Source organism: Achroia grisella, unplaced genomic scaffold (assembly GCF_030625045.1).
Source record: "Achroia grisella isolate CSIRO2021 unplaced genomic scaffold, CSIRO_AGI_Agris_v1 utg702, whole genome shotgun sequence".
In the NCBI taxonomy this organism is placed as follows: Eukaryota; Metazoa; Arthropoda; class Insecta; order Lepidoptera; family Pyralidae; genus Achroia; species Achroia grisella.
This window is the reverse complement of record NW_026712999.1, coordinates 3,692,983-3,765,071: the sequence shown is the minus strand read 5'-3', so window position 1 is coordinate 3,765,071 and position 72,089 is coordinate 3,692,983. Positions and strand designations below refer to the sequence as shown.

The window sequence follows — 72,089 nt, the reverse complement described above, 5'->3', positions numbered from 1 at the left end:
AAATACAAATATACTCGTATCTGAAGTTAAATATTAAGTTGCAAACTTGAGTTATTTATAGGTTATTTTTCTATCAAAATTATTATATCTGATTCCTATAATTTTTGAAAGTATACTAAAGTTATTTAAGTTTCTGCGCATTTCCAAAACCGTTTATTATATTTTATGGTTTTCACACATAATGAAAAATACATTTATCTGCACCATATTTACCTATTAACATCATATTTGTCAATCAGATTCCCACTAGGAATAAATTTGGGCCACTAAAGGGTGGGTCAAATCTAATCGTTTAGTGATGACTGTTTATATTGGTCTGGGTCTTTTCTATGTATATGATACTAGCTACTCGCCCCGGCTTCGCATGGGTGTACATGTATTATATATATAAACCATTCTCTTGAATCACTTTATCTATTAAATAAAACCGCTTCAAAATCCGTTGCACAATTTTAAAGATTTAAGCATACATAGGGACGGACAGACGGCGATATATACTATGTAATGATAATGATATATTTATAAAAAAAAATATTTACGACTGTTGTCTAGTATCCCCAACATAAGATCGGGTTAGGTTTATTAGCTTGGGATTAGACGATGCTCTGTGAATTCTCTTAGGTTATTATTAATTTTCCAACGAATTAAAAAATATTTTTTTTTGTTATTGAAATTGCAATCAAGACCTCTCATATGGTAAACAGTAGTTATTATATAACTCCCGTGTCATTTTCCCTTGCCCTCCAAATCCTAACAGTTTACAAAGGTTGTTTTTTGGTGGTGGAAATAATTATTTATTAATCTGCCAATTCAGCTTTTTGGTAAACATGTAAAACTATTATTAAAGTATAGAGCTTTTAATTAAAGTACCTACTTTATATATAATGACCGGAATTGAATCCCTATCCTACTTCAGAAGTCAGTGGGTAAAATAAACCGCCCCGTCGCGTCGCGTCGCTCGGTTCGATGAAGAGTAAACTCGCTTAGTTGGATTTTGGTTGGATGCTGACAGGATTAGTTATGAGAATGTAATGAAATTTCCCTAAAACATTTCGTTTTTTATGAGAATTCCAAATCGAAAGCAAATAAAGTGGGTCGAATGGATTAAAATGAAGTTTGATTATTTAATTGAATTAATCACTCATCAGTCTATTTTTTCTTTTTTAACCTGTGAAATATTTTACGTATTTTTTTAAGGATTTTGATACTATCTTTTACATATGACTTCTTTCCTCCTATTCCTTTCCTCTTATTAATTGTTTAACCAGTTGGTTATATATTCAATATTTTTTCTATTTGAGTATTTAATTGAATTAGTGCTAATTGGTGGTTTATATTAACACACTTAAACTTAAAAATGTAAAGTAATAATAAAATTATTTAAAAGAGCAAGACGCAAGTTTCTTTACTTTTCCGAATGAGCAGTAGATTAAAAAAATGTAATGACTATTCAAAAGTGCTTCAATGTAAGTTTATTTGAATAAATGATTTCTATTCTATTCTTTCACATATTTATATTTCCCATCTCTTCCTGCTCAAGGTTATTCTTTTTAGTGAAAGATAGCATAAGCTATCTCGTAGTGGTATCTTCCTGTACAATTTTGTTGAAATTAATTTAGCCGTTTATTCGAGAAAAGGTAATTAAGAAGTATATTTAATATTACTATGGATTTAATATTACTGTCATCATATTAAAAGCTTATGCATTACATAATTTTAATAGTCAGTATACTATATTATTAGGTCGTAATAAGGAATAAATAGATAGACAGACAGATATTCGCTTATATATAATATGCAAATGTCAGCAAAATATTTTTTTTTTCTTATTTATTATTTCATTTCCCCAGACAGCGGGCTGTTAATTTCTTTTGTTTGTGTTAATTTAAACACAAATATTTTTAACATTCTATAGCATTCCACACTATATATTTCAATTATTACACACTACACATTACAATTAAAGTCATACATTACATTAGAATTTATGTGGTAGAATAACCAAATTAAATGTTTATGCATTACTTAATGTTGTCATTTGATTGTCGTCAATAAATGGTGACTTATAATGCATACGTACGTAGCCGTAGGCATCACTAGTATTGGAATACTTCAAACAAAAACGTCTCCTTTCGTTACGTAACACAGAATTTTTCTAGAAATAAATTTCTCAAAGCAAAAACTTACGCAATTTAAATGGGTCAACGAAAATTGAATTTTTTAAACGGCAAACTTTAAGGGAATTGATAGACGAAACCAAAATCCAGTTAGACTACAATTACCGAGGCAATTTTCTTCCAAATTTTCGGCGGTTGGTCGCCTTGATTAATGGAAGCGAGCTCATTACCCCACGAAATGAGATTTAATTGAAAAACATAAACCACAGAATAAATAATGAAGTCAGTAGTACCAGTTCATACATTGTTAGTATGACGACCTCGGTGGTCTAGCGATTTAGCACACCGCCTTACATTCGATGGTCGCGGGTTCGATTTTTCGAACGGCACAAACATGTGTATTTATGAGTATGATTGTTTGTATCAATCTGGGTGTTTTCTATGTAGAATATGCATGTGTTATTATCTATCAGTTTCTAGTACCCATAACACAAGCTTTAGATAGCTTAACTTGAGTCTAAATATCGCTGTGTGAATTGTGTGAATTGTTAACATTGTAGAGAATTGTTTTATAGTAGTTACTGTAACGACCAGAGGGTGGGGGATTGTTAGTAATGTGGACTCATAACCCTATTGCTAATCAGTGTTTGTAACTCGAAATAACATTCAAGCACAGTCAAGCAGCCATCGGATCGGATGAGCCAGCCATCATTGCACTCAACAATATTAGAGGGAGCACAATGACCCGGCCTATCACGATAATACAAATTTGAACCTTATAGTAAGCAAGTTACCTCTACATCATTTTATAGTATTTAGAGGATAGGCTGCAACAATCACAGTTTTCAGCCATTAAATATTGGATATGATCAATTTCTAGCAATGTGTACTTCCCTAGTCCGCATTACTAACGATCCCCTTCTCCCATCCAATTATAGTTATAAATAATCCCAATTATTAATAAATAATGGCAGAAAATATATTTTTTCTATTCATGCCGAATAAGCATTTATCAACTTAGGTTAACAAAACTACAAATATAATGAGACACTATTTCTTTTATTGAATTTTCTTGTAAAGGTCAGAATGCTCTTAAGAGACTACAAATCAACTTCAGTACTCTATTCTAAATGAGAATCAATTGACGTTCGATATATGTCTAGTGCTTAATAAAATATATTTCTGTAACATTGAGCCGTTTGGGTTTGAAGCGTTCGATTCAATGTGAAAGGTAACTAACCTTTGTAGGAGTGTGTGAAAAAAAATACCCAATTAATTTCACGTTGAGTGGAGAGAATCAGGTCGACACAATTAAAGCTTTTTATGTTATATTATTAACTTGCCGATGATGAAAATACCTACAAAACTGCTTTGTATTATGGAAAGGAAAGTCAGGAGGCATGTAAGGAGATGCGTTCACCATAATGTCAACATTTGACAATATGCTTCTGACTATCCCATCCGACATAACAGTCGTAAACTTATATATAGAATTATTTTTATTTAATTCAGGCTTAATGGTCCATTTTATAAACCTTACCTTATAGACTAACATACACAAGAAATAACAATAAAATATAAATTCAAATTCGTCTCTATGGTCACGGCACTGACGACGCCAATCTGCCTTGGTAGCGCCGATACATCACCCCCTTCACATCTCGACGCATACAAATTTGTTTCAATATATATTTTTTTATATAACTATAATCAAAAACTATTCTAATATATTGTACCTAATAACTATATCCTTAATACCATCTCTAAAATAAAAAAACTTATCATAATTGATTCATCTCTTTAGGAGGTACAACAGCACAAACGAGCCAAATAGCCTGTTTATACGTCGTGGTTTAAAAAAAAATATTTGTCTAACCACAATACTACTTACTCATCGTGATATATACAATAGTAATATAAATAAATATAAAGTATAACCTTTTGATCAACAAAAGAGATCATCTGGAACCATTATGAAAATTAATTATATTAATTAAAAGAGATTGAATAGAAATATATTTATATTTCGTCTATTAAAATAAATTTAAGATAAGCACTGTTGAATAGTCATATAATTATATTTTTTTATTCTACTACTCATTCGTAAAATCATTACAAGAAGAACGATCAAGAAATTTGCGTCTTGCTCTTTTAAATGAATAATGTAATCGGAGTTCTACAACTGCCTACATCTTAATCTAAAGAAACTTGTACATAACTAACAATATTCATTAATTAACTCCTCAAGTTACAAACTTAAGTAATTAAGTTTAAAATAACAACTTTAACGCAATTAGAGGGAGTGAAAGTTAAAATTTCCAAGATAAATATTGGTACCGCTTCCTATATGTCATACTCTAAAAATAAACTAACATTTCTATATTATAACTAGCTATCCACTCGCGGCTTCGCCCGCGTGGACATAGAATATGTAGGTTACCGCTCGTTTAAAGATCTGTGTTCAGTAGTGAGCCGTTATATATACTAACCTTCCTCTTGAGTCACTCTATCTATTCTATCTTTTAAATAACAACGGATCAAAATCCGCGTAGTTTTTTAAGATCAAAACATACATAGTTATATTACATAGAAGATATTTTAACCGGAAATTAAAGCCGTTTAAATGGTATTGGCAGATCAGTTGGGATCATCGGCATTCTTAGTATATGAGCTAATTGCCCGGCTGCCGTGGCCCGTGCCGGTGGAATGGTCACTACAATTAAATTGTCCTTCAATTCCTTAGTAAGCAGCCTCTGATGGGTTTACAGTACTCAAAATCATGTTTGGATCATGCTTTTGAGAAATTCCAATTTTTGACGTCAAATCGTATGGTACCAGTCCCGAAGGGTTTAGTAAAAAATCCTGTCGATAATGAACTGCGTTTTCGATATTAGTCACGCTGTCGATTGATTTGTAATTTTTTATTTGTACGGGAACTTTTTGTATAATCAGATTATTTCGTTGACAGTATCATTATTAGGCATCACTATTGCCCTAGATTACCACCAATGAAAGCCTTTTTCGTGCAAATTCTCGATGTCAGTGTATGCAGCATCTTTTAAAATTTCTAAATTATGAATGTTTTGACCTAGGGACTCATCCAGAAAAATTTCACAATTTCTGTTTAAATTTGGAATGGGAAAAATTCCATCCCCAAGTTTGAGCAGTTGTTGTGGAAAATCACTATGATTCTATGAAGAAGAGCTCTCATATGCGTCCGTAATTTTAAACTTTCAATTAAAGTTCATAAGAGAGACGATGTTAATTGTTATTTACTCTCTATTACAGACTCTTCCTGTTGGGAGAGTCTGTCAGAAATCTCCAGCAAATTCAAAAGTAATCCCGCCCATGAGAGCAGAGGTGTTTCTAAGATCTTTTAAGGTTCTATCCAAAGCCTCTATGGCTCATGGCGCATTTATCCCACATAATCAATGAGACAACTTGTTATAATTTATCAAAGGCCCTATTTTCTGGATATAACATGTAGATTGTTACTGAAGAATTACGGATAGCGGAAATTTAAAAGTAGAATGAGCAGTTTTTCCATCTTTTAAGAGAGTTGCAGCAATCGTTGTGACGTAACTGTAATAGATAGACACATGCCGTCGTGCCACTTTTTATAGATAATGATGTGCTCTGCAAAGTACATAATTTTGTTCTATCATCAATAGTTTTCGCAGCGCATGCGGTGTTAGGTATTTTTTTGTGTAATTTTTTACGCCATGGGTTACATTATTGGAGATTTCGTAAGGATCCCTAATTTTTTTGGAAATATAATATAGCCCACACTCACGGATAGTGTAGTATCCTAATGGTGAAAGAATTTTTCAAATCGGTCCAGTAGTTTCGGAGCCTATTCAATACAAACAAACAAACTTTTCCTCTTTATAATATTAGTATGATAAACAAACATTATTTCTCTATAAAAATAGATAGAAATAATGTTTGTTCAAATAAACTTAATATAAGCACTTTTGAATATTCACCTTTTTTTTCTATTCTCCCACTCATTCGGTATGCAAACTTGGTGAATCATCATAAGAAGAATGAGAATAAGAAACGACTATAACAAACAAAATGAATCAGAGATAGTCCTCCCCTTACTACCTCGAATCCAAATATTCTCACGGCAATTGTATTCACCACAACATAGACTTTATTATGTTTCTGTCTACCCTATCTAAAATCACAGTCATTGTCGGGTACAAGCAGCAACAAAACGCAACATAAAAGGAGCGTTCCGATTAGAGCGCACACCCACCAATTTCAATCGAGGCAACGTACTTTTCTAGTTCACTCACACTAATTTGTAATTAATAGTATATTTAACAATAAATTTAAGAATATAAGCAAAATCTATAATTTCTACAACCCGTAATCTACTGAAACCATCATCAAGGTCCATCTGATCATCCGAGCCGCATTATCAGGTACCAGTCGTGATATATTTATTATTTAGAAAACACATTGACAAAAAAATTACAGTTTTAAAAAAATTATGATAATTGTAAACATAAATATTATAATAAGCGACTATTTATACTTATATACAATCTGTAGATATGTACTTACAAAGTCGACTCTACCTTGAATGTATTATATTATCATTTCATTTACTTTCGATATGTCCAGACTATTGTATGGCTTTCCTCATTTTCTTCATACAAAAACACGAATAAAGCATTATTAATATACGAAACCATATTTATGTACTAGTAAGGCATGGCGTAATATTAAATGCCCTCCAAAAACACACTGAAGATCCAATCTTGTACAATGGGAATAAAGCACATTATGATTATCGAACGAACTCCGAAGAATGTCTTCATTCATCTGATAATAAGATTATGTTGTTCTCAAAGTCGTGACAAAGATTCAAAGTTTCTAGTGTAATGTTTTATAGAAGCATATGTTTTGGTGGACTCGAATGACGCCGCAGTAAATTGAGCATTAACTTTGTTTTAGGTTCGAAAGACGAAGAATTTAAGATGGCGCCTGATAGACATAGTATATTCGGTACTATATATTCGGTCAGGATTACACTGGTATGTGACATTTTTTATAATCCAATAGAAATATAAACCAAACGGAAGTTGTGTCTGAGGACTACCCTCAGTGAAACAGAGGAGAAAACTTTATCAGTGAATACATAATTTCAGAATAGTTTTTAAACCGAAAAGCAAAACTACAAGATTTTGATTCTAATAACACGTAGCAGCTAAATTTAATTATTTATTCAGAGTTATTAGTTTCAATATAGAGAAATTATTTAGATTATTCTTTTATTCAACTAGAATGGTAAACAATAAACACGACGCATCTGAATATAATTCCGTTCTATCTATTATAAATAAATAACCCTGGACAATTAACACAGCGCCATCTAGTCCCATTGTAAGCAGAGCTTTTGTTATGAGTACTAGACAACTGATATAAATATTTTTTTTATAATAGATACATATAATGGAAAATACCCAGACCGATACAAACAGTAGGTACTCATGAATACAAATGTTTTCGCTGTGAGGAATCGAACCCACGACCATCGAAAGTAAAGCAGTGTAATAAACCGCTAGACCACCGATGCCGTCAATACTATGTGTTTCTGTTTGATATATTAGGTTAATACATACCAATATAGTTTGCTCATTAAATATATGTTCATGATAGATCATTTATGGATGAATAATAATAGGTAGATCTAGTATTATTACTGGTCAGTCCGCAAAGCAGTCCTGACAAAGAAGCCACAACTGCAGTGAAGAAAGAACTTATTAATTAATTTATAAAAATAACGCCCGAATAAATCAAAACAATAAAATTGTTCGTGGTATGAAACCGAGGAAAAGAAATATAAAAAGGGGTAGTAAAAGTTATAGTTCCCACAAAATGGCTTCGAATAATAATTTTCGTCTCATATCATCCTTGTAGTATTGAGTTTATAGCGGGAAAACCTTTTTTTCAATATTCCGACTGTAACAAAATTAAATATAAGCAATAACAGTAAAAAAGAATGTCGTTATATATTGTTTCCATAAGGTCGTGAGTTCGATTTCATAGAATAAAATCTATTTGGTGACACCATTTTTTTTAACGTGTGCAAAAATCTATTCTAAGACGATCTACCCCCAAGGGAGTGGGGAGTGTGGAATACTTACTTGATCATTGTCTGAGTCGTGTCGTCACGTTAGCGTTTTAACACGATTTGGAGACACCTAATATACTTAGGGGATCGAAATGACGGTTTCGAACCCTAGTGGTCAAACTAAAGTCTTATCCGTCAGGCAGAACTCAGCCTTCCATCGCTCCATAAGTTTTTGTGGAATACGTGCAATTGAAATGCCCTCTGCCACTCGTAGACATAAATATATTTTATCTGGTAAAACAGTAAAGAATAGTTTTTTTTTTTTTAATTAATCTAATAGTTTGTTGATTGATCACTCAATCTACTTTTTTGCAATATTCCACTTTATGTGGGATCGGCTCTCCTAATTTTGTGGTGCCAGAACACACTGTCCTAGGTTGTTTCTAGGCTTTTTTCCGTCGGTATAAAATTTCTTATTTTGATCTACCAGATAGCAAGAGGATGTCCTCTTATATTTGGGCCGTTGTAAAGCATTTTTGACCACATATTCCTCATCACTTCGCAATACATGTCCATACCGTGAAAGAGAAAAACATATTACGCCGACCCCAAATAAATTGGATGAGAAAGAAGCTGGTGATGATGATGACCGTCCGTGCCTTTCAGTAAGTTTGTCTGTTATTCTAATAATATAAAGGTTGAAAACTGTGTATTAGAATTAATCACGTTTAACAAAAGGAATAAATACCATTTCAACTGTTTCAGTACTGATAATTGAATATGAAAGTACTTAGTAAATAATTAGTTTAAAAGTTATTGAAATGAATTCCCAACATGTTATTACGTTACGTTGTTGATATATTGTTATCTTATCTATCATTTTGTAGAACAATTTATTTTGTTAAATACAATTCTTATATGAATCGAGATTTATCTGTTTGGTCACATTACGTTTACGTTTCTTATTCATTATATAAACATAGGCTTCAGAATTATGATACTTTATGAAATCTTTTAGAAATATACATTGGATTGACATTGTACTCGTGATAAGATTAAGATTGAGTTTGAATCCCAAAGTTAATAAAACAAACTTTATCTGCTGTTGAGTTTACGAGCTCTAAAACCGTTGGTATACCCAATGACTTTGAATTCTTGTAAAAAATGGATAAAGGATTTATATATCTATCTATGTTTATATATCTAGACTTGACGGCCTCGATGGTCTAGCGGTTTAGTAAACCGCTTTACTTCCGATGATCCTGGGTTCGATTCCTCACATTTCCATTAGATTTGTTAGATTCGTTCGATTGCACACATTTGTATTTTTGAGTATAATTATTTGTATCCTTCTGGGTGTATTCTATGTATATAATGTATGTATTTACAACAACAAAAAATGTGTAAGTATTTATATCAGTTCTCTAGTACACATAACACAAGTTCTGCTTAGCTTAACTAGATAGCACTGTGTAAAATGTGTATTTTTTAGGTATATACTTAACTATGTATATTATATACTTAGAGAAAATAAAGAATATTATTACGAAGACCCATATATTATGCCCTATATTGAGTCAAAATGGGTCTTTTGTAATAACAATAACAATATCATGAGCAATATGCTACACCATATAAGGGCAGGGCTCAGGTGTAATATTCTTGTGTACAGCCATTTCATGCTCTTTAGCCACAAGACGATATTGCTGAGCAATATCACATTTTTTTTAAATTAATTTTTATTTTACGAAATTATTCTGGTATATAACTGGATGTGTACCTGATGGATATAAGCAGTACCTAATGAAGTATGCACCTAAAGAACTTAATGGTTAACAGCTAATTTCCAATAACGGAAAGTATAAAATAAAAAAAAAATATTAGCAATGGTATTTCCGATCCAACACGATAATGAAACATTTAAGGAAATAACTTATTTTTTCTAAGAAGAACGAGAATAAATTTGTAATTCCCCTGGTGTTGCAGGTGCTTCTGGGTGGCGGTAGTCCCTTACAATCAGGTGAGCCCCAAGCACGTTTGTCCCCTATGCTATAAAAATAAAAATAGAAAACATCGACTGTGTTACATTTTCCGAAACGACACAAAATTGAGACCTTCAATAAATGAACGTATTTCTTCTTTAAAAGCCGACAAGGCACTTGCAATTCCCCTGGTGTTGCGGCTGCTCATGGGCGGCGGTAGTCACTTACCATCAGGTGAGCCGCTCGTTTGTATACTGTGAAAACAAATATTGTAAGCATCTGTGTTACAGTAGCTTGCTTTGTGAGGTGTCTTTTAATTAAAGAGTATGATAAAGCAGTGAAATGTAATGATGAAAAGCATGACATCTTAGTTCTCCGGAATGGCAACGCCAGTGGTATTATACTAATGGCTCATATTATAAATATCCTATAGACTAACATACATATGTAATAATAATATAATTATAAATCGTCTCATGACTCTCAATCGTCAGTCATGACACTGACGACAATATTCTGCCCCGATAGTGCCGATACATCACCCCCATCGGCCATTATAATTATGTAATTATGTATATTATAGCCCTGTTTATCTCGATTGAGAATATTTATCTTAATTAAACATGATTATTATTGACCCGATTAAAATTACATAACAGCTTAATGAGGTTATATGTACACGAGTTAGTGCAATTAATAATTAATTAATATCATGTATGTAATTAAAATATATGAAAAGAAAATACCGGAAAGACTACAACAACTTTTTTTTACACTGCTGAGTATAAAGTTGTGATGTCATATTACACATATAGATATACACTAGTTAACTCTGCAACTGTTATTTTACCATATAAATTATTTCTAGATACACAAGTCTACGACCTATTCTCAGACCTACAAAATATACGCTAAAAAATTCATAGAAATCAGTAAAGCCATTTTGGATAGATAACAAATACAATGATAATAGATACAATGATAAATATTTGGAAAAACGGATTTAAGAAATGTATCTTTAAAGTCGATGATCCAAAATATGTAACGTTTGTGAAGCAATAACTTAGAACCTCTTAGAGGAGAATGAAATTTCGCACAATTATATTTTGTATTGATAAGAAGAGAAGGGAGAACATTAATGTTTTTTAAATCATTAAATATACTGTCATGCATTTGACACGCACATGCATATGTACTCTTTTGTTTATTGTTAAACGCAGTGGTTAAAAAAAAAACTGAGATCAAATTGTTACTAAATGTTTATTTAATCATGTTCGAATTTCAACCACTAAATGTTCTTACAAATCCATTTAATATATTATATAGCCATTTATCATATTCTTTGTTATTAGTCTTTCAGTCTTTCAGTAATATAAGTGTAATGAAAGGAACAAAACAGTTGATCAACTAAAAGGGAATTTATAGAGTTTACTGGATGTTTGACGTTTTTATAACTAAAGGAGTAATTTATCTTATGGCCTGTCTATACCAACAAAGTAATCTCCAGTTACAGCATTAGTCACAATTACTAGACTGCTGAAACTTGTATACGTAATGTAAACAACTATTTTTGTTGCTTTTCTTTGCAAATAATAATAATAAAATAAACTTGGAAAATTAACACAGCGCCATCTAGTACCACGGTAACCAGAGCTTGTATTACTGGTCTAATACCCGGTAACTGCTATAAATACTTTGATATTTTTTTGTAAATACATACATAATATATATAGAAAACACCCGAACAGATATAAAAAATCATACTCATGAACATGAATATTTACACAATGCGAGGAATCGAACTCGCGACCATCGGAAGTAAAGCAGTGTGCTAAACCGCTAGACAACCGAGATATATTATTAAAATAAATAGATTATACATTTCCGTTAACTTGCAAGTTAGAAAGTAGTTGCTATCTAGTGATTTTATTAAAGAGATAGAAAAAAGGGTGAAATTACGGAGAAGGAGAGACTCAGGATTGGCAACTTATGAGTAATATCACGGCCGTCATTTGCAAACGTAATACGGTAATTATTTACCATCAGATGGGCCGTATGGTTATTTGCCATCGTAGTATATAAAAAAACGTGATGTTCTTAGAATTCTTACTATCAGGTAGTTAATTACATATTGTTTTCATTTTCTAATTACATAATAGAAGTTTTATTAAAAAATAAAATCCTAAAACACCCAAAGTCATATACCCAATATGATATGAAATTATACCAAAGAAGAAATGAAATGAATTAATTCTAACAATTATTGTAGATTATCAATCTAATTAGTAATAATTTAATTTGATCATGAAATTCATAAATGTTTAGAAATATTCAATTACTTTAATTAGTCGTATTATTCTTTATAATCCATCTGAATTTAGTAATTAGTGGAGTTAGAGAATTCGACTCAACAAAGAAAGTTTTCGCAAAAAAAACATCATATCTATATATATTTATATTAATCTATTGAAATATATTTATCCAATTTTCTGTATTTAAGAAATTATCGCAAGGTGATCTTTTACAAAAGCTCCATCTGTCCATCAAATACTAATGAACTACGGACTAGAGATAACACTATGTTATTATGCACCATCGACAAAGAAGATAAAAATAATTCTTGAACAAACTAGCATGATATAGTTCAACTCCCTAAATTATATTTTGTATACGATATATAAACTCAGAATAAAAGTTTCTCAAATATATGTATAATTATTTCTGCATACAGTGGTACTTTTGTTAGAATGTGTATTCATCATTTATTTGATTGTAAACAGTAATAAATATTTTTTTTTTTATAAGTCACGACTATTGTAATATATAGAAGCATTTCTATTTAGACATTTTTGTACCAAAAACTCTAGCTAGAGTCTCAGTGGGACGTCAGTACGACAAAGACATCAAGTGACACGTGTCTTCTAATAGATTGGCACGTAATGCCTCAAAGGTATACATTTATACAAATGTAATATTTAATTATTTATATAATGGTGGTAAAATAAGTTTTACAGTATATTTTATTATGTATATAGTTAAAATTATGAATGCCATTATGAATGAAAGTATATATGCAACGAGTTCTAGTTCCAAATATTCTGTCCAGGACATGTTTGCGGCGGGCGAGCGCAGGTGTCGCGCGCCGCCGTGACGTAGGACGTGTTCGGTCCACCAGACGGCGCGCTCCAGCGAACTCTCCGGTCGGTCGGACATTAGAGACCGAAGCTTGGCTATGTTGTGGCGATAACTAAAAAAATATTAATTAATTATTTAAAAAAATGCATTGGTTGTTTGATATAAACTGCTTTTGGTTATATAATGAATGAATGAAACTCTTTATAGATCCTATCACAGAAAACACAGTTACATACACAATTATATGTGCAATTTAATGTACAAAAATATAATAATAAATAAGAAAAAGTGGTAACAACGGGCGGTCTTATCGCTAAAAAGCGACCTCTTTCAGGTAACCTTAGGATGAAGTTAAATACAAATATGTACGTTAACAAACACACAATACAAATTAAGGAACCTACCAATACTAAAAAATCTTATATTGCTATTAGCTTTTGCTCGCGGCTTCGCCCGCGTTAATTTATCTCCTTAGGGGTGGAATTTATCAAAATTCTTTCTATGGGGATGCCTACGTCATAGTAGCTTTATGCATGCAAAGTCTCAGCCCGATCGGTTTAAAATTGACAAAGTTTCATACAAATTTTCATCCCTTATTTTATTCCCTTGGGGGTAGAAGTAATCAAAATTCTTTCTTAGCGGATGCCTACGTCATAACATCTACCTGCATGCCAAATTTCAGCCCGATCCGTCCAGTGGTTTAGGCTGTGCGTTGATAGATCACTGTCAGTCACCTTTGAGTTATATATATTTAGATTATTGTGGTAATGGAAATACCTTTTATCATTTATAAGAGTAATGATAGCGTTTTTGAATTTTTCTTCTGATAGTTCTTCCATTTGCAGCCCTAATCCTATTTTTAGTCGCTCATACTGTTCCACATTGTACCACTGATCACCAAGCATCGGAAGACCAAGCAAAGGTACACCAGCAGTTATAGACTCATCTGTTGACTGCAACCCACCTTGTGTTACAAACAATAGTACCTTTGGATGCCCTATAAAAATAATATATCGTAACATAATCAGATGGAATATTATGGTTATATATATGATTTAATTGAGTGTAAAATATTTTGATGTGTTGGATTAAATTCAACTTATAAAATATTTGATATTTTATGATAGACAGAAGATTGAAATTGATATCATATTAATTAGCTGAGTCAATGATTGTTGACTCAAAGGCCATACTCGTGAATGGGCACTGTTTGGGGACTGGTCTGTTCGGTCTACGGCCGCTGATTATTTTGATTTGACAAAAATGCAATAGCAGACAGTGGTAACTAAATTCTCCCTAATTTAAAAAACAATCTGTATTTGTACAATACAATTCTTGTACAAGCTCATTTGAAACGAACAACAGCTAAGTTTATTGTCAGTTCTTCTTAGCTCGAATGTGACTGTAACTGTAACTGAGGGTAAAGTTGTTATAAAATAAGTGTTTGTGATAGACTTACATAAATAAATATATGAGATATTTATTTAATTGATTGATTGATGAATTGATTTGAAAATACTTTCATATCATTTATCTTACAAAACAATTTCTGCACTGTTATTATGTACACCTACCTAAACAATAGAGAAAATATTAAGAATTCATTCGTATACTTACTAAGAAGATCGGATTGTGGGAGCCATTTGAAAGTTTTAATATTTTTTGGTCGATTAGGCAATTCATCTGTATCCCATTTCCACAATACATCATAAGGCATATTAGATAACACATTTATTAGCATTTGCATTTTTTCTGGTGGCAACATTGAGGGGTTTATATTAGTACCAAAACTAATGTAGATGACACCATGTTTTGAGGCATCTAAGTAGAACTGCAGATCCTGTAAGTGTATTAACATTTTATCACCAAGTTGACCCGTGAAACTCTGTCTGAATCACATTGTTATTCACTTTTGCAACATTTTCCATTAAGTCTCTGCTTATATTGGCCTTAATGAGATGTTATACTTATAGATTCAAGCTTCCGTAATTAACTGGAAATCATTGTGATAAATTCCTGGTGAGTTTCTCGCAATGAGCTAACTGACCTGACTTAATGCTAATCTCTTATCATCCTCCACTCCGTGGTGCCCCGCAAGTGTAACCGTTAGCTGCGCGAATACACCATACCATAATCATTAATTAAATAAAAAATATTGGTATACATATTGTAGGTAGCTTATTCAGAAAATTTATGCAAGTTAGATCTCAATAGAATTTAATTATTCAAGCTAAATTAAATTGGTTAGTAATTGTTGTAAAGCTCAATTACGTAAACAGTTTGTAATAATATTCAACTAAATTTATTACGAAAAGTAAATGAAAATTATTATAATTCTTGGCTTGAATTTTGTTATGTAAGTTATTTGAGTAAAATATGAATGGCTAAATGAAATGGGTTTTGAATTTAAACATGTCCTATCATGATTTCATTTATAGATTAATGAGCCTTCAATGCAATAAACTCACCTTTGGTAATTCTTTCACAGGATTGCGGTGTAATCCTCCCAAATATATAGTGCTGGGTGGGACAGGCCGATTCATATCCCAAATCGGATGTACATTTATAAACAACATATCAACATTATTTTCCAATTCATCAAGACTCGGAACATGTGACCCAAAATTTTTTCTCACCAATTTATTAACGGTTTCTCTACCAAAATAAATTGTTGACACTATACCGTAATACATGTACAATTCGGATATCTTCTCCCATATTGTAAGATTGTTGATTTTTTGACGACAAAACCCCATCGGATATAGCATCGGATGGACCGGGCTTCCAATAACTCCCATGTTATTGTATATTGGCAACATTGAACTAATAAGAATGAGAGGCGCTTTGTAATAATGCGAAAGTACCAATCCAGGTGAGAAATACGATTCTAGGAATATCAAGTCAAATTTTAATGTTTTATCATTTAAAACATTCTGCACAGCAGCCGCATTAATTTGTTCATCAAACAAACCCAAGCATATACGGTACATAGTTATTATTTGTTGTGATACGTCATCCTTTTTTCCGGTTGTAACATCTGCACTTAGAATTGCATCCGTCCATTTCGTATATGATATATCTTGAACATCTATTTCTGTTAGATTTCCAAGAGATTGCTCTTTGGTAAAAGCTGGATTGGTTGTAATAACATACACTTCATGTCCACGCTTGGCTAGTTCATGCATCAATGGCCGAAACACTATCTGATGACTTATAGACGGAGTCGGGAAATATCCTAGTATCTTGGCAGCTTCTGTATAATTAATTGTATATATTAAAGATAACACTATTAATATATTCATTTTGAAATACGTCTGCACACGGCTTCAATTATCTTATAACTAACTGTTAGCCATGTTCTAGCTTATCTGTAATCATCATATGTATAAGATTTACTATTAATTGTATTTACTTCCCTGTTATATCACGTACTCGTATATTTATATAAGAACAATGAGTATAAATAATCTTCAATAGTTAATAATAATAGTAATAATTTATTTATTTGCTTGCTACATGGTAGTTTCGGATCTTATTAACTAATATAAGTACATGACATGCAACACCCCTTATAGGTATGCAAATATTCAAATTAAATCATATTCAATTTAATATAAAAATTATGTCATTACATTACGAATACCCACAAATCATTTAAATATCTATATTAATTATATAATGTTAATATTTTTAGTTATTAAAAAAATTATATAATTTTTTTAATAACTGTCATCTATTTTGTATATAAAATAATCTTCCACTGAGTAAAAACACTTATATAATACAGCATTAAAGCAAATAAATACTATATCTAGAATAAATAAATAAAATTTACACAGGTATCTAATAGTAATTTATTGGGTTAATTTGTATAAGCCACTTACTATGATTAAATGACAACAATAAACAAAATATTTGAACAGTGCCATCTATTGAGATACTAAGTATTGAAGTAACTGTCATGTAAAAAATACTATTAAAAACATATTCTGTAAAAAAATAATTCTTAACATACAATTTAAATGCACTTTGAATTTCTTCATAGTATTTGTTTTGAGTATATATATGGAGGAATTATTACTCTTAGGTAAGAAGTAAAGCTGTAACACATAAACAGACAATAATATATTATATTAAGATCTACCTGATAATATTATTCATAATCTATACATATAAATAAAATTGGAGTGTCTGTTTGTATGACTGTATATTGAAATAACCGTTTTTTACTATATGCATATGAATATTAATACGGTACATATACCAAAATAACATATTTTACAATTTTTATCTGTCTGTCTGTTTGTTCCGGCTAATCTCTGAAATGGTTGGACTTTTGACGGGACCTTTATTGGCAGGTAGCTGATGTAATAAGGAGTAATTAAGGCTACTCTTATTTTAGAAAAATAAAAGAAATGTTGCAAAATTCCACGGGAACGAAGTCGCGTCGCGTACAGCTAGTAGTATATAAAAATAAAGCCAAGTACTAACGTACTATTTCAATGCCATTCACGTATAATGACGTGGATGACATTGCAATATCTAATTATACTGTCACCTAGATTCTGTTTATAAATAGAATCGTCCGCAATGTTTATTTTCTTCGATGTGTCTGTACCTATCGGATATTATACGCGTTATCTATCAGTTCTTAGTAAGTTTAAGCGAAAACCTCTTAACGTATTGTACTTTTAATTCATAATATACATGTCTTTTACATTGCATTTAAACGGTTGTTGTTTTTATTGATATTATTCTCGCCGGCCTCGGTGGTCTCGGCGGTTTATCAAACTCCTTAATTCCGATGGTCGTGGTTTCGATTCCTCGCACGATATTAACATTTATATTCATGAGTATGAATATTTGTATCGGTCTGGGTGTTTTCTATGTATATTGTGTATGTATTTATAAAACTGTATCTATGTATTTATAGCAAATGACTAATACCCATAATACAAGTTCTGTTTAACTTGTAACTAGATGGCGCTGTGTGAATTGTCCTGAATATTATATCATTAGTATTGTTAGTTCATAATTATGATACAAAAATTAGAGTCAATATCGATACAGGGTTGGTTGAGGTAAATTCGAACTGGTTAAAATAAGAAATCGGCCCTGAAGTGACTTAAAAAGTGACTACACATAAAGTGATTTAAAAAGTTATCTTAGACACCTACTACCATGCTGCATTATATACATGTGTATATTGAAACATTCAATTAAATACTAATGTTCAGCTATTCATAATTTTCTCCCACTGTGAGTCTCCCACTCCATGTCTGGTTGACCTGCACGCGGTTCCTCGTGGCAACCATCATGATAAATTCCTGTCTCATTTGTCACGATGAGCTAACTGACCTGACCACCACCTCATCCTATCGTCATCCACTGGCGTCCCGCCTGCGATAACGGTTTACGCTATGGTGCTCCATTCCATTATCATCCATAAAAAAATCCAATATTTGTTATTTTAATATAAAGAAAGAGTCCAGAAATGTAGATTACGTGAATTTTAATATGATGCTCATTTATTACTAAATGGCAGAGTCGAAACAAATGAATGCGTTTTACGCATGAAAGAGGGTTTTACGCATCAAATTGGCAATTCCTTTGTAAAATGACAACATGTGAAATGTTCTACAGATATTTCATATATTCTGTGTTGTATTGTATTATTTGCATTGTTCACACATTTGGGAACTAGACTCAGTTTCTCTTTGCAGTTACATAAAAAATACATAAGTAAAAATACGTCAAAGTATTCACAAGTGTTATCTGTTATCACGTGCGAAAATCAACATTATACTGTTATCATTGTAAATAAATAGGTTTTACAAAGACTAGTGCACCAGTCATTTTAAAGTTAAGTTCATTGGTATTTAAAATGTGTTTTTCGATCTCGATTGTGCAAAGGGCTAATTATATCTATTGATCTATGTGTTTTTCTATATAAAAGAAAATGTACGAAAATTAAATAAATTTAATATGTTTTGTATGTGAGGCGAGACGCTGTAACGGACTCGTGTACTGATGACTATTTTTGGATGAAGTCGAAATAAATGTTCCAAATACAAATCATAATAAGTTTTCAGATTTTTTTACTTTAAATGATTAATAATTCATAGATTGATATTAATCATAATATTGAACTTGTGATATGCAATTTCATTACTCATGCAGATACGGGAAGATTAAAAAAAATTAAATGTAAAATCAACAAAATCAATGTATTATTTGATGTAATCATTAATTTACATTTGTTATTAATAATGATAGACATGTCTGTAATCGAATACATATTTACACATATCAATAAATTATAGATTTCATTATTAACAAATTTAATATATGTGATACAGAAAATAATAAAAACTACGACGAAAAATTTAATTTGAAATCCATTTCATAGTTATATATGCAGATTTAGCTAATATGCACAAGATTTACTTTTGAATATATTATTGTTGATTATTGTTATACAAATAATGTATTCATTGTATTCGTTATCAGTCTAGGAAAATAAACTTAATAATTCATATCTATGTCTAACTGTCATTTTATTTACTACTGACTAAAAATATTGTTTACCTACATTAGTTATATCTAATTATTTTTCTTTGCAGTATCCTTCGAAAAGCTACCTTTAATAAATTTAATTAAAAACATTATATATACTACAGATACAATTATGATAGTTAATATAAATAAAAGTACATATACAATTAGTTCTAGTTCCAGATATTCTGTCCAGGACATGTTGGCTGCGGGCGAGCGCAGGTGTCGCGCGCCGCCGTGACGTAGGACGTGTTCGGTCCACCACACGGCGCGCTCCAGTGGTGTTTGGGGCTGGTCCGCCATCAAGGTACGAAGTTTGATAATGTTATTGCGGTAGCTAAAACAAAACAATGTTGTTTTAATACTATATTATGATCAAAGATTTCTATTTATTTCATTTTGTGTTTTATATTTATAAAATATTTGTACACTACGCACATGCACAGAAGAGTCATACTCTAAAAATTAGTAGATCACTTTTTTCCACTAAATTGCACTCACGAGTTTGCTTCTGAGCTACTAAAAAGTTATTTACGAATGGATATTTATAGAAATGGTCACCCGCCTGCTCTAACTATATACGCTGGTAAGACACCAGTGATAGAAGATGGCAAGAATGAAGTCACTTTGGTCATCATATCGTTGACTTCACCACTAAATATATTTTGTAATAGGAATCTTTAAGGCCTCCATTCGCCTTTTCTAACAATCCTCGCAATAATACATTTTATTATTCATTATTGATGGGCTTTGTAGTCTAGTAGTAGTAGACATCGCTTATTTCTGATTATCATGATGTTTGTTCAATATGTGTATTTTCTATGTAAATTATGTATGTATTTACAAAAAATATATTTAAGTATTTCTATCAGTTATCTAGAACACATAGTACAATCTCTGCTAAGCTTAGAACTAGATGGCGCTGTGTGAATTTTCCTGAGATATTATCATATTATTGTCATTATATATAATTATCAGGTGTTTAAATAACATTGCTATGAGTAAATATTTCCAATTATATAACTTAACACGAAGCAATAGCAATTATAGTAATTACTTGATTTATCCATTGTATATCATTATAATAAATTATATGCTTTATTTATCGTAATAGTTATGTATATGCTAGGGAATTATGAAACGAAGAAGTAATAATAAGTTGTAACACTTTACAATGCAATTAAATGTATATAGTTATATTTACAGTACGTGTAATATATAGAATGACATAATTATAATAACTAGTGGTAGACCAGTGGTCATAACATACATTGTCAAAGACTATAAACAAATAATATTAAAGACAAACAAAATTTATCTATTCTCAATTCGACTTTCGAATGTACTCTTATATATATGAATATGAGTGTCAAATACAAGGTAGTATGTAAAATATTTCCTTTTTGATTTAATGTACTCTGTATGAAAAAATAAATAATACAGAATGCTAATATTTGCATTCTGTACTTGTTTTCTATATTTCATCATTATTACATAGTATAAAACAAAGTCGCTGTCGCTGTCTGTCCGTCCCTATGTATGCTTAAATCTTAAAAACTACGCAACGGATTTTGAAGCGGAATTTTTTTTTAATAAATATAGAGTGATTCAAGATGAAGGTATATATTTATAAAACATGTATACCTGTGCGAAGGTAGTAGTAGGTAAACAGGGTGGGTAGCTAGTAATCCATAAGTATGCGACACTTTATACTACTTTGTCTGTGCAATTTTCGTTAAAAGGGGTACAAAGATTTTCCTCTCTTATTAATATATATAGAGATATTAATATTTATAAATAGGTATGTAACTAGACAGATTTAGGTGACTGAACTTGTGACTTAGTTTGCGTGTTCCTAGAAGTTTCCGTTGATTTAGTTTTCCCTTTAAATGGTTCAGATTAAAGTAATAACTTATAGGGTTATTACACTTATTACTAAAGATCATAAATAGTATGGTTTCTTAATAATAGTGTCATATAAATTGTACCAAATATTAGTCTCATATATACTAACAATGGCGGAACTAAACTAATCAAATTAGTAATTATTAAATTAAGAGACTGGTCATTTATAATATCTGCGAGTCACTTCTGATGGTCACCTATTATTATCTACACCAATTTTTTTTATGTAATTTAGCAAACAAGCTGACGGCCCACCTGATGGTAAGTGGGTATGTACAATTCCGTGACCAGGACTAAAACATAACGTTATCATTTAACTCTGGTGATACCATGCATTGCTATTCGGGAGGACTAATATATTATGTCTTCTCTACCTTATCCTATAATTTTACTGCCTTATCTATCACTTTATCATAGAAGTACCCGGCTTTTGCATACTAAATACTGATTTGATTAAATAATTGTAAAACAGTAGCGACTGCTTTACGAGAAGCGAATAGTTTCGGAAATTGATCACTGATAACTAATATCACGAAGTCTTTATAGATATTATATGTACTAAATTCTAGTCACAATATGACAATTATGGGACAATTAAACATAATAGCTAATGAATTTAAATAATGGAATGACATTTAATCCAATAGAAGATTGTTAGTAATTTGACTAATGAACCCATTAGCAATGTGCCATGTCAGATCCTCCTCGCGGTTTCCCCTAATAACTTTCTGGTGAATTTGTGACGAAGTGTTAGCTTCATTCTCTACTGATGCCCCGTCATCGTAAACCACACAGGCTGGTACACACCATTACATTATCACCAATTAAAAAAAACAATTAATAAATACTAATATTACCTTTTATCGTTTAAAACTGTGTCGAGAGCAGTTTTGAATTTATTTTCTGTAAGTTCTTCCATATGCAGTCCCAATCCTATTTTAAGTCGGACGTACTGTTCTACATTGTACCACTGATCGACCAGCATTGGCAGACCGATCAAAGGTACTCCAGCTGCTATAGCCTCATCAGTAGACTGCAGACCTCCTTGTGTGATGAACAATAATACTTTTGGATGCCCTATAAACATATTATTATTATTATTAATAACGTCATACACTTAATAAATCAATTTCATCTTTTAAATTGTTTTGTCAGTTTTTTTGAGCTAGAAAATAACTCGACATATCGATTTTGATTGTAGGGTACAATATTAAACAGTCTAATATATATCATTGTAGCATCTTTACATATATAAAATAAAATCGATTTCTATATCTGTTCGTTTAGATCTTTTAAACTACGCAATGGATTTCAATGCAGTTTTCACCAATAGATAGAGTAATTCAAGAGGAAGGTTTATATGTATAATACGTGCGTATTATAGTATAGAACAAGCCGAGAAATTTTGATTTGTAATGCATTCGTTCGTAGCCAGGACGGGTCGCTCATGTTAAAGACATAAATAGAAAATTACCATTTATTATCAGGTTGATCATCAGCCTGTTCAGCCATACGACTTACTGAATAAAATTAAGGACTATTATATTAATATAAACATATTAATTTCAATACATACTAAGTAAATCAGATTGCGGCAACCACTTATGTATTTTAATGTTTTCAGGCCGGTTAGGAAAGTTGTCATTATCCCATTTCCAGATTACATCGTAAGGTGTATGAGAAAGAACGTTTGCTAGCATATTTATTTTCTCCGGTGGCAACAGCGCAGGATCTATGTTTGTACCGAAACTGACGTATATAACGCCGTGCTTGGATGAATCTAAATAAGTCTTCAGATCCTGAAAGTAGTCAATTTTCATGTATCAAATATTTTCATACATACTACCGTAACTAAGACACGGCGTTCAGTAGTATTTAATAGTTAATTTTTCATAGCAACGTGTTACTATGTCAATATATTCTATACTAGTAACCCGCTCTGATTGCACCCGGGTATTCCAAATATTGTATCGAGTTTTGTATCTTTAACTAATTATCTAGGATAGCAGTCGTGAAAGCAAACTATTGTTATTATAATATTACAGAACCTTACAATTAGACTTATAACTTAAAAGATTGACTCATATGTAAGTTGATACCTATAAAATCGTATGAAATTGTTTCATATTTAAAAAATTTACTGAAATTAAGAATTGGTAAAATTTTGCCATTACAAATTTTAAAACATATGCCAAAATCATTACATGCTCGATCATGTAATGATAATGATATGAATGATATGAATAAAACTATTATGAGATGGAAATCCTCTATTTTAATTGGTAGTACAATAATAAGATTTTGTCATTTTTACTATAATCTGCTTAATACTATAATGCAAATAACATTATATTATTTACTATACACAAATTGTTGTAAGCTAAAATGTAACAAAGCATCTTCACTTTGTTTAAATTATTAGTTTCAAATAATTAACGTATTTTTTTTCATTAAAGCAGGACTATTTATATTAAAAAAAAATATAAAGCTAGCCATCGATTTTGTTACTGATATGATATTATTTTCTTTCAACAATCTTTTGGGACTTGATCAAATATATAAATAGTAATTCTTGTCACTGAATAAACATATTAAATAACTACCAAAGTCACATCAACTAAATTTAATAGTGATAAGAGGTTTAAGCCCGGGTTTTATTTCAAATCAAAAGTTTCACAATTGCACATTAAAATATATAGATCAATTTCATCATGTAAATATTAATTAGAATCAATTTTTATTAATTAATTAATATTTACATGAAATTCGTAACTCACCTTGGGTAAGTCCTTTTCTGGATTACGGTGCAACCCACCCAAATAGATCACACTGGGTGGAGCTGGGCGATTCATATCCCAAATCGGGTGTACATTTACAAACAACATGTCAACATTATTTTGTAATTCATTAAGAGAAGGAGCATCCGCTCCGAAATTTTTCTTAATCAATTCATTTATTTTACCATCATACGCATCTACTGATTGTAAAACATTGTAATACTTATATAATTCCGTTATTTTTTCCCAGATTGTTAGATTGTTGACTTTTTGGCGGCAAAATCCCATTGGGTACAGTATTGGGTGGACTGGACTTCCAAGAACTTCCATGTTATTATAAATTGGCAATAGAGAGGTCATAAGAATAATGGGAGCATTATAGAAATGCGATAGCACAAGGCCTGGTCTAACAAACGATTCTAGAAATATCAAGTCAAACTTTAATGTTTTATCTTTCAAAATATTTTGTACTTCTTTTGTATTTATCTGTTCATCGAATAGATTTATTATTATTCCATACATAACTGATATTTGTTGCGATATGTCGTCTTTTTTCCCCGTCGTCAGTTCTGGGTTCAAGACTGCTTCTCTCCATTTTGAGTAAGATATATCGTGTACATCTATTTCTGTTAAATTTTTTGGTGCTTTATCTTTCGGAAAAGCTGGGTCTGTTGTAATAACAAATACTTCATGTCCACGTTTGGCGAGTTCATGCATCAACACACGATACACAACTTGGTGACTTATAGACGGAGTTGGGAAATATCCTAATATCTTGGCAGCTTCCGTATTCACTAATAGTATACTTGATACTATAGAAATGAATATTACTTTATTCATTGTAGTGAACGTCTGTCCACGACTTCTATTAACTACTGACTGGTTAATGTCTTAAAGTTGATTATCTATCCTTACAAACAATCATCAATGCACCTCATTAAAGTTATTACAGCTTCCTTATGTGTAAATATGATGAAATGATAATGCGTATTGTTATTGATAGTAAATAAATTGAAATGAATTCTTTGTCTATTGCATTCATGACAATCCATAATATTAGAATACGCTGAACTCTTTCTATGGTAAATGACTGACAGCTATCACCATTCTTTTTCAATTCAAGGACTAACCTAATATTAGCACCCTAGTTAAGAGGCTAAGTATATAATTTTATCTCGTTATTTTAATGAAATAGTCTTACTAATACTGATGACAGATGTGTATTGTTAGCAATTGAAAACCATGATGGAAAATCTAGCTGCTAAATAACCGAGGCCGGTCAATCGCCGTAGGCCACTGCTGCTTCAGAACAACGCGTGTGTGGTCTAACACACGGCACAACAGACAGTTACCAAATTAGAAGAGCTTAATTTGGAATGTCTAAGACATCTACCGTACACCCCGGACCTTGCTCCAACAGATTACCATTATTTTTCGAAATTTGGCTAGGGCACCAATATACACATGTATATAGGTGACGATTGCTATCAGGTGGCAAGTCATTTTGGTTACTATTCCAATTAAATAAAGTAATATTTTGTACGTATCTTCTAATTCCTTTTCTGTTATCCTTACTTATATATAGACAATATAAATACTGTTCTAATATAATTGCAATCAATCTATTAAACACCGTTTATTTATAGAATACTTGACGCTCTTGTATGCAAATACGACATTCAATATGCACTTAGTTATACCGTAATACAAAGCATATGCGAATATTAAAAGTGTCATGTCTAGCAGTGTTTATATTAACAATCATTATAATAAGTATAATCAAGGTCCGTCAGCTTGTCTAATATCGCAATTACATAAAAAAAAAAAATGAATACAAAATAGTTCGAAAAAAAAACGATATAAATGATCCTTTATTTTCGAACAACTCTAATGCTGTTGGATGCAGCTGGCCTAAAGGCCAGACGATAGGGGGTGAGTGCTGATAGCGTTCTAAACTCGTGGAAGGACTTATGGAGCGTTCGAAGGCCAACTCCCGCCTGACAGATATGAGTTGTATCCTGCAAGGAATCAAACCCACGACCAATATTTTTTTTGATCTTATTTGGTGTTGTCAACCACTAGATGATGCTCTCACATTAATTTAGATTCGTTCTTATCTAATTACTCTTATCTGTAATGTTATTATCATTGGTTATGTACATATATTTAATAAACATTACTGTAATTAATGTTAGTGTATCTATGAGTTTATTACGAACTAATAAATAATTAATAAGGAAGATTGCTATAATGCGCGTCTACTAATATTTACAACATGTATTATCTTGCATACATCTAAATTAGACATAAAATAGATGGCAAATGGTCGTGAGTTCATATCTGGCCTACACAAAAAAATGTGCTAGTGGTGATGGCAACACCGATAACAAACCAAACAAATCCGAGAGATGACATGATGGCCCTCTGTCTAGTTAATCCAATTATACCTAGAGACATTTGGGTAAGTCAAACGATGTATAATCTTCGAAGTTGAAAGTTAACACTAACTCTGACTATCTTATAATTAAACATAGGATAGTCAGAGTTAGTGTCAACTTACTTAACAACTCATCTCTCGGATTTGTTTGATTTGTTATTGGTGTTGCCATCACCACTAGCACATTTTTTTGTGGAACTACATGGAAAGAGATTGTTAGAATGTGGACAAATAATGCGGGGTGGATTTCTCACACTATACAAATGTAATTCATGACTATATATAAAATTTGTCTTCGACCACAGAAAGTAGTGAAGATGTAATTGTTCTTTTTTTATTAATATTTATAATTGTAATACATTTATTGTATTTTTTATTCTATATTTTAATCTTTACTAAGGTAGAAGTATGGTTTTCTATATGCAATAAATGATTTTGCTTTAACGCTGCAATAAAATAGTCTTAAATCAACTTAGAATCAATTTCACATAACCTTTTTTTTAATTGGATCAATTTGTCTCCTAGTTGTGTACAGTAAAATCAGTATATAATTTATTAAAAAAATATTATTTGGTCTCTCTCCTGAAAAGTAAGAAAATTTGAATCATACCTTTCTCACTAAAGACACAGAATTGGGTCTCTTCTGAAAATTAAGTAATTTGAAACAAACCTTTCTCACTAAAGACACAGAAATACATTTTACTTTACATAAAACTTAGTAACAGGCTTGACAAAGAGTATAGTAAAAACGGGAGAGTAAATCCTGTATTTAGAAAAGAAAATAATGAACAGCTGTAGCAAAAGTACAAAAAGAGTACCTAATCCTATTAGCAGTAGTTCCTTTTAGCAAAACTGCAGTATTTAAAAATTGAACTTTGCAATCATTAATGAAAATAGTTGGATGGATTCAAAAGTTCACGATGAGTTCATTAGAATTTTAACTTTCTATCAGTTTTAAAATGATTTTACATTATAAAGTTTAATGTAAGAGTAACATTAAACTTTAAGATTCTTGTTAAAAGTTTGGTTCCTTTACTTTGAATTTATTAAAATCTTTGAGTACAATGAATGATAGTTTCGAGTTCGAATTCATATTACGAGTGGTTGCCGTCATTTCGGTAGTTTATTAACTGTATTTACTCTTAAGAATTAATTAATGTTAGTGACTTATGGAAGACTCTATTTCATATTTAAACCTTCCGTACAGTTCGGCCGATTTTCAGTTAAGAATCGAGGGTAAGTCAACTGTTTTTCATTTTAAAGTAAATCTATTTACATTACGTATAGACATAGCTACATATGAATGAATGAATGAAGATTCTTTATTGTTCCTCTCACAGAAAAAAACATAAACTAATATGAATACAAATATAAAAACATAATTATAATAAGACTAACATGAAGATCTAACATCAGTCTGTAATTACAGTTTAAGAGGAATGAAATCTTAGTAGTTTGGTATCACTCTACCTATCGCTATCTGTTTAAATAAGTAATATGCAAAGTAGTTTTTAAATGAGATTCCAACTTTGGAATCTAAGTCGGAATAGTGAATTACTATTAATAAAAAAAAACAACAAAGATTGAATTTATTAATGTGATTTTATTAAAAAAATATAAAAATCTATTTATTCATAAATTGCATACGGTAAGCCTCATAGTATGTTTTTTATTCTCAAATTCGTGATCTCTTCGTCCAACCACCCTCGGAATGCTGATACTTTCGCGTAAACACCAGGATAGTCGGGTCTGGCACATCCGATACTCCAAGATACAACAGCGGCCAATTTGTTATTATACATTAGGGGGCCACCGCTATCACCCTGCAAACATATTTTCCTTGTTATAAAAATCATTATTTTTAATTATTCTATTTGAAATGGTGGGTGTCACTCACCATAAGTTTCAGCCATAAGTCGCCTTATTGTATTTACACATATATGTTTAGTTAATACTACTACTAATTAATTGTATCTTCCATCATTGTACAATGCACATAAAACATATTTTATCTGTCTATATATTAACGTCTAAATACATCAAGAATTTTTATTTAAAAAAAAATTGGGTCCATTTTTTGCGGGTAAAGAATTGTACATGAAGTTATACAATGGTAGAAAATTGTAAAATTATGTTATGGCCTTACTTCCGTTGGTCGCGAGTTCGAGTCCTCTCAGAATATAAACATTTGTATTCATAAGATTGGGTGTATCGTTCTGGGCATTGTCTATGTATATTATGTTTTTATATTAGTCGTCTGGTACCCATAACTCAACTATTGCTTAGCTTCAGATCAGATGGCTCTGTGTGAATTATCTTGAGATATTATTATTCATATTTATTTGTTTTATTAACATACCTGACAAGCATCTTTGCCGCCCTCGGGATATCCAGCGCAGAGCATATTGGATGTGACGGTGTCTTCAGGGGCGTATGCCAGATAGCATTTTTCGTGATTCACCTTCGGGACCAGTGCTCTTTGTAAAATATCTGGGTGACCACCCTCTTCCTGGAACAAACATCACAACAAACAACTGTACAATGGCCGTCCGATACAACATAAATACATTACTTTCAAGGAAGAAAAAAATTACCGCAGTATATCCCCATCCAGTTACCGTAGCCAGTTCTCCGTCTTCCAACTCCTCATCATGTTCAAACAAATCAATTGAGGATACGTTTTCGTTAAAATTTATAGGTGTTGATAACCAAATGACTGCTATATCATTATCCATTTCGTTGAAACTGTAACCTGGGTGACGGGCCACATCCCCGACTTGATATATATCCCCTCTATGCGTGCTATACGATGACCCGACGCGAACTGTATATTCTTCGATGTCTGGACTGAAGAATAAGATAAAATAAAGCTTTCCACTACATGAATATAAAGCGTATACGGTACATATATAAAAAAAATAACTTATAATTTTTTGTCTGTCTGTCTGTTTGTTCTTGCTAATCTTTAATATGGGACCTGTTGTGATCGGATTATCACTCACAGATCCCATCCTAATCAGGCTTATACTGATACTATTTTTTTTTAGTCACAAATGAAGAAAAAATATACTAAAGGCCGACTTGAACTTCTTTTTTCGGACTGAGTAGTTTGAAAAAAATACTGTTTACTATTTTGTTTCAGCTCAACCGGATGATATGAGCTATTCCTGATGGCACTCCAAACCCGAGAAAGGGGTTATGGAGCAGCTAAAGGTCAATTTCCGCATAACGGATACGACTTTAGTCTGGGGACACAGCAAGAGGTTCGATCCTCGGCTCAGGCTATCGTAATTTTGATCCCCGTTTGAATTGATTATGAGACCGATCAGAGGCGAGGCTCGAACCTGCCACGTTAAATTCATATATACTGAATTTGCACATTTCAAGCCTTGTGTTCACCACAACATCAGTTGCCAATGTTTCTGTCTTTTTAATCGTAATTTATATCAATTTTCTGTCACAGTCTAGACCTATCAAATGAATTCTTTGTTATTTAAATGAATTTGAAATAATATTAATTCAATTTAGTTGCTCAATGCCATATAAATCAACGAAAAGACAATAGTATTTGAAATATGAATAATAATGTTAGAAATTATTGTTAGGTATTTTTTATTTTATATATGTTTAGACAAGAGAATTTTTCTTTTATAACTGTTAGACATATACACAACTTTAATGCTACGAGTATGTAATATTTAAAAATTGAAACTGCCTAAAAATAATACTAACATAAAAAGTGTACTAGTTGAGTTTATAGCCAGTTCTTTTTAACAAAAGGAGATAGCCAAACTGTACGGTAAGGATATTGATATTATATATGACTTGCATAAAGACCAAAAGGTCCTAAATGACGACATAATTTTGAGTGAGATTTTTAATTAAATACTTCATACAATCAGCCTTAAAGTCTCCGAAAAATAGACAAAAAAAAATGAAATAACACTTAAAATTTATTCTTTTCTATTATTCATAACAAAATACTTTATAAATAGAATAAATAAAAACGCGAGAAAACTTTCCGTTGAATAAGAAATGAAAGAGCGAATAATTATGTTTTTAAAATGTCATTTTAATAAATAAATAAAGCAGAAACCTTTGAAACAGTCCAAACTGAGAAATTTCTTAATTGACTACGTACTAAAAAATACTCAATCTAACACTTTTAATGAAACAACAAACTATGTTTATTCAGACTTTATAATATATAATGTATTTTTTTCTAGAACCTAAATAATCTTCTATAGGTGAATATAATTGAATAGAGTTATTTATAGCAGAGGCAAATTCAGTTAAATCTTCTATATCTATTCTAATATTATCTACCCTCTTATGATTATACGCACATGTGTGTTCTAGCAAATAATAAAATGTAATAAGAAGATTCTTATTACATTTTTTTAGTGCAACAATTACACGTTGTTGTTGAACACAAATGAAACATTATATTAGACGTTTCGCAAATAAAAAAAAGAAATAAAATAACGTTATTACAAATTATATAACCGAGAAGATGGCCTAGAAATGCAGAGCAATAGGTTGGGTCTGATTGATCTAAATAATTTAGAAGAAAATGTGCACATGTCATATAGGCAAATTAAATAATATTCCGTACACAGTATATGAAATTAAAAAAAAAATGACGTACATAATTTTGGTCTTATATCCTAATCCTTATTTAAAAGAGGAGATGAGATAAATTAATGTTACTGATATTATTCAATTAAAAAACCTACTGATAACACCAAGCATTAAAAATAACGGCTTTTTAAGATTAAGACTCAACTGCCAAGTATTTTGCTTTGGAATATATGTTTCAGTTGCAGCAGGTAACAGTAAAATTACAGAATACAATAGCATGACATGTCATTCAGAATGGTAATCGATGACTGATACGGTATTGCTATATACTAAATATACTAAAAACGAGAATTTGTAAATGATATCTGATAAATTATGAGTCTAGTAAAAATTAAAAAAATACAACTTACACCATCATACAATGGGCTGCAGTTATTATTATATCTCTTGCTATGATGGTTCCTCCGCAGACATGACGGTTATAGTGTATTACCGAGGCTTGGTATGGTGCATCGGAAATTTCTATATCTTCACCACCTACTATTCTCACATTTTCTATGTTTTTGAGTGTTGGTGCTGATGCTGATTGTAAAAAAAAACACTTTGGTTACAATTATAGTAATAATAATAATCTCAGGATAATTCACACAGCGTTATCTAGACTCAAGTTAAGCTAGCTAAAGCTTGTATTATGGTTACTAGATAACTGATACAAATACATTTTTTTTTCGTAAATACATACACATTATACGTAGAAAATACTCAGATCGATACAAACTATCACACTCATAAATACAAATGTTTGTGCCGTGCAAGGAATCGAACCCGTGTACATTGAAAGTAAGGCGGTGCGCTAAACCGCTAGACTACCGAGACCATCATTATTATGGTCAACATATATTTGTTTATTAAACTAGGTCTACTCTGGAAGACATTTGAAAAATATCTATTACCAAACATATAGTTTATTCTCTTACTTGTCATAGAGATTTAATACGAAAACGATGAAACGTGGGTTCAATTATACAGAAGTAGTACTTATGGTATTTCCGAACCGATACGATATTGAAACCTTCAAGAAAAGAGCTTATTCCTTTTTAAAAGGCCGACAACGTACTTGCAATTCGTGTTGCGGGTGCTCAAGGGCGGTAATCACTTACCATCAGGTGAGTCGCATGCTCGTTTGTCCCCAGTGTTATAAAAAAAAAAAATTCAACCCACCAATGTTACAAAAGTATAGTACACCTACCCTAATAGTACTAATAATAATAATTCGTTCTCTAATAAATAAACAAGGGTACCTCCTTTGAGGGTACCTCCTTTGGTGGCGATCTCTGCCACACGGATCGTTTTGTCGGGACCGAGGAATGTTTTTAAGATACGGCCCCGTGGCCATGAACCGCGCGGGAGGTTGCCGTCGGCAATAAGAACCGGGTCTCCGACTTTAAGAACTGGCTTTTCTCCTGGTCGTCTCGGAATCAGTGTGGGGAGGTATTCCGTCAACCATCTAGCCCAAAAGTGATCAGCAAGACGAAGGCCTCTTTTCCAGCTTACTCGACGGATAAGGTCGCGTTCATCCATCTCTCCGTATGATTGGTAAGGAGAGGAGCAATCAATTAAAAAGTGAAATGGCGTTATACTTTCTTGGTCTTTAGGGTCTACAGAGACGTGGGTGAGAGGCCTTAAGTTTATTAAGGCTTCGGCTTCCAAGAGGAGTGTGTGTAGTACCTCTTCTCGTGGGGATTTTTCTTTTAATGTTGCGGAGAGAGCTGTCTTTACGCTTCGGAAGGTGGAATGCTGCCACTGGATCCTTTTATTGGCAGCATCATTGACTACGTCGTCATGGTAGAGTTGTCTCAGTATATTGTTTGCTCCGACGAAGGCTGTCCCGTTGTCTGAGTAAATTTTAATTGGGCATCCACGTCTTGATATAAAGAGACGTAGAGCCATGATTGCCGCATCCGAGGATAAGCTGCCAACAATTTCTAGGTAGATGGCTCGTACTGTCAGGCAAGTGAAGAGTGCCACATAGAGTTTTTCGGTTCGTCGGCCAATACAGTAACTGGCCCGAACTAGCGACTTTCTTTACGGCTGGACATATACCCAAGATGAAATAGTTCTGCCGTAATTCGTTGAAAATTAATTCTGTGTTCGCATGTGCAGTTGTGATGGATTGCATCATCATGCATTACTCGATTATACTAACAATAACCACCACTCAACCTCTACATAAGAAGCAAATAATTCAAAAATATATTAATTATGATGTCATCAAATTGGATGTGGAGAATACAGACTTCTCTGATGTACTACAATGCGCTGACGCAGATGAAGCAGCAACGCTATTAACACAAAAATTAACTTCTATAATCACTCGAAACACAACAGTTAAAAAAATTCCAAACCGTAAACGAATAATTCGTCCTTGGATCACACCAGGATTACTAAAATGTATAAGAAATCGGGACAAACTACATGCCGACTTAAAAAAACACCCAGAAAATACAATTTTACAAACTACATATAAACGGTACAGAAACTACTGCAACGACTTACTAAAGAAAATAGAAATTCAATACAATAAAGATAAGATTAATGAAGCGGCACAAAACACTAAAAAAGTTTGGAGTACTATAAAAGACGTTGGAAGAATGGAAATTAAAAAACCAATTGACGGATCAGCTCTTTTGAATATCACAAATAATCAAAATAATGCTATTGATATGGTAAATAAACATTTCGCAGAATTAGGTAAATCACTGGCAGAACAAATAAACATAAACATAAATACCACCAATTATAATGTTTCACAGCAAAGATTAGTAGACAAAGGAAATTCACTAGTACTATTAGACACTGACGATCAAGAAATATATACAACATTAATGAACTTGAAGAATAATACAGCTCAAGGTATAGATTATATCCCAACAAAGGTTCTAAAAATGTCAAATCATATATTAGTACCAATAATAACCCATATAGCAAACTTAAGTTTTCATAGTGGTATATTTCCTACTTGCTTCAAAAAGTCTGTAATAATTCCTATATTCAAGAATGGAGATGAAAAGTGCATTAGTAACTACAGACCTATATCAATTTTGCCCAGTTTATCTAAGATCCTCGAAAGACTTTTAAACAAAAGATTGAATTCGTACTTGTCAAAATATAAAATAATTTCTAATAATCAATATGGATTTTTAGCTGGAAAATCAACTGAAATGGCAGTTAAAGACTTAACATATGATATCGCTAATCACTTGGAAAATAAACAAAAATGTATAGCAGTATTTTTGGACTTAGCCAAGGCTTTCGATACTGTATCCATCCCATCACTTCTCAACAAACTTGAAAAGATCGGAATTCGTGGTACAGCCTTGGCTATATTTAAAAGCTATCTCACTAACCGTACACAGGTAACAAAAATAAAAGACTATATTAGCACGGAAAAAGAAGTAACATACGGTATTCCTCAAGGTAGTATCCTGGGACCTAGCTTATTCATTATCTATATTAATGACCTTTGTAACCTACATGACGATAAAGGAACCGTTTACACGTTTGCAGATGATACAGCACTGGTTTTCCATGGACAGACTTGGTCCGATGTAATTAACAAAAGTGAAAAAGGTTTAACTGAAGTTATCCATTGGCTACATAAAAACCTATTAACAATTAACTTTGAAAAAACTAAATTCATAGCTTTTAGTAAACAGCGTACTGATCAACCCAACATAAATAAAATTAAAGGACATTACTGTACTAATAATGCAAATTGTAACTGCCCCACCATCGATAAAGTAGATTTTATAAAATACCTTGGTGTCTATATTGACTTTCTGCTGACATGGAAAAAGCACATACAAATACTGACGGGTCGAGTTAGAAAATTAATAGTAGTATTTAAACGTCTAAGAGCAGTTCTTGACCTAAAACTATTAAAAACAACATATACTGCATTATGTCAATCTATAATTAATTACTGCATCCTGTCCTGGGGAGGTACATTTAAAAATAACATACTACATATAGAAAGAGCACAACGAGCAATATTAAAAATTATACTTCAAAAACCTATCCGGTACCCTACGACGCAATTGTATAAAGAATTTAATGTATTAACAGTTAGACAATTATATATATTAAAGATAATACTATACCAACATGTATCTGCTCAACAATACATACAGCACATAGTTACTAAACGTAGACAAGATAAAATATTTACTACAATAAAATGCAAATCTTCTTTTGGGCAACGTCAATTAAAATTTCTCGGACCTCACTTATATAATAAAATCAGTAGTCAGATAAAAATTTACCCTCTTACTACACATAATTGTAAAATTAACGTTACTAATTACCTAACTACATTAACCTATATTGAAACAGAAAAAATTGTAAATGTCTAGTCTCATATAATTAAAATTACTTAAATTAAAAATAAAAATACATAGATGTATTTATAATATCAATTATACATCACACACACACACACACACACACCCACACACGCGCGCGCGCACACACACAACTATATAACTATAAACAAATTCATCAGATGTCATATAAGATAAGTAAAAATTAAGGTACGTCAAAGCTACGTAAAAATTGTTAAATTGAACCAACCATTGTGGAAGGAAATAACATCTGTAACACAGGGACTCCCTAGCACAGATGTTACGGCCTATAAATTAGTGACATTCATTAGTGACATTCTTGTATGTGTGTCCCCAACAAAGGTAAGAATGATGGTGTTTTATTAAAAGTTTCACGATGGGATGTTTGCCGTCGAGCACAATGGGGTTGCTTGTGGTGATTGAGCCCGCACAGGCTCTTGTCCTCCCTGCTAATTTTAATATTTGGAAATCGTCTAAGGTGACAGCTAGCCGTTTCAAACGACTTCTAGAAGGAAAGGGCTTTCCGGCTTTAATAAGGCGACGTTCTTCTCCAAAAGAGTCTAGTTGGGAACGCAAGAGTAAACGGAGTTCTGATGCGACTAGATTTGAGGCTTGTAGCCGTCGAGAAGGGGCTTCGTCAATCCTATTCTCTATCTTACGAAACAATAAATGTATATAAAACTTAGCAGCGAGAACGACAGTAGCTGTAGCGCGAACTAGACGAATCCAATTACTGAAACAACAGTGATTAGCTACTACTGGCGATAGTTCCGGAGAACTATCTGTTGTTAGTGCAACTAGCTCTCGATCACATTTCATTTCTTCGGGGTCTAGTTGCACATTTGTAGAAGGTTCCTCAGGCCATTCATTTTGACCGAGTAATAGAAAGGGAGGCCCGGAGAATCAACGTGAAATTTCGAATTTTGATTGTGGCTTCGTAGCGTCGTCAGCAACATTCAGATGAGTTGGAACATATTTCCAGCAAGAAATGTCTGTGAGTTCTAAAATTTCCCCAACCCGATGTGAAACGAATACTTTAAAATTGCGAGCATCGCTACGAAGCCATTTGAGAACTGTTAAAGAATCTGACCAAAGGAAAATTTTGACAGGCTTATGTTTATGAAATTATTATGCCTCTATTAAATATTTACAAAAACGAGCAGCGATCAGAGCTGACTGGAGCTCTAATCTAGGGATAGAAGTCGGCTTTAGTGGAGCTAGCCTTGCTTTTCCACCAAAGAGGGTTAATTTACAGTTGTAGTGTGTTAGGAAACGCCAATACGCTACACAGGAGTATGCGTATTCGCTAGCATCAGCAAAGACATGGAGTTATTTTTCTGTCCACTCACAGTTTTGTAGTTGTGTAGCAGCGTAGAATAGAAGTTTGGCGGAGATTTGATAAGTGCTCAAACCAATGTTTCCATTTTAATAGAATTTCGGATGGCAAGTGATCGTCCCAGTTGATACCGAGTCTCCAGGTTTGTTGAAAAAGAATTCGACCTCTTATGACAATAGGAGCCAACAAGCCTAGAGGGTCATATACTTGCATTAGTAATGATAGGACATGGCGCTTAGTCCACTTAGAAGACTCATGGATAGGGGGTTAACTTCACAAAAGCCCTAGAGAGTCATCAACGATGTTCCCAGATACTCCAAGAATTTTATGGTTTGGGGCATTGTTCACGAGATTTACCTCTAAGACGTTTGCGGCACATAGATCTCGAGAAATCAAGGTAAGAGCTTCTTTAGAATTAGAAACCCAATTTATCATCTCGAAGCCTGCGCTAGAGTGGATTTCTACAATATCAGCTACGAGATGAGCGGCTTTATCTGCAGAGTCGATGCTACCCAGGTAATCGTCCATGTAGTGGTTGTTAACTACAGCATCTACGACCATCGGAAATTCTTTTTTATGATCTAATACGTTTTTATTATTCAGGTAGAGAGCTGTGCACGGACTGGAGACCGCACCGAAAATCTTCGACGACATCCTGTATTCCAAAATCGGTTGGGATGCTTCATTACGCCACAGGAAACGTTGAGCGTTTCTGTCCTCATTCCGGATTTTAATTTGGAGAAATATTTCCCGAATATCGCCGTTGAGAGCGATACGGCCTTCACGATCAGCATTGCTAACAGAGGTTGCAGTAAATCGGGACCTGCTAAAAGCATAGAATTGAGTCTAACATCTTCAAAAGTAGCTGCTGTATCGTGTACAACCCTAATTTTCTTTTTTGTGGGTGTACGACGCCAAAATGTGGCAGGTACCAAGTTATTTTGGAGGGGTCTGCAGGTTCTGTGCATATTTCTGTATAACCTTTGACAATGTTCGCATTTATCTGTTGCCTATATGATTCTGCAAGCGACTTATCACCTATGAGTTTTCGTTCTAGACTTCTAAAGCGGGACAAGGCAAGTTTATAATTATTGGTTTATATTATTACATCTTTTAAGTTGTCTCGCCATAGGAGACCTGTTTCAAATCGCCCTTAAGGAAAACGCGTAGTGGTGGACTCGAGCAAATCTAACCCAAAGAACGTTAGATTTGCTAGAGTCAGGCTCAGTAATCGATACGTACAATAATCTTTAGCTACAATGCCTACATATAGAATCAAGTTTGTAATGTTCTTTTATGAGGTTTTCTAACGATTCATAGCTGTTTGACGGATTTACAGTTGTGGAAATGGTATGGTTTACGAAATCGATTGGTTTGGTTTTACTCGAGGTAAAACCGAGGAGGAACCAAGAGGAGTGAGACCGGCTACAGGCTGAGACTTAGAGCTCTGGCGGATCTCTGTGGGCAGAGTGAGGTTCCAGTTGTCGATACCAATTAAAAGCAACGGTTGGTTGATTTCATATGTTACGAACATGCTTTAGCATGTTCGTAACTAATAAATATGATAAATAATGTAAACCTTTAACAAACTCGCATTCTATATGTTATGGACCTATTAGAAATAGAACGAACATTTTCTAATGCCACTCCGTACTATAACGTCCCTTGATTGTAATATCGACTAGGGATATATCGGATTCAGTTGACCTACCTCCTATACCATCGCTTAGATGGCTTCTTCGTCCCTTTGCACCTATGGCGGACGCTACTGACGCGTCTAATAGGGTGGCTGTAGAGCCATCATCTAGCAAGGCAAAAGTATCGAGAGTACCTTTAGGGCCGGCTACTGTGACGGAAACTACCTTCAGTAGTGGACGCTAGGACGCAGAGAGCGATCGACTGTGGGTGACGGTTACCGACGAATTCGGCGCTGTATCATTACACGATGGACTTGTGTCGTTCTAAGTTTTTATAAGGGTGGTGGCTCTGTGGAGTAGGGAGTTATGGCTTAATCTACTCTTACACCCTTTCACCTGACAATGCTTAAGAGTACAGCGGTGAAAGAAATGGAGATTGCTTTGGAGACATTTGTAACAGACTTTGTTAGCAATGACCCACTTCCATCGATCTTCTACTATGACTAAACTAAATTCTTTGCACGTTTCAATGTTATGAGACTATGAGCAATAAGGACAAGTAGCAACTTTGTCTTTGGTACTATGACATGACGTCAGCGGGTGACACTGACGTTTGGGCGGCTCGGCCTTTACTTGAACAGAATAGGTTCCATATCGAACACATAATTTGGCCTCGAGCATAAGAAATTCGGACAGTAGTTCGAGCCGAAACTTGCCCAGAGTCTCTTTGCTTGCTGCATAGTCTGCCCAATGGATCCTGAGTAATGGCGTAAATTTTATTAAGATCTCGTTGGCCAAATCGGGTGACGCCAAATACTCTGGTCGGTTGAGCAGTCGCAAGAGTTCCGTGCATCTGCGTACTTTGTAAGCAAAAAGATTGAGTTCCTTCATACTCTCATTATTACTTATTTTTGGGAGGGCTTGCATTGCCGAGATCTCTGAGAGTATTATGAATTCGGGTCTAGCAAAGAATACCTCAAGAGCATGAATGACCTCACGAGGGTCGCGCGTGGCCTCTAGCAGTATAGCTACGTGATCGCGCGTGGCCCCACGGAGACTAGTACTGAGCCTCACTAGGTTCTCTTGGATGATTGGGCCGCTTTTATAGCGACGTCAGCGACTGCCCGAGCAAGGTGTAGAGTGTGGTGGAAGATATTGCAACAAACTGCGCGCCGGAGACTTGGAACCCATCCAGTCCACCTGCCACTCCTGCTGCATGCGATGCAGTACCTGCAGGGACTGCAGTGCCGATGCCCATATAGGGTCTTCACGTCGCTGCCTTCAAGGCCGTGCCACAGGAGCAGGCGGCCCATAGTGGGCACTTCTCGGCGCACCCAATCGTAACGGACCCGTACGTACCACAAAACAACACCATAGGCACACGTACGCATAATTGTATCACAAATAAAAGCATAGAAAACCACCACACTCTACACCTTGCTCGAATAAAATCAACTGTTTTTCATTTTAAAGTAAATCTATTTACATTATGTATAGACATAGCTACACATGAATGAATGAATGATGATTTTTTATTGATCCTCTCACAGAAAAAACAAACTAATATGAATACAAATATAAAAACATAATTATAATAAGACTAACAAGAAGATCTAACATCAGTCTGTAATTACAGGATAAGAGGAATGAAATCTTAGTTCTTTGGTATCACTCTACTCATCAGTTTAATCGAGTAATAGGCATAGTAAGAGTTTTATTACATGGGATTCCAACTTTGGGATCTAAGTCAGAATAGTGAATTACTATTAATAAACAAAACAATATAGATTCAAGTTATAACGCGATTTTATTAAAAAAATATAAAAATGTCTATTTATTCATAAATTGCATACGGTAAGCCTCGTAGTACGTTTTTTATTCTCAAATACGTGATCTTTTCGTCCAACCACCCTCGGAATGCTGATACTTTCGCGTAAACACCAGGATAGTCGGGTCTGGCACATCCGATACCCCAAGATACAACAGCGGCCAATTTGTTATTATACATTAGGGGACCACCGCTATCACCCTGCAAACATATTTTCCTTGATATAAAAATCATTATTTTTAATTTTTCTATTTGAAATGGTGGGTGTCACTCACGATAAGTTTCAGCCATAAGTCGCCTTATTGTATTTACACATATACATATGTTTAGTTAATACTACTACTAATTAATTGTATCATCTATCATTGTACAATGCACATAAAACATATTTTATCTGTCTATATATTAACGTCTAAATACATCAAGAATATTTATTAAAAAAAAATCGGGTCCATTTTTTGCGGGTAAAGAATTGTACATGAAGTTATACAATGGTAAAAAGTTGTAAAATGATGTTATTGCCTTACTTCCGTTGGTCGCGAGTTCGAGTCCTCTCAGAATACAAACATTTGTATTCATAAGATTGGGTGTATCGTTCTGGGCATTGTCTATGTATATTATATTTTTATATTAGTCGTCTGGTACCCATAACTCAACTATTGCTTAGCTTCAGACCAGATGGCTCTGTGTGAATTATCTTGAGATATTATTATTCATATTTATTTGCTTTATTAGCATACCTGACAAGCATCTTTGCCGCCCTCGGGATATCCAGCGCAGAGCATATTGGATGTGATGGTGTATTCAGGGGCGTAGGCCAGGTGGCATTTTTCGTTATTCACCTTCGGGACCAGTGCTCTTTGTAAAATATCTGGGTGACCACCCCCTTCCTGGAACAAACATCAATACGACTTATATTATAAATGTAAAGCCAGCAAATTTTTGGATTACTTCAGTACTCTATGTTTAAGTTATTGAAATGTAATAATAAGAATTTATGATATAATCGTCTGTTGTAAATTGTTACTCGATAAGGTTAGGTTAGGTGAAATTCTCGTGTCACAGGTTCCTGTTTATAGTCCTCCGAAACGGTTTGACCGATTTAGATGAAATTTTATTTGTATATTCAGTAGGTCTGAGAATAGGTTTATAACTTATTTTTATACCTCTAAGTGTTAAGGATGGATCCCAAAAAAATTTTTTTTTTTCGACAACATTTTTTATTTTTATATTTTGTTATATGTATATAAATTGCTATACCATCAACAAATTTATGTACATCCGTTTTTTCTCTGTTCTAATAATATTATTTATATATGTCGCAACTTCCTGTTACAACAACGCTCTCTATAATACAACAACTATAGAACGAAGAACGCTAGATGGCGCTGTACAATAAATACATTACTTTCAAGGAAGAAAAAAAATTACCGCAGTATCTCCCCATCCAGTTATCGTAGCCAGTTCTCCATCTTCCAACTCCTCATCATGTTCAAACAAATCAATTGAGGATACGTTTTCGTTAAAAATTATAGGTGTCGATAACCAAATGACTGCTATATCATTATCCATTTTGTTGAAACTGAAACCTGGGTGACGGGCCACATCCCCGACTTGATATATATCCCCTCCATGCGTGCTATACGATGACCCGACGCGAACTGTATATTGTTCGATGTCTGGACTGAAAAATAAGATAAAATTAAGCTTTCCACTACATGAATATAAAGTGTATACGGTACTTACTTAAAAAAAATAACTTATAATTTTTTGTCTGTCTGTGTGTTTGTTCTTGGTAATCTTTAATATGGGACCTGTTTTGATGGGACTATCACTCACAGATAGCTAATCAAGCTTATACTGATACTATTTTTTTTTATTTATATCCAAATGGACACAATCGCTAGCGAGCGAAAAATATACTGAGGGCCGACTTGAACTTTTTTTTCAGACTGAGTAGTCCGAAAAAAATACTGTTTACTGATTTGTTACAGCTCAACCGGACGATAGGGGGTTTTTTGCAGACGGCATAAGGCAGGAGAAGCAAGAAGAAGGCACTCGAAACACCCGAAAGGACTTATGGAGCATTTAAAGTCCAATTCTCGCATGACGGATACGACTTTAGTCTAGGGGCACCGCAAGGGGTTCAGACCTCGGCTTAGGCCGTCGTAATGTCGATCCCCGTTTGAATTGGACGTGGGACCGATCAGAGGCGAGGCTCGAACCTACCACGTTGAATTCACGTATACTGAGCAGAATTTACGCATTCAAGCATTGTATTCACCACAACATCATTTGCCAATGTTTCTTTTTTTTAATCGTCATTTATATCAATTTTCTGTCACAGTCTAGACCTATCAAATGAATTCTTTGTTATTTAAATGAATTTGAAATAATATTAATTCAATTTAGTTGCTCAATGCCATATAAATCAATGTAAAGACAATAGTATTTCAAATATGAATATAATTTTAGAGATAAATAATGATTTGAAGATTCATAAAATGATGTTAGAAATTATCGTTAGGTACTTTTCATTTTATGTATGTTTAGACAATAGAATTTTTCTTTTATAACTGTTAGACATATACACAACTTTAATGTTATGTAATATTTAAAGATTGAAACTGCCTAAAAATAATACTAACATAAAAAGTGTACTAGTTGAGTTTATAGCCAATTCTTTTTAACAAAAGGAGATAGCCAAACTGTACGGTAAGGATATTGATATTATATATGACTTGCATAAAGACCAAAAGGTCCTAAATGACGACATGATTTTGAGTGGGATTTTTAATTAAATACTTCATACAATCAGCCTTAAAGTCTCCGAAAAATAGACAAAAAAATGAAATAACACTTAAAATTTATTCTCCTCTATTATTCATAACGAAATACTTTATAAATAGGATAAATAAAAACGCGAGAAAACTTTCCGTTGAATAAGAAATGAAAGAGCGAATAATTATGTTTTTATAATGTCATTTTAATAAATAAATAAAGCAGAAACCTTTGAAACAGTCCAAACTGAGAAATTTCTTAATTGACTACGTACTAAAAAAATACTCAATCTAACACTTTTAATGAAACAACAAACTATGTTTATTCAGACTTTATAATATATAATGTATTTTTTTCTAGAACCTAAATAATCTGCTATAGGTGAATATAATTGAATAGAGTTATTTATAGCAGAGGCAAATTCAGTTAAATCTTCTATATCTATTCTAATATTATCTACCCTCTTATGATTATACGCACATGTGTGTTCTAGCAAATAATAAAATGTAATAAGAAGATTCTTATTACATTCTTTTAGTGCAACAATTACACGTTGTTGTTGAACACAAATGAAACATTATATTAGACGTTTCGCAAATAAAAAAAAGAAATAAAATAACGTTATTACAAATTATATAACCGAGAAGATGGCCTAGAAATGCAGAGCAATAGGTTGGGTCTGATTGATCTAAATAATTTAGAAGAAAATGTGCACATGTCATATAGGCAAATTAAATAATATTCCGTACACAGTATATGATTTTTAAAAAAAAAATGACGTACATAATTTTGGTCTTATATCCTAATCCTTATTTAAAAGAGGAGATGAGATAAATTAATGTTACTGATATTATTCAGTTAAAAAACCTACTGATAACACCAAGCATTAAAAATAACGGCTTTTTAAGATTAAGACTCAACTGCCAAGTATTTTGCTTTGGAATATATGTTTCAGTTGCAGCAGGTAACAGTAAAATTACAGAATACAATGGCATGACATGTCATTCAGAATGGTAATCGATGACTGATACGGTATTGCTATATACTAAATATACTAAAAACGAGAATTTGTAAATGATATCTGATAAATTATGAGTCTAGTAAAAATTAAAAAAATACAACTTACACCATCATACAATGGGCTGCAGTTATTATTATATCTCTTGCTATGATGGTTCCTCCGCAGACATGACGGTTATAGTGTATTACCGAGGCTTGGTATGGTGCATCGGATATTTCTATATCTTCACCACCTACTATTCTCACATTTTCTATGTTTTTGAGTGTTGGTGCTGATGCTGATTGTAAAAAAAAACACTTTGGTTACAATTATAGTAATAATAATAATCTCAGAGGATAATTCACACAGCGTTATCTAGACTCAAGTTAAGCTAGCTAAAGCTTGTATTATGGTTACTAGATAACTGATACAAATACATTTTTTTTTCGTAAATACATACACATTATACGTAGAAAATACTCAGATCGATACAAACTATCACACTCATAAATACAAATGTTTGTGCCGTGCAAGGAATCGAACCCGTGTACATTGAAAGTAAGGCGGTGCGCTAAACCGCTGGACTACTGAGACCGTCATTATTATGGTCAACATACATTTGTTTATTAAACTAGGTCTACTCTGGACGACATTTGAAAAATATATATTACATACAGTATATTCTCTTACTTGTCATATATAGAGATTAAATACAAAAATTTGAGCCGCATACGTGACTAAAATTATTTGAATCTGATATGTTATTGTTGTTATTTGATAATGATGACATTTCTATCACACTCCCAGTACAATACCGAATTAACTCAAAAACTACAACTTTTGGATAATCCATTCCAAATCTTTACCTACAAAGACTAATTAAAAAAAAAATTATTCGATCCAGTAGTGTATTAGGTAAGCATATGTAAGATAATATGTACATATAATAATCTCACATTGGTTATATTTAGATAACCATAATAAACTGAACGTAGTAGACAAAAGAAACTAAATTAACAAGCATCTACCTAACCTACCTATCTAAGAAACTTTCACCAATTATATTGGAAAATATTTAAATTGATAATTTACAACTCACCAACGAACCCAAAGACCGCAACTCCTAACATGAACTTGTACATGTTGACTTAATAACTGGCCACCATCTTTAACTATAAGCAAGCATTTATACCTGAAAATTACAAAAGATTATTGGGTCAATACAAATACAATTAACTGATAAAAGTGAAACTTCACACTAATTCTGACTATCTGTCAGAATTAGTCTGAAGGTTCACTGTTATCAGTTAATTGTATTTTGATCAGTCAATTGTTGAAATCACCAAGTGGTTATAGATATACTCAGATATCTTGATAATCTTGCCTTGTTTACAAATTATACCACCCAATTCATGCTTACGTAAAACGTGTGAACGTATATTCAAGAGATAAAGAATTAGGGTAAACACGCTATTCCTTGATAAAAAAATGATATCTCGACAAATAGATGACTCAATTCAAATTGATTGAAATGATTATCGTGAATTTTAGTAATATTTCCTCAAAGGTCTATACTTTACTTTAAACCTATGTAAAAAAAATATTATGTGTAACAATCCTATTATATATTTAACAGTGCATAGATAGATAATATTCTATATCTCACGACGAAATGTGGGTTCAATTATAAAAAAGTAGTACTTATGGTATTTCCGAACCGATACGATATTGAAACCTTCAAGAAAAGAGCTTATTTCTTTTTAAAAGGCCGACAACGTACTTGCAATTCCCCTGGTGTTGCGGGTGCTCATGGGCGGTAATCACTTACCAGCAGGTGAGTCGCATGCTCGTTTGTCTCCTGTGTTATTAAAAAAAAAAAAATTCAACCCACCAATGTTACAAAAGTATAGTACACCTACCCTAATAGTACTAATAATAATAATTCGTTCTCTAATAAATAAACAAGGGTACCTCCTTTGAGGGTACCTCCTTTGGTGGCGATCTCTGCCACACGGATCGTTTTGTCGGGACCGAGGAATGTTTTTAAGATACGGCCCCGTGGCCATGAACCGCGCGGGAGGTTGCCGTCGGCAATAAGAACCGGGTCTCCGACTTTAAGATCTGGTTTTTCTCCTGGTCGTCTCAGAATCAGTGTGGGAAGGTATTCCGGCAACTATCTAGCCCAAAAGTGATCAGCAAGACGAAGGCCTCTTTTCCAACTTACTCGACGGATAAGGTCGCGTTCATCCAGCTCTCCGTATGATTGGTAAGGAGAGGAGCAACCAATTAAAAAGTGAAATGGCGTTATACTTTCTTGGTCTTTAGGGTCTACAGAGACGTGGGTGAGAGGCCTTAAGTTTATTAAGGCTTCGGCTTCCAAGTGGAGTGTGTGTAGTACCTCTTCTCGTGGGGATTTTTCTTTTAGTATTGCGGAGAGAGCTGTCTTTACGCTTCGGAAGGTGGAATGGTGCCACTGGATCCTTTTATTGGCAGCATCATTGACTACGTCGTCATGGTAGAGTTGTCTCAGTATATTATTTGCTCCGACGAAGGCTGTCCCGTTGTCTGAGTAAATTTTAATTGGGCATCCACGTGATATAAAGCGACGTAGAGCCATGATTGCCGCATCCGAGGATAAGCTGCCAACAATTTCTAGGTAGATGGCTCGTACTGTCAGGCAAGTGAAGAGTGCCATATAGCGTTTTTCGGTTCGTCGGCCAATGGATACAGTAACTGGCCAGAACTGGCGACTTTCTATACGGCTGGACGTATACCGAAGATGAAATAGTTCTGCCGTAATTCGTTGACAATTAATACTGTGTTTGCATGTGCTTCTCTGTCTACGACATGTGCATCTACGACCATCGGAAATTCTTTTTTATGGTCTAATGCGTTTTTCTTTTTCAGGTAGAGAGCTGTGCACGGACTGGGGCGAAAACCTTCGACGACATCCTGTATTCCAAAATCGGTTGGGATGGTTCATTACGCCACAGAAAACGTTGAACGTCTCTGTCCTCCTTCCGGATTTTAATTTGGTAAAATATTTCCCGAATATCGCCGTTGAGAGCGATACGGAATTCACGAATGCGCATCAGGATTGCTAACAGAGGTTGCAGTAAATCGGGACCTGCTAAAAGCATAGAATTGAGACTAACACCTTCAAAAGTGGCTTCTGCGTCGTGTACAACCCTAATTTAAGTTATTTTGGAGGGGTCTGCAGGTTCTGTGCATATTTCTGTATAACCCTTGACAATGTTGGCATTTATCTGTTGCCTATATAATTCTGCAAGCGACTTATCGCCTATGAGTTTTCGTTCTAGGCTTTTAAAGCGGAACAAGGTTCAAATCGCCCTGAAGGAAGACGTAGTGGTGGACTTTAGCAAATCTAACGCAAAGAGCGTTAGATTTGCTAGAGTCAGGCTCAGTAGGGATACTATAATCTTTAGCTACAATGCCTATAGAATCTAGTTTGTAATGTTCTTTTTATGAGGTTTTCTAACGATTCATAGCTGTTTGACGGATTTGTAGAAATGGTATGGTTTACGAAAACGATTGGTTTGGTTTTACTCGAGCTGAAACCGAAGAGGACCCAACCAAGAGGAGTGAGACCGGCTACAGGCTGAGACTTAGAGCTCTGGTGGATCTCTGTGGGCAGGGTGAGGTTCCAGTTGTCGATACCAATTAAAAGCAACGGTTTAGCATGTTCGTAACATATGAAATCAACCAAATATGATAAATAATGTAAACCTTTTAATTCAATATGTTATGGACCAAGGTTCAGGTTAGAAATAGAACGAACATTTTTTAAAGAATGCCACTCCATACTATAACGTCCCTTGATAGTGATATCGACTAGGGATATATCGGACTCGGTTGACCTACCTCCTACACCATCAATCTTAATATGGCTTCTTCGTCCCTTTGCACCTATGGCGGACGCTACTGATGAGTCTAATAGGGTGGTTGTAGAGCCATCATCTAGCAAGGCAAAAGTATCGAGGCTACCTTTAGGGCCGGCTACTGTGACGGGAACTACCTTCAGTAGTGGACGCTGGGACGTAGAGAGCGATCGACTGTGGGTGACGGTTGCCGACGAACTCGGCGCTGTATCGTCACACGACGGACTTGTGTCGCTCTCAGTTTTTATCGGGGTGGTGGCTCTGTGGAGTAGGGAGTTAAGGCTTAATCTACTCTTACACCCTTTCACCTGACAATGCTTAAGAGTACAGCGGCGAAAGAAATAGAGATTGCTTTGGAGACATTTGTAACAGACTTTGTTAGCAATGTTAGTTAGCAATAATCCACTTCTATCGAACTTCTACTGTGACTAAACTAAATTCTTTGCACGTTTCAATGTTATGAGACTTTGAGCAATAAGGACAAGTAGGAGTAAGGACAGTAGTTCGAGCCGAAACTTGCCCAGAGTCTTTTTGCTCGCTGCATAGTCTGCCTAATGGATCCTGAGTAATGGCGTAAATTTTATTAAGATCTCGTTGGCCAAGGAAGGAAATCTTAGTTCTTTGGTATCACTCTACTCATCAGTTTAATCGAGTAATAGGCATAGTAAGAGTTTTATTACATGGGATTCCAACTTTGGGATCTAAGTCAGAATAGTGAATTACTATTAATAAAAAAAACAATATAGATTCAAGTTATAACGCGATTTTATTAAAAAAATATAAAAATGTCTATTTATTCATAAATTGCATACGGTAAGCCTCGTAGTACGTTTTTTATTCTCAAATACGTGATCTTTTCGTCCAACCACCCTCGGAATGCTGATACTTTCGCGTAAACACCAGGATAGCCGGGTCTGGCACATCCGATACCCCAAGATACAACAGCGGCCAATTTGTTATTATACATTAGGGGACCACCGCTATCACCCTGCAAACATATTTTCCTTGATATAAAAATCATTATTTTTAATTTTTCTATTTGAAATGGTGGGTGTCACTCACCATAAGTTTCAGCCATAAGTCGCCTTATTGTATTTACACATATACATATGTTTAGTTAATAGTAGTATTAACTAAACATATGTATATGTGTAAATAATTAATAATTAATTAGTAGTAGTACTAATTAATTGTATCATCTATCATTGTACAATGCACATAAAACATATTTTATCTCTCTATATATTAACGTCTAAATACATCAAGAATATTTATTAAAAAAAAATCGGGTCAATTTTTTGCGGGTAAAGAATTGTACATGAAGTTATACAATGGTAAAAAGTTGTAAAATGATGTTATTGCCTTACTTCCGTTGGTCGCGAGTTCGAGTCCTCTCAGAATACAAACATTTGTATTCATAAGATTGGGTGTATCGTTCTGGGCATTGTCTATGTATATTATATTTTTATATTAGTCGTCTGGTACCCATAACTCAACTATTGCTTAGCTTCAGACCAGATGGCTCTGTGTGAATTATCTTGAGATATTATTATTCATATTTATTTGCTTTATTAGCATACCTGACAAGCATCTTTGCCGCCCTCGGGATATCCAGCGCAGAGCATATTGGATGTGATGGTGTATTCAGGGGCGTAGGCCAGGTGGCATTTTTCGTTATTCACCTTCGGGACCAGTGCTCTTTGTAAAATATCTGGGTGACCACCACCTTCCTGGAACAAACATCAATTCGACTTATATTATAAATGTAAAGCCAGCAAATGTTTGGATTACTTCAGTACTCTATGTTTAAGTTATTGAAATGTAATAATAATAATTTATGATATAATCGTCTGTTGTAAATTGTTACTCGATAAGGTTAGGTTAGGTGAAATTCTCGTGTCACAGGTTCCTGTTTATAGTCCTCCGAAACGGTTTGACCGATTTAGATGAAATTTTATTTGTATATTCAGTAGGTCTGAGAATAGGTTTATAACTTATTTTTATACCTCTAAGTGTTAAGGATGGATCCCAAAAAAAATTTTTTTTTTCGACAACATTTTTTATTTTTATATTTTGTTATATGTATATAAATTGCTATACCATCAACAAATTTATGTACATCCGTTTTTTCTCTGTTCTAATAATATTATTTATATATGTCGCAACTTCCTGTTACAACAACGCTCTCTATAATACAACAACTATAGAACGAAGAACGCTAGATGGCGCTGTACAATGACCGTCCGATTCAATATAAATACATTACTTTCAAGGAAGAAAAACAATTACCACAGTATCTCCCCATCCAGTTATCGTAGCCAGTTCTCCATCTTCCAACTCCTCATCATGTTCAAACAAATCAATTGAGGATACGTTTTCGTTAAAAATTATAGGTGTCGATAACCAAATAACTGCTATATCATTATCCATTTTATTGAAACTGAAACCTGGGTGACGGGCCACATCCCCGACTTGATATATATCCCCTCCATGCGTGCTATACGATGACCCGACGCGAACTGTATATCGTTCGATGTCTGGACTGAAAAATAAGATAAAATTAAGCTTTCCACTACATGAATATAAAGTGTATACGGTACTTACTTAAAAAAAATAACTTACAATTTTTTGTCTGTCTGTGTGTTTGTTCTTGGTAATCTTTAATATGGGACCTGTTTTGATGGGACTATCATTCACAGATAGCTAATCAAGCTTATACTGATATACATAGACTGAGTAGTCCGAAAAAAATACTGTTTACTAATTTGTTACAGCTCAACCGGACGATAGGGGGTTTTTTGCAGACGGCATAAGGCAGGAGAAGCAAGAAGAAGGCACTCGAAACACGCGAAAGGACTTATGGAGCATTTAAAGTCCAATTCTCGCATGACGGATACGACTTTAGTCTAGGGGCACCGCAAGGGGTTCAGACCTCGGCTTAGGCCGTCGTAATGTCGATCCCCGTTTGAATTGGACGTGGGACCGATCAAAGGCGAGGCTCGAACCTACCACGTTGAATTCACGTATACTGAGCAGAATTTACGCATTCAAGCATTGTGTTCACCACAACATCATTCGCCAATGTTTCTTTTTTTTTAATCGTCATTTATATCAATTTTCTGTCACAGTCTAGACCTATCAAATGAATTCTTTGTTATTTAAATGAATTTGAAATAATATTAATTCAATTTAGTTGCCCAATGCCATATAAATCAATGAAAAGACAATAGTATTTCAAATATGAATATAATTTTAGAGATAAATAATGATTTGAAGATTCATAAAATAATGTTAGAAATTATCGTCAGGTATTTTTTATTTTATGTTTGTTTAGACAAGAGAATTTTTATTTTATAACTGTTAGACATATACACAACTTTAATGCTATGTAATATTTAAAAATTGAAACTGCCTAAAAATAATACTAACATAAAAAGTGTACTAGTTGAGGTTATAGCCAGTTCTTTTTAACTAAAGGAGATAGCCAAACTGTACGGTAAGGATATTGATATTATATATGACTTGCATAAAGACCAAAAGGTGCTAAATGACGACATGAATTTGAGTGGGATTTTTAATTAAATACTTCATACAATCAGCCTTAAAGTCTCCGAAAAATAGACAAAAAAATGAAATAACACTTAAAATTTATTCTCCTCTATTATTCATAAAGAAATACTTTATAAATAGAATAAATAAAAACGCGAGAAAACTTTCCGTTGAATAAGAAATGAAAGAGCGAATAATTATGTTTTTATAATGTCATTTTAATAAATAAATAAAGCAGAGAGACCTTTGAAACAGTCCAAACTAAGAAATTTCTTAATTGACGACGTACTGAAAAAAATACTCAATCTAACACTTTTAATGTAGCAAAAAACTATGTTTATTCAGACTTCGTAATTAATAATGTATTTTTTTCTACAATCTAAATAATCGCCTATAGTTGAATATAATATCAATAAATAGAGTTATTTATAGCAGATACAAATTAAGTTACATCTATCTTATTTCTATTCTAATATTATCTACCCCCTTATGATTATACACAAGTATCTTTTTATTACATTTTATGGTTTGGCAGAAAGTAGAGCGTGCAATTGTTATTGAACGCAAGTGAAACCTTATATTTGATATGATTTTATTTTTATTTAGTTATTTAACTTTAATACACAAAAACAGTGTACATATGATGGACTTAACACCATGCGGCGTTATCTACCAGTCAACCATGAGTGGTGCAGAGAAAGATTGTTGGCGGTGCACTAATATAAATGAGAAATGTCAATTACTTCAATTAAAAAATAAAATAGAATAACGTTTTGAATTAACGTATATATGTTACATAATACAGACGATGACATAGAAATACAGAGCAATAGGTTGGGTCTGATTGATCTAAATAATTTAGAATAAAATGTGCACATATAGGCAAATTAAATAATATTCCGTACACAGTATATGATTTTTTAAAAAAAATAATGTTGTGCATAATTTTGGTCTCATATCATAATCCTTATTTAAAAGAGGAGATGAGATTAATTTATTATTGATATTATACAGTTAAAAAAACCTACTGATAACACCATGTATTAAAAATAACGGCATTTTAACATTAAGACTCAACTGCCAAGTATTTTGCTTTGAAATATATGTTTCAGTTGCAGCAGGTAACAGTAAAATTACAGAATACAATGGCATGACATGTCATTCAGAATGGTAATCAGGATGATTGATACTGTGTTGCTGTTATATACTAAAAACGAGAATTTGTAAATGATATCTGACAAATTATGAGTCTAGTAAAAATTAAAAAAATACAACTTACATCATCATACAATGGGCTGCAGTTATTATTATATCTCTTGCTATGATGGTTCCTCCGCAGATATGACGGTTATAGTGTATTATCGAGGCTTGGTATGGTGCATCGGATATTTCTATATCTTCACCACCAACTATTCTCACATTTTCTATGCTTTTGAGTGTTGGTGCTGATGCTGATTGTAAAAAAAAAACACTTTGGTTACAATTATAGTAATAATAATAATCTCAGGACAATTCACACAGCGTTATCTAGACTCAAGTTAAGCTAGCTAAAACTTGTATTATGGGTACTAGATAACTGATGCAAATACATTTTTTTTTCGTAAGTATGGTACATACGAATTATACGTAATACCTAAACACCCAGATCAATACAGACAATCATACTCATGATTACAAATATTTGTAACGTGCGAGGAATCGAACTCGCGACCATAGAAAGTAAGGCGGTGCGCTAAACCGCTAGACTACCGAGGCTATAATAAATTGTGTATAACAAATTGTGTGTAACATTTAACATTGAAAACAGAGTAGGTTTATCTTAATATTATGCAAGTCTCCAGTGTAGACCTAGTTGGTCTAGAAAAACAAATAATAAACTGAACTTAGTAGATAAAAAACTAAATTAACAAACATCTACAGCTTACAACTTTCACCAATTATATTGGAAAATATTTAAATTGATAATTTACAACTCACCAACGAACCCAAAGACCGCAACTCCTAACATGAACTTGTACATGTTGACTTAATAACTGGCCACCATCTTTAACTATAAGCAAGCATTTATACCTGAAAATTACAAAAGATTATTGGGTCAATACAAATACAATTAACTGATAAAAGTGAACCTTCACACTAATTCTGACAGATAAGTCAATTGTTGAGATAACCAAGTGGTTATAGATATACACAGAAATCTTGATAATCTTGCTTTGTTTACAAACTACATTTCACCCAATTCATGCTTACGTAAAACGTGTGAACGTATGTTCAAGAGATAAAAAAATAGGTTAAACACGCTATTCCTTGATAAAACAATGATATCTCGTCAAATGAATGGCTCAATTGATTTTTTTTTTATTTTTGTTTTTGACAATTCACACAGCGTCATCTAGACCCAAGTTAAGCTAGCTAAAGCTTGTGTTATGGGTACTAAACAACTGATACTAACACATAGATAATTTTTTTTTCGTAAATACATACATATTATACATATAAAATACCCAGACCGATACAAAGAATCATACTCATTAATACAAATGTTTGTGCCGTGCGAGGAATCGAACCCGCGACCATCGGACGTAAAGTGGTGTGCTAGACCGCTAGACCATCGAGGTCGTCAATTGAAATTGAAAATGATTAAAATAGTTATCCTGAATTTTAGTAATTATTCCTCAAAGGTTTCTACTTTACCAAAAATATACGTAAAAACATATCATGTATAACAATTCTTTAATATATTTAAAAGGGGAAAAGGGGATTGTTAGTAATGTGGAATGATGATCTCATTGCTAGCAATATACCATGTCAGGTTAACCTCCACGCGGTTCCCCCTGGAAACCATCGTGATAAATTCTTCTTGAATTTGTCACGATGGGCTAACTGACCTGACCTCATATTCATCTTATCATCTTCCACTGGCGCCCCGCCAGCGTAAACCGTTAGCGCAGGCGGGTGCAACATTCCATAATCACCCATAAAAAAAAAATTAACAGTGTATGCTATATTCTATATTTAATAGATAAAAGTCTAAATGGCAACACGACGAAACGTGAGTTGGATTATTTAAAATACATAAGTAGTAGACCAATGTTACAAAAATATAGTACACATATACTAACAGTACTAATAATAATAATTCGTTCTCTAATAAATAATAACCCCAACTATTAAAATTAATAACAATATCTCAATTTCTTTCAAGTTGTAATTGAAAATACACTTATTGTGGATAAGGAGGTATATTCGTTCAAGTACTAGAAGAAGGTTATATTGTCAACATATTATGGACTAGCGGAACGCTCCAGTCTTTATTTAATAAAAATTTCAAAAATTATAACTGTACGAATAATGTGTAAGTTTGTACCGGCGTTACAATTACATATTTTGACATGTAAAGGTACTTATTTTGAAATAACTGTAATATTATAGTTAGATCCATTATAAAACAATAGTACATCACTAAGCCCTATTGTCAATAATTTCTGCAGAGTACAATAAAATATTTTTTTGGTATATCTTTCACGGTATCCAAATTTTTTAAAATATTCTATCGCCAATGTTCATTAGGTATAATATAGGAAAGTAATAGTTAAAGAATTTTTAAAATTAGTAATTCGTTTCGGAGACTAATAAAATATTACCTCTTATATATAATTGAATACTTGATGATCTTTGATTAGATATATATGTTTGTATGTATGTAGATATTAAGTTTTGTACAAAATTATCTCCGTGGATTTATTCTTGCTCATAAATTTAGGCCGCCAAGTATTGCAAAACTTTCTTTGTAAAATCAGTGGATGAGAGATAAGGCAATATAATTATAAGTACGAGGCATCATATTCTATTTCTACGGAATGGAATAGTTGAGTGGTATCATGGACATAACATGATGACGTGTAGATGAAAATGGTTACCACTTAGGGATCAGGCGGATCGTCAACTTGACCGTCATTCCAGTTACACAAAAATACTAGGGTTGTCAATTCCTCGACAAACAGTGTACATGCACACACTGTACGTTCCCGCATCTTCTGTGGGGTCCTGTCGATGGAATCGCGTTTCCAGCAGTCGCGTTCCTTGGCAAAATATTACGGAGAAATAGCCGTCAGGATTAGGCGATAAGAATCCAGCATTTCCCATTGGTCTGTATGAAAATTTTCCTGATCTAAAAAAACTATCTTGGTTGGGTTGTCTATTCCCAACCTACATTAGACTTTATACACAGACATACTAACTGAATAGATAATGTTAATTATTTGTGATAATGTTGCGTAAAGATTATAATCTTTCTATATCAAGGTGAATAGCAAATGAAGTTTACACAATCTAGATAATAAAATTAACCTGTAAAGTAATTATATCTGTATAGATTAATATCTAATATAAAATGTTTATATTCCTATCATCATTATACATATATAGAGAGTATTTATCCAGCATTTGAGATTATTGAAGTGAAGTGAAGTCGATTTATGACTATTCCTATGGTGATGTTATCGGCGATGCTCTGCTTATGGGGACTATCATAATACCATACATTTAGAATTACCTACAAAGTTGAACAGTATTGAATTATCATGAAGCTATTGATATTTTTTTCGTATTATTATGAAAACTTACAATATTTTAGAAATCTAAAAGGTACTATGTAGTCTAGCCCCTGCGATACAAGTTACGCTTAGTACAGAGACAGTTGTAAATGTGCATAACTGATAAATTTGTAAGCTGTTATTTTTTAAATAAATAATAATAATTGTTAAAATGAGAAGAATGCGTTTAGATCAATATTCATTTCTAATTATATTTACTGTTGGAAACTTTAACAAAACTAAAGATATAAAATATTTTTAGCATCTTACGTCATAAAATAATAAAAAAGAATTCTGTGCATTCTTGAGTGATAGCCATTTATTTTATTCTTTTGTTTTTTCTGCAGACTATTTTAAACGCGAATTATATTTCGACTTAACAAGTTAACAGACTCTGTGACTGGAGCGAGAACACAACTACTATTTTAATTAAAAATCAAATAATAGTAATAATGTGTATTTTTCCCAAAAGGGCTCACAGCGATGAGAAAACTAACAACAGTTAGTCTAAAGTGACATAAAAAACAGATGTCAAAAATATAAAGTTGAAAGTAAAGTTAAGTAAGTTAAGAATGGTAGACAAGTTGCCAGCAACAGACTCGTTGGTGTTAATCGCACATCATTGTTGTTTTATTTTAGCTAAGACCAACAACAACTGTACAATGAAGAATGAAGTGATGATGAAGTTAGATGAATTAACCCACCGTGGCGACTTTAGCATTTGCTACGATGGCTCTCAAGAGGGGCTTCATGGAGGTTGTCTGAATTTGCTTATTTTGCTAACTATGGTCACTAATCCCCATTATTAACATTCCTCTCCCCCATAAAGTCAATTGTTATAATTTCCATTCACAATAAGTAATTGTAGGCGTTTGTTGCACTACACCTTTGGGTTGGTTTTACGTGAATTTCTTGGTCAAGTAATCCCAGTAAGCTTTGTTGGTCGTAACTGTCATGCCGTTTTATTTGTAGCCTCGACCTCAGCAATGGAAACCGCAGGATTTTGTGATATACTGTTTGATAAAATAGTCAACTTTGCATTTGTGTATATTAAGGTTCATTATATAAAAAAAAACAATAGTATTACCACTGCTAATGTGACTGTTTAAAAATATATTTGCTTTATTGAATTGCTGAACGAATTAACATACAAAATATAACAATTATGTATTATTTACTGTTTATTAATTGTTAACAAAAATGTATTATATTGCAAAATTAAATTACAAAGTATGAAGGTACCTACAAAAGAGAATATTGTCGCTTAAGCAATTTCTTTCATGCAACCTTTGGAGAAATAAAAGAAAGAAACAGGACGTTAAGAAAAATGATAAAGTGTGTGTGATTAAAATATACCTTCCCTACTTCTTACTGGTCAAGTGTAGCTATAGTGAATGCTTGACATGCCCACATTTCGCCAAGTATATTAGAATCCACAGCACAGACCGGCGCGAACATACGGAGTGACCTATTGCCGTTTGTCAGAATAATTTGATATATAGCATTGTTTGGACAAGAGTGTCGGTTAGAGAAAAAAACTTGTGCAAGGTGATTAATTTCTACTAAATTGGCCAGATCCAGACTAAGTGACATTACTTCATCATCCACCAGCGCTCCGTGAGAGCTTATCATTAAGCGACGGAATTTCATTATCATTCACCACAAAATATCATTTTTTTTCAGTTACTACCTGAAGAAGTTTACAATCGCGTTCGTAACAATAACGCCGCCTCTAACGCATTACAATTTCAATTCACCAAAATTGAAGGTCGTTAAATTCTACGCTCGTGTGTCTCAGCCTTATCTGCGGATTTCTATTCAAGTCTTGATTTCGCTTTAGGAGTTAGCCACCGTTTTAAGAGTTTTTATAACTTGCGATATTGTTTCCAATGTTCGCGTTTGTTGTTCGGTTTGTTCGTCTAACTTTTATACAGTTGGAAGTTATTGTCTCATATGTTTGTATAAAAAAGGCTCTTTTTCTGGAGTGTTATTTGAGTGTTGTTTAACAAAAGTATTTCATATTTTCTAATTCGATTCATTTATAAATTCTATTCAAATATGTATTTCTAGCTATTTCATTGTCTAGATCTATATATGTCTGGTATTCATAAATAAGAGGGCCTTCTTCAACCTCGACAACAGTGCAAGTTGGAGCCTTGGGAATATCTTTTTTGCCTCAGAATTCTTCATCGGGAAGAATTATACCCGCTTTACTAACATTATGCCTTTATACTTATACATCTTCCTATAATTTTTCTGGGGATATTTTATTTTGTACCAGAATGCTTCAATGGGTATGAGCACACCGCGTCGCTAATAGCGTGTTTCGTGGTATCATATTTGTCATTCTTCAATGTATATATTTTATTACTTTAATTTCTCTTTTTTACAAACAAATAAATTAAGGTAAAGGTAGTCTCTTCCCCTTATACTAGTTCTAATTGGTATGGCATTAAATGACGTGTGTGCTAGATAGGACTTAGTCGTATTTATCACTTAATTACATGCGTCCTCGCGTATGTCCCTGGGCAATACTTGAAAATTAGTGGTTGAACAAACAATACACTGCGGTGCTGCCTTTCTTACATATGGGCGATGCACACACACTACATACAAATGTTGTTTGCATATATTGAGTATTGTTACGAATGTAGCTCTGTTTTTACTTTGCACTTTCTTCTTTATATTACTGCATATAGTGTGTGAGTGTGTGTGTCCCTTAACCAAAATAAAAGTTTTATCTATCTAGTTATGTGCGACAACTTATTATACATTCACAAACACCCTTCCACACATCCCAAATGTTCTAAAAATACAAATATTGATACATTCTTCTTAAAATTGGGTTATCATCGTTAGCGTCTGAATATCTACAGTATGATATCCACTATATTCATGGCCATTTTAATGGTGAATTCATGTGTCGAAATCTCGAAAAATGATGGAGGTTCTCGGGAGGATATGAATGAAATGCCCGACTCATTGCGTCATACTAGTGCGGTTTGCGCGCCTGAAGGAACACATATACTTTTACTTCCTTATTTTCCTTAACTGAAAGGTATTTTGAGGGATGCAGTTATCATAGAAATATAATCAGGGCAGATTTATTATGGGCGTCGGTAATCACTTACCATCAGGTGAGCCGCATGTTCATTTGTACTATAAAAATGTGCTATAAAAAAAAAGATTTTTTAAAATAATATTTTAGTAATTGTTGTCTATGTATATATATAACAACACTATGTCTTCTCGTTATCATGTAACGCCTGCAGCAACACTCACGTGTTACAATTCCAGTAGACTAAAATTACCTAATAACCCTACAATCGAAACAACTTACCGAAAAGGTAATCATAGTTTCATTTTTAACTTTACGATAAACCAATAAGAACTGAGGTTCTTTAGTAATAAATCTATGATTAATTGCAATAAGTATAAAAATGACATTTAGTTATTGCATAAACAGGAATGAACTGACTCCTAATATATTCATTCAATTTACACTAGTTTGAGATTTAGGACTACATGTAACTTTGTGATTGACTAAAGATATTATTATTATTCTGTTTTGATTTAATTTAGAGAGTTGACCCGCGACCAGGACATTTGTACCACTATTGAAATATCGGGATCTTATGAATAATATTACCATGGTAATCGCATTCATATAATTTCTATTATTGTATAAGTTTTTACCAAATGCGCAGCGTTATTTTCAATTTCAATATGTTTTAAAAGTGAAATAATACCTGCTGTATTACTCCGATGCTGTCACTATAACAGACTGTGAAATTATAATTAGCTGTTATATTTCAATAATTAGTGATAGAAATTTTGTATGTTTACACCATTATTACATAGTATAAAACAAAGTCGCTCTCGCTGTTTGTCCATCCCTATGTATGCTTAAATCTTTAAAACTACACAACAGATTTTGAAGCGAATTTTTTAAATAGATAGAGTGATTCTAGAGGAAAGTTTATATATATAATACGTGTACACCGTGCGAAGCCGGGGCAAGTAGTTACATGATATATTTTATTGTTGTACTAGCTACATGCCCCGGCTTCGCACGGTGTACATGATTATGATTAATCGAACATCTAGATGTCCTAAACTAGACTTTGTTTGTTCTTTTAAATTCTTTTAAATCGTGTTTCTCTTATAAAACTAGCTACAACCATCATTCAAGCAAGTCATATATGAAACAGGCGTCATAAAAGTAACTTATCTAGCTCACAATGCTAGAAATTCCTCACAGTTAAGCCAAATGGAACATTCACCGAGTATACGGTCCATTAAAGCGTTTACTACTGAAATCCTGGGTCTTTGCGGTCCGAACACAATAGTATCTGATATCTTTTGTATCCCATCCATAGTATAGGCTCATATTGTATTGCACGTCTTGTTACTATTTTGGTAAAGCTATAATAATATCCCAAATTGGAATCTGAGCGCAGAGCAAGAAAATAAACCAGAGACTATATCTCCGGTATACCACGTATCTACAATGAAAATTAAGTAGAAATGTTACAAAATAATAAATCTTGAAAAAATCAACTAAAATATAACATTTCGAAATACCGATTAACATACAACAGTTTTTTTAGAAGAAAAATGACCGAACCCACATAACATGGCGCTTAAATGTTAGGAAAATGATGAAAAAATACTCAATAAAATAAAATGAAGTCACAAAACTGTATTCAAAATAAATATAATAATAATAATCATTTTTATTTATTTATAATAAATAATAAACTATATATAACAATTGCTGCTTATAATTTAGAAGTAATCGAGGCATATCGGTCTATAACTCCGAGGGGGCAGTGAGTCTACCCTCTGTTATTCTGTTATAGCCTTTATTAGTAAATTAATACAATAAAAAATCAACGACAACAATAGCAACTAAGTCTAAAACTGTCCTCTACTAACAAAGTGAACATAAAATGAGGTTTGACCTGCATAAAATTTATAGGCTGTATATTATTCTGATGTAGAAGGTATATAGTAATATACCTTATACATTCATTATAGTAATAAAGTTTTATCAATATCTGTTCAGCAGTGTTTGCGTTAAAGTGTAGCATACATCCATTCACACTCACAAACTTTCGCGTTTATAATATCAATAAGATTTAAGTAAATATTTATTTACTGAGTAGATTACTTTAAGAGTAATCTTTTGAATTACTTAGTAGTGTTTGGTAGTTTACATTTACACAAAGTAAATACATTCGAAGAAACTAATTTAGAATAAAATAATGACTTTTCAAAAAGGCTTATGTTAAATAATGATTATATAATCTATTCTATTTTTAATCAATCGCATTTGCACCAATAAACTCAATGCATATCACAAAGGTATCACAAAGTTAATCTGGATTTTACGTTATCTATAACGATATCTTTAAAGTTGATAAGCATTATTCTGTTAATCTTGATTCTGGATTCGTGTTAATATGTTAGTTTGTAACAAGCTGATTGTTATCTTAGAGCAGGCAATAGTTGCATCGTATTGCTTGTTTTATCATTTTATCATTTAATCAGCTTATGTATAAAAGGCAGTTATTTTTTACAATAATTAATTATAACGTATAGTATTATAGGACGGATATATCGAGTAACATGTAAAATACTTACAATTATTAGAGTAATACCACATTTTGTTGACGTTATTATTATTATTAATAATAATAATAATCTCAGGACAATTCACACAGCGCCATCTATACTCAAGTTAAGCTAGATAGAGCTTGTGTTATGGAACTGATACAAATACATAGATTGTTTTTTTCGTAAATACATAACTATTATACATAGAGAACACCCAGACCGATATAAACAATCATACTCATGAATGAAAATGTTTATGCCGTGCGAGGAATCGAAACCGCGACCACCAGACGTAAAGCGGTGTGCTAAACCGCTAGACCACCGAGGTAATTATTATTATATATGGTTTATATATTCACCAAATTATTGATATATATGGTTCTGTTCAGTCAGGATGAATAGTTTGTTTGCTATCACAGTTAACTAAAAAAAATACACAAGAAACCAAAGTAAGAACTGTCAATTTTAAGGAATAATATCGTATTAAAATTATAAATTTTAAGAAAGACTTTTATACAGAGAATTTCTACAGATTAGATAGTATATATAGAGAGAACAGGTATCAGGTTAAAAAAATATTAACAGTATTTAAGTTCTTGAAAGTTTAGATTTTATTATATTACAATCACAGATAACATTATATTATATATACAATAGATAATATTTTAGTTACATATGAATGTGGATAGTTATAAGGGCAGAGGAAGGCCGAAAAAGAGATGGATGGACTGTGTGAAAGATGATATGGTAAGAAAGAGAGTAAATAACGAGATGACTGCTAACAGGGACGAATGGAAGGGAAAAGCAATATCATAAGCCGACCCTAAATAAATGGGATAAGAAAGAAACAGATGATGTTGATGATGATGATACATTACAATAGAAATGCGAATAAGTCAAGAACATTTAATTTTCTCGAACGTTAGATGTTGTCACCGAAACGTTATGTATTAAGTATAAAACCCGAGACGAGTCTTTGTTGAATGTTTTATTTTCACTTCACCTCCTCGTTTCGTAGAAACGTTTAGTTGACGTTGGACGGTAGGAGGAACTGCTTTGTTCACTTTAGGTGTCGCTTTGATTTATTCTTCAACTTAGCGAAGTGGTCGCTCCGTCTCGTGCCTTTAATTTTACGCTTTAAGCACCTCCTTTGAAAAATAGAAATACAATTCTTGTTTGATTGTCGCTTTATTTAATTTGTGTAGATGAGAGTTCTTTGCAGAGTAAGTTCTCGATATAAAGAAAAAAGGAAAGCAAATGATGCAATTATTGAAACTTTGTACAAGAGTACGTCTGTTTAGAGCTTGTTTGTGTCATGAAGTGAGTTGTGGTTTGCAACGAGATAAAGTAGTAGAATTACAGGATATAGAAGCAAGACACGTTAGTCCCATACATTATAGAGTATATAGGTACATATTTATAGATATAAGTACCTATATACTCTATAATATATATACATGATGGCGCCCAGATGATTGCAACTTTGGTGGAGACGGTAAAACTAGTAATGTAGCATTTTTATTATACCAGAAATAGATTGTAAATAATCATCTGCGTGGTACCTTATTTTCTTCTATTTCAGTTGCCAAGCAGCTTGCTTTGGTAGCTGTGCTTTAGAATTTATATTTCTGTGTTCAAAATATCTTAGTTCTTAGGAATAGCAATACATGCGTTCTATCGTTATGCTGTTCATGTATACATACGACGCATATAATCAGTAAGTCTTCAATTACAAAAAAGTAAATCTTGATCTTTTGTAATATCTATTAATATAGTATCTATTTTATATATTACAAAACACTCCACTTGATTCTTATCACTATTTAAATATTAATGTAATACGTTATAATGCAATTATGAATATATCCCACAGTTTCTGTTTGCTTTTTAACCATAACAGAAGCAGTTCTCCTATATTTAATGACTGCAATCAGCAGATTAATGTGTTGGCACACAACACACTAATTCAGCAGAGTTTCTAAGTTATTATGGTCCTTTTCACATCCAATCCTAACTTATCATTGTAACCCTTATTTTCTCTCTGTCGGGGACTGTATTGTTTCTACTATAGTACCAATCAAGGAGGCGCAAGCAATCAGAAGGTTATGCCACAGACTGAAAGATATCTAGAATAGACATTTTTGAATTTCGACTTTCAAATACTACTATATATTATTTTATTCTTATTTTTAACAAAAGAACTTGAAGTAGTTAAGAACGCAGTAAGATTTATGTTTAAATTCTATGTTTACGAGCTCAGGGAAATTGAATTAAAGATGAAGAAAGAATTGTCTTGAAAAACTACAATATAGCAAGTTCATTAAATTTTCGTACATAATTAGAAATATATTACCATAGGACAATATTTTTAGTACATTTCTAAAATTCTAGATCTTTCTTAAAATGTAGCGCATTTAGCATTGACTTTATTGAACTTGTGAATATCATCTGATTTAATGTTAATACTGACCAGTTTAGTATTAACTTACTTTCATGTAGACTTTTAATTATAATACCTCTTTTACCTTAATACCTAATATGTAATAATAAGAATTTACCATAATGATTGCTATCCTAGATGGAGTAGTTAGTTAGTATATATCTCTTTTGATCGGTGGTGTTTCCAACATAAAAACGTATAACCTATTTCCATCACCATAGAGTGAGTTGACCCAGTTGAGGATTATATAAATATTATACAATTTTTTTATGTCGGCTAGCCTCAAACTCAGGACCTTTGACTCTAAGTCAGCGTAACGAACCACGAGGCCACTCTCGACTCTCTTAAATTCTGAACTTCTAGAAAATAATAGTAGACCTAATTATATTTGTCATATCTTTAAAAATTGTATATCATTGTATTAACCCGACAAAATTTCTCAGTAATAGAAACGGAACGAGCGACCCCTTGTAGGTACAAATTACAGACCGTACGACGTTTGGGCTCGGCAAAGTTATTTCTGATTGCTGGAAATTTCACTGCGATGTGTTACGAGGGTTGAGGTTTGCACGTACATTATATATCTTTTAATAGGAAGCATGGAATATTAAAAATTAATTAATAATTATGATCTATCTCGTTGTGCTGTAAAACATTCGCGATTAGTACACCTCTTATAAAGCCTCAAAGGTGATGTTTTTGATGATATTGGAATAGTGGACCCGCCTGGGCTAACTGTTTACGGTGGCGGGGTAAGTGGAGGATGATAAGATGAGCATGAGGTCAGGTCAGTTAGCCCATCGTGACAAATTCACCAAGAATTTATCACGATGGTTTCCAGGGGTAACCGCGTGGCGGTCAAACTGACATGGTACATTGCTAGCAATAATATAATCAGTCAACATTACTAACAACCCCATTTCCCCCCAAGCACGCCGGCATGGAGAATCATAATATGAGCATGAGATTAGTCAGTTAGCGCCTAACAGATTCCCCAGGTATTTATCACGATGGTTTGGTTTACAGGGGAAACGAAGGGGAGTTTCTAGATGTCAACCGGAGATGTTACAGTAATAGCTATGGGGTCATAATTCCACTTTATTAGCAATTCGTTACCTAACATTTCTTTTATTTTATTTATTTCAGTAGACCTATATTATAAACAGCTTATAGGCTAACCATACATACGAATTAATATTATAAAACTAATATATTGATATTGTCTGTGTGGTCACGCCACTGATGACGCCAATCTGCCACAGAAGCGCCGACACACCACACCATTCGGCCAGTAGTCCTTTTTCATGAAGATGGGCAGAATATTGGTGGGAACCCGGGTCACAAACGCCTTGAACTCGCGTTGTGACTCGACTCCAGCTGCATCACTCTTCAACTTCAGGTATCAGGTTACTCTTGGTTCGTATATAATCAACGATGTCCTGTTCCTTAGTGGCGTAATGTAGACGGGACAGATACATTGCCGTACCGTAATTACACATGCTGTATATATACGGGCTACAGCGCAAAAACGACTGTGTACGTTGTAACGTTCCCCCCCCTTACCTAAAAACACCATCTACGATACCCTCTCTAAATATCAGAGGATCAGCTAAATCTAATAGATCATATAACGATGGAACATTTAATCTTTAATCATTTGGCCATATAATTAAATTATTGTGATCGTCTAGTATCGGTGGACCCGTTGTGTATATGTAGTAACTATAGATTCTTTTATTGGTATATGATGGAGTAATAACTGCGAGATAAATACATATCTCAATAATACAAATTATTATACAGAGTATAAGGTATAAATAATAATTGTAATATAAGGTAAATAGTTGATTATTTTAACTAAGTAGCAATGTGGATTATAATAAATATATTCGTTAATAGAGATCGTAAGACCAATGAGAGTTGATAATAAAATAAAGGTCTAGATTCCTAAAATACTATTTGTAATACTATTTCTACACCTATTATTCACTACCTTACCTAACTACTAGATTATACGATTACATAGAATATGCTAGATCGGAAAGATTAAATACCTGTAATATTAGTAATTCCAATATAATGGAATTTTAATTCGCATAATTTCAATGTCATAAATCTATAATATAATCTGACAGTGCAGCTATTTATAAAGGTTAGGTTAAGCAAGGTTCATCACAATTTCAAAAGTTATATTATTACTCCTGATTATGATGACGACAAAGGTCCTGATGCCGGTCACAGATGGTTCAGGGAGGGCACCCCAAATAGCGCCCGAGACTTGTGACACGGGTGTAGGTTTAAAGGTACCTTTTAGAATGCATTAACACTCACCTTCACTACTTCTGGTAACCTCCCATTCCCAACTAATAAACCCCCCAATCCCTACAATATTCACAATTACATATATTTTCACTTAACTGTTTAATATCCATATCTTCACCTAATAGTTAACGTAATTTATTACAATCCTTATTATTAATTTATATTACTCATGTAGAATATATTCAATAGAAAAGATAAGTGCACTTAACATTACTAATTTCAATGTGATGTATTTTAATAGTTGCATTCGTATAAATTCAATATGATAATTCTGTATTAATTTGATAGTTCCACTATTTATAGAATGTAAAAGACATCTCTATATTTATAAGGAAGTTATACTAAACCGAATTGCTACTGCTTCAGCTGGTTCATATAAACAATATTCAATAGTTAATTCGCCTATTAATTACTTATTTAATTTGTGCAGTGTGTAATAAATTGTAATATAATAAATGTAATGCGTCCTAAACTTTACCCACACAATGCTGCATATCCAGAGTAGCAACATATCTCTATATTGATACACCAGCCATACAACATGCATACGGTAAAACTTAGGGTGTGTGTCCTAGATAACCACTCAGTTATCAACTAAACAGAAGTCCCTATTGGTTGTAGAAATCTCCACAGGGATCGTGGTCTAAAACCTTCATTGCGAGCTTTGACCCATCTCTCCTCAAATGATGGAACATGTGACTTCATCATAGATTCATCGATCTGAGCCTCTCTCTCCTCCTGATGAAAACTTCCACAACTATTACAGAAATTATATTTCCTTACTAAAGCCTCCATAGAGATTTACGGATCATAATATATCATCAAAAACTATTGGAAAATGTCACTTCAATAGTTCAATCATCGATACAAGTATTTTCCTCCTTCTAGTGAAGCCTTCAGTAACCAGAACCCCCCCAAGTGATATCTTTTGTGGAATGTATATAATCTTCGTATGGGTTAATTCATCTATTAATTATCTATTTACTTTGTGCAGTGTATAATAAGTTGTAATATAATAAATGTAATGCGTCATAAACTTTACCCACACAATGCTGCATATCCAGAGTAGCAACATATCGCTATATTGATACACTAGCCATACAACATGCATACGGTAGAACTTAGGGTGTGTGTCCTAGATAACCACAGTGTTATCAACTAAGCAGAAGTCCCTATTGGTTGTAGAAATCTCCACAGGGATCGTGGTCTAAAACCTTCATTGCGAGCTTTGACCCATCTCTCCTCAAATGATGGAACATGTGACTTCATCATAAATTCATCGATCTGAGCCTCTCTCTCCTCCTGATGAAAACTTCCACAACTATTACAGATATTATATTTCCTTACTAAAGCCTCCATAGAGATTTACGGATCATAATATATCATCAAAAACTATTGGAAAATGTCACTTCAATAGTTCAATCATCGATACAAGTATTTTCCTCCTTCTAGTGAAGCCTTCAGTAACCAGAAACCCCCCAAGCGACATCTTTTGTGGAATGTATATAATCTTCGTATGGGTTAATTCATTTATTAATTATCTATTTACTTTGTGCAGTGTATAATAAGTTGTAATATAATAAATGTAATGCGTCATAAACTTTACCCACACAATGCTGCATATCCAGAGTAGCAACATATCGCTATATTGATACACTAGCCATACAACATGCATACGGTAAAACTTAGGGTGTGTGTCCTAGATAACCACAGTGTTATCAACTAAGTTAAGTCCCTACTGGTTGTAGAAATCTCCACAGGGATCGTGGTCTAAAACCTTCATTGCGAGCTTTGACTCATCTCTCCTCAAATGATGGAACATGTGACTTCATCATAGATTCATTGATCTGAGCCTCTCTCTCCTCCTGATAAAAACTTCCACAACCTATTTATTATAAACTTCACTTACTTGCTAAAGTCTCCATAGAGATTTACGGTTTACATTTGATCATCATAAATTATTGGAAAATGTTACTTCAATAGTTTATTCATCGATACAAACATTTGCCTCCTTCTAATAAAGCCTTCAGCAAAATATATATAAGACTTTCCTCTCACTACATCTTCCGTGTAATGTAATATAGACATGTACTAAATATTAACCATGCAATATCTACATATTCGAAATAGTAAACGTAATTTACTATCCCAAACAAGGAACACCACACAGCAAGACATTTAGTGTGAGTAATGAAATATTTGAAATAAGTAATAAATAGTTGAAATAAGTGAATGAAATATTTATTTTTGATAAGTAACTGAACTATTATTAGCCATCATTATAAGTACAATAGGGTTTTACTATAACTTCCTTAATTTACTTTTAGTTTAGTCGTAGTAAATTTATTATTAATATAATTCTCATATAAAATATTAGAGTTATCAACAACTGTTAAAAAACAGAATTACATTCATTAGCATCTAAAGAGTAAATATACACATTTAATATTAAACTCCTAACCTTTCAACCTAACTAAAGAAAATACATCAATATAACTCAGATTTAGGTACAAATTGAGACTATTATCGTAATATAAGAAAGACACAAATAAACCATGCTCGTTAAATTTTATAGTATAAGTAAGTAAACTAAATCAATGTATTCGTCAACATATTAATTCCACGCAAATCATAAAATAAATAAACACATGTACATTTCCTAATTAACTTGGCAGTTTATCTAAAATATCCCAATAATACAGTCAAATGATGACAGACATACAGTATATTATGAGCACAATAAATAAAGTGAAAGAATTAAAATGACTTACCAATATGTTGACAAGAACGGATATTAAAAGTATTAAAATCACTTACTAAAATCTCCTTATTTACGAATAGTAAAAGAATTAAATATACACTTGTTACACCTACGGATGCTCGCCATCGACTAACTCAAATTCCGATTTCTTCGTCCTTCCTCACAATTCTACCAATTTTGGTTTTGCCAAATATATATATATATCTAAACATAACTCAACGTGAGAACTTCGTTCTTATGCAGTTCACACTAATTATACAGGATGATTTTTAAATTTATTTTGTAACACTTTTCTTTATCCTAAATTTTATTTTGTTTTTCAAATATTTTTCCTATATAAATTATAAATAACCATTTACCGCGATTGCATATTATAATTACTTAATTTATTAATTTAATGCTGATATAACATCATAATAAATTGCAAACACATATATAATATGTAATTAATATTAAAGTCTGTAATAAAAATAAAAATGTAATTTATAATTTACTTAATAAATCATTATAATTAGATAAACGTTAGTATTTATATATAAACGCTCATTCTGTTGATACTATTATTTTACATACTGTGTTTTTATGAAATTCTAATAAATTCCTTTCTATTATCAAAACCTGAACTAATGTTTCAATACAATTAATTCCTTAGAAGTCGTTTTCTATTTATCTATTTAAATCATGATCTCTTACAACGTAGTAAATTGGAACATCCTATGTATGCATGTCGGCTTTCTTTTGTTAAACACAAAGGATGCCGTTCTATTGTCCTATTTGCTAGTAAATATGTTTACAGAAAAATATTTAACAGTTCTTAATAGTTTTGTTTTTAACAAACGTGTAATATCTGTAGATAGTGTGTTTGTCGGCCTTCTTTTTGACGAACACAAAAGGATGCCGCCCTATTGTCTTTTCTGCTAGTAAACATGTTTACATATATGCATTTAACAGTTTTTAATGGCTTTATTTTGACACACATGTAATATCTATAGATAGTTATAGCGAACTATCCTTTTTCTGGTGTTGAGAGCTAAATACACAATATTGATTTTATTTAGTATTTTGTACTATTTTACATCTAACTTATTTTATGTATTTTATTTATCAAATAAGACGATGCTTCTACTACAATTATTTTGTCAATTAAATAACGGAATATATGCTAATTTATTCTATGTATGTATAATTTTTGAAGTGAATATTTTTAATATGTACATTTTTTTGTTATTTCCTTTTATCGCCCATTTTATGCAAAATATGACGTAAAACTAAAATGAGTACTAGGCGAACCGTCACAGTCGACCCCCTAATTATCATGGAGTTTATCAGAATGATAATTACATTAAAATTATCTACTAATAACTATTTCTTTCTTTCGTTTTGTTTGTTTTAAACAATTATTATTATTATTTTCTTTTATCATAATTTTATAAAATATATGGTGTTAACTAAAATGAATACCAGGCGAACCGTCACAGTCGACCCCCTAATTATCATGGAGTTTATCAGAATGATAATTACATTAGAATTACTTACTAATAACTATTTCTTTCTTTTGTTTTGTTTGCTTTATTTCCATTATATAACTTATAAGTCTTAATCTTAAAATAATTATTGTTATTATTTTCTTTTATCATAATTCTATAAAATATATGGTGTTAACTAAAATGAATACCAGGCGAACCGTCACAACGTGCACCCTTAATACTTACATAAACAAATGCTACAACGAGTGTACAGCTGATGCTCTAGTTCCTCGATTTATTAATGAACTACCCACCAATGTACGAGATAATATTAATTGAAGTATAAAACGTAAATGTATGTTAGCTTGTGCCTCAATGTAGTTAGCGTTAACGTAAAACGTGGTTTTCAAAGCAAATTGAACACATTGTTATCAATTCATAAATAATATATCATAAACAAATAAAAATTTAATATATAAAATATCCGTGTCTCGGTGTTTGTTACCATATTCCTAGAAAGTGTTGTGTACATATCGGATAGGTCTGAGATCGACCAACATCTATTTTTCATATCCCTCAATGATAAGAATGAATAATTTTTTTATTTACTTGACAAAATTTTTACTTTTTTCTACTTCTACCATCAACCCCTATTTTTAAATAGTAATATTAATTTATAATGCACAACAACTTTTCAACAACGGGTTCAGCTAGTGTATTTATAGATTTCTTGTTTAATATATGTCATTATTAATAGATCTGAAAATTTAAACATAAAACATTACTGCGTCATTGTTCTTGTTTAAATTTACTGAGATATTTCGAGAAACGTTGTGTACATAGGAACTCGGTATTCCGTTGTAAAGTTTGAAATGAAACTTC

At 32.8% G+C, this 72,089-nt stretch overlaps 5 protein-coding genes across 5 annotated transcripts; all 5 read right to left on the bottom strand.

Annotated features, from left to right (window-relative positions):
- Window positions 1-12,752: 12,752 nt before the first annotated feature.
- LOC131850171 (UDP-glycosyltransferase UGT5-like) lies at window positions 12,753-16,630 on the bottom strand. Its single transcript, XM_059200345.1, has 4 exons — window positions 15,788-16,630; window positions 14,937-15,159; window positions 14,097-14,316; window positions 12,753-13,431 (listed from the first exon to the last, which is right to left on the bottom strand). Exons 1-4 carry the CDS (start codon window positions 16,619-16,621, stop codon window positions 13,164-13,166), a joined length of 1,545 nt encoding a protein of 514 aa, XP_059056328.1. The 5' UTR covers window positions 16,622-16,630; the 3' UTR covers window positions 12,753-13,163.
- Window positions 16,631-19,922: 3,292 nt separating this feature from the next.
- Window positions 19,923-25,396, bottom strand: LOC131850170 (UDP-glucosyltransferase 2-like). Its single transcript, XM_059200343.1, has 4 exons — window positions 24,557-25,396; window positions 23,356-23,578; window positions 22,637-22,856; window positions 19,923-20,211 (listed from the first exon to the last, which is right to left on the bottom strand). The coding sequence occupies exons 1-4, from the start codon at window positions 25,394-25,396 to the stop codon at window positions 19,923-19,925; spliced, it is 1,572 nt and encodes a 523-aa protein (XP_059056326.1).
- A 3,252-nt stretch (window positions 25,397-28,648) lies between these two features.
- On the bottom strand, window positions 28,649-33,524 carry LOC131850121 (vitellin-degrading protease-like). The gene is made up of 5 exons (XM_059200289.1): window positions 32,876-33,524; window positions 31,985-32,156; window positions 29,588-29,840; window positions 29,353-29,502; window positions 28,649-28,816 (listed from the first exon to the last, which is right to left on the bottom strand). Exons 1-5 carry the CDS (start codon window positions 33,522-33,524, stop codon window positions 28,649-28,651), a joined length of 1,392 nt encoding a protein of 463 aa, XP_059056272.1.
- A 7,211-nt stretch (window positions 33,525-40,735) lies between these two features.
- Window positions 40,736-45,729, bottom strand: LOC131850175 (vitellin-degrading protease-like). The gene is made up of 5 exons (XM_059200348.1): window positions 45,656-45,729; window positions 44,683-44,854; window positions 42,207-42,459; window positions 41,516-41,665; window positions 40,736-40,976 (listed from the first exon to the last, which is right to left on the bottom strand). Exons 1-5 carry the CDS (start codon window positions 45,696-45,698, stop codon window positions 40,782-40,784), a joined length of 813 nt encoding a protein of 270 aa, XP_059056331.1. The 5' UTR covers window positions 45,699-45,729; the 3' UTR covers window positions 40,736-40,781.
- A 3,473-nt stretch (window positions 45,730-49,202) lies between these two features.
- On the bottom strand, window positions 49,203-54,048 carry LOC131850174 (vitellin-degrading protease-like). Its single transcript, XM_059200347.1, is given in 5 exon segments — window positions 49,203-49,443; window positions 50,036-50,185; window positions 50,745-50,997; window positions 53,284-53,455; window positions 53,982-54,048. Coding segments are annotated over 5 exon segments (837 nt in total). The 3' UTR covers window positions 49,203-49,248.
- Window positions 54,049-72,089: the final 18,041 nt, after the last annotated feature.

Excerpts from the sequence above, each read along its gene's own strand:
- LOC131850171 (XM_059200345.1), bottom strand. The coding sequence starts at position 16,621 with ATGAATATATTAATAGTGTTATCTTTAATATATACAATTAATTATACA. Across the intron at positions 14,317-14,936 it reads CCCACAATCCGATCTTCTTA|GGCATCCAAAGGTACTATTG; the intron begins GTAAGTATACGA and ends TTATTTTTATAG. Across the intron at positions 13,432-14,096 it reads ACTCTTATAAATGATAAAAG|TTATCGCCACAACATAGCCA; the intron begins GTATTTCCATTA and ends ATATTTTTTTAG.
- LOC131850121 (XM_059200289.1), bottom strand. The coding sequence starts at position 33,524 with ATGGCTCTACGTCTCTTTATATCAAGACGTGGATGCCCAATTAAAATT. Across the intron at positions 32,157-32,875 it reads AGGAGGTACCCTCAAAGGAG|CATCAGCACCAACACTCAAA; the intron begins GTACCCTTGTTT and ends TTTTACAATCAG. Across the intron at positions 29,841-31,984 it reads GCAGCCCATTGTATGATGGT|TCCAGACATCGAAGAATATA; the intron begins GTAAGTTGTATT and ends CTTATTCTTCAG.
- LOC131850175 (XM_059200348.1), bottom strand. The coding sequence starts at position 45,698 with ATGTACAAGTTCATGTTAGGAGTTGCGGTCTTTGGGTTCGTTG. Across the intron at positions 44,855-45,655 it reads TGCGGTCTTTGGGTTCGTTG|CATCAGCACCAACACTCAAA; the intron begins GTGAGTTGTAAA and ends TTTTACAATCAG. Across the intron at positions 41,666-42,206 it reads CTGGATGGGGAGATACTGCG|GAAGGGGGTGGTCACCCAGA; the intron begins GTAATTTTTTTT and ends TGTTTGTTCCAG.
- LOC131850170 (XM_059200343.1), bottom strand. The coding sequence starts at position 25,396 with ATGAATAAAGTAATATTCATTTCTATAGTATCAAGTATACTATTAGTG. Across the intron at positions 23,579-24,556 it reads CAGAAAAGGACTTACCCAAG|GATCTGAAGACTTATTTAGA; the intron begins GTGAGTTACGAA and ends GACTACTTTCAG. Across the intron at positions 22,857-23,355 it reads GCCGCAATCTGATTTACTTA|GGCATCCAAAAGTATTATTG; the intron begins GTATGTATTGAA and ends ATATGTTTATAG.